The following is a 68,717-nucleotide window of genomic DNA, read 5'->3' on the forward strand; positions in this document are numbered from 1 at the left end:
TTTTTTACACTGTTAAAGAATTCCAACGTCATAAAAATTTACTTTAGAAGTGAGTTCTCTGTTAAACTCCAATCTTACCATTGGAGAACCATCATTGAGTTCTAAATTTTGTTGTTGTACATAAAAATAAATAAATAAAACTGCCCAAATTTCCGAAGAGATTATGATCTAATGGTGATTCGAGTTGTTTAACAGAGCAGTATTGTTGGAGACCCCATATTCTACACGTCAATGGTAGGACAAAGAAGTGAATAAAGAGAGTAAGAAATGGTAGGAGCTAAGCATATTTAAGTTCTTGTATTTACGTAACCTACATCAAACACACTTAACATTCTTGATATTAGGCAAGTTCAACTTGTTACAATATAATGATATTTAGCAAAACAAAAAAAAGTGAATTCTCTTTAGTTCACTAATTATACCGACACTCTTATCAGAGTAAATAAAACTTGAGTGGACATTAAAAAAAAAAAAAACAGGAGAAACCCTCTTTATCAGATTCTCTTCTCCAAGTCTTAAAGGTCGAACAGACTCTGGAAAAAAAACTTGAAACAGGTGAGTTGAGCCTCGAGTTGATAAGGGAATGCTCAAAAAGCCATGAAAAGGAAAAGCCAGAAGCAAAGAGATTTTCTATTTTCTTTTGTTGGGTGTTTTGGATACTAGAAAATCTGCTTCAAAACAACGTTGACGTTTCATATATAAGAACATCACATCTAAGCCAAGACAAAAATTTTGGTTAATTGGTCAGGTTAGATATCCTTACACCATTTATGGTAATTAATGATTTAGTGGTTAAATTGTAATAAATCGATAATTTTAATAATTATATCATAATTTTGTAGAATTCAGTAAGAAAAACGTATACATAAATTATTAAATTTGTAGTTCACCCGAAAGCCAAACTATCATTTTCATATATTGTTAGGCCACTGCTTATTTATTCTTTGCCTTACAGTGCGAGGAGAATTATGACGAAGATGAACGTTTTCAGATTCCATCTTTCTTTTCGTTAATATACAATAAGGACAAATCTTTCAGATTTCTACAAGTTTCTTTTATGCTGCTTTCCATGTAACAAAAGTAAAGTACTAGCAAAAAAATAAACATATCCAACTTAAGACAATTACTTCTTTTGCTTGCTTGCTTGCATTGCAAGCCAAATATGGCTATGTTTCAAAATTCCATTCCTAGTCCAATGGGCAACGGTTTACTTTTTCCGTCAAGCTTCATGGTTAAGATTTTCAATCATCTAAAATATACAGAATTGTTCCCTTGAACAAGGGAAGCTGATACTGCATTTTTCAGCGCTGCCAAGGGTAACAACAACAACAAGATCAAGTAGAAATGGAATCAAGGTTGTTCGAAGCAGCTCGCTGTGGAGATATATCTGCATTTCACTCATTACTCGAGGAAGATCCATTTCTGCTCGACCGAGTTGCCTTAAACCCAGTCTATAACCCTCTACACGTATCCGCATTAGCAGGACAAGTGGAAATCACAAAGGAAATCGTGAGCAGAAAGCCGGCATTCACTAGGGAGCTAAACGAAAACGGTTTTAGTCCTATACATGTCGCTTCAGCAAATGGGCACATTGAGATAATAAGAGAGCTTATGAGGGTTGGATATGATATATGCCTTTTGAAGGGAAAAGACGGCAAAGTTCCACTCCATTGCGCGGCTTTAAAAGGGAGAGTGGATGTTGTTAAGGAACTGGTGTGGGCTTGCCCCGAGTCTCTTAAACAAGTGACAGCCTGCGGAGAAACCGCCCTTCATTTGGCTGTGAAAAGCAATCAGATTGAAGCTGCAAGGGTATTGATTGAGGAGATAAGGAGGTTACAAATGATGGAAATCTTGAACTGGAAAGACACCGAGGGCAACACCGTTTTACATCAGGCAACCTTCAATAGACAACATGAGGCAAGTCTAGTTACAATTACTTTCATCTTTTCTTATTCATTTTTTCATTTCTTGGCCTACGTTAAGCTAAATATGATGTATAGCATATAGATTGTGTTGTAAGGAATGGATCAATACTGGTTTGCAGATTATAAGTCTATTAATCGGTGGAGAAGCACTTGCTTGTGGGGTTAACATAAATCCCGTAAACACCAGTGGATTCACACCGAAGGATGTTCTGGATCTTTTGCTCCAAACTGGAAGTGATTTTCATGATATTCATATTTATCAGATGTTTCAGCAAGCTGGGGCTGTGACAGCTCAAGAAATAACAGGGGACCCTGCTTATTTCCGAACTCAAACGGAACCCATAAACACCGCGCACATGGTTCAATCTGCTTGTTCATGGAACCTATGGAAGGAACTAATGAAAGAGGTGGCGGAATCGTCAACCGAAACCCAAAATGCACTAATGGTGGTGGCAGTCCTTATCGCATCGGTCACGTACCAAGCGATTCTCAGCCCTCCGAGTGGTTTTTGGGATTCGGATAAACTAAATTCGCAGACCGTCACAGTTCAAAAGAGAACCATGATGCCTGGAGAAGCTGTGATGGCAGATGACCCTGAAGTTTTTGCTGTGTTCATTGTGTTCAACGCAATTGGTTTCTTTGCATCGCTTGCGATGATATCTCTGCTTACAAGTGGATTCCCTCTGAGAGCAGGCTTACGGCTGGCCATAATTTCAATGACGGGAACTTACGTAATAGCAGTGATCTACATGGGTCCGACGAAAATGAGGGAAGTGTATATAGTGGTGATTTTCATGGGGCTTCTGTTTGTTGCGGAGTTGGTACGGTTCACTATGTGGTTGCTCAAGAAATGGGGAGTTCTTACTGATACAAGGAGCTGACCGCATTAGACGAATCCACTCAAATGAGTTTTAGAAGTTGGTATCTTTTGGACATAATTACATGTTCTGTAGAATATCTTGTCATGTACCATTGTTCATAACATAACATGAAAGCAAAACAAAAAAAAAAAGGAATCTCATTGTTGAAATTTTATCTTAGATATTGGAATTAAGATGTTTTTTTAATCAATAAAAGGAGCCTTAGCATAGCAAAAACAAGGGTTCGATATTATTGCTAGTAAAACAAATGTGAATTCGAAAGATCATTCGTGTAAATTCGAGCTCGTAATGATCCCAGCTTGAAAAAAATTCGAGTTCGGAAGGCTTTGAGTCCAAGATCAATCTGACCCGAATTTGAAATAAATCTAATCTAAAGTTCAAAAACGACCTAAATTTATAACTAAACAATCATAATAAGCATTAATAGTTAATGTACTTTTATAATATTACTTAAAATAAAAAATATGAATAAATAATCATTCTTTATTTTATTTTATGACATTGTATACGTAAGCCTTGTGTATTTATTTTAAAATTTTATGAATAGGAAAAATAATTAATAATAATTTTTTATGTTAAATTATAAGAAACAAATTTTTAAAAATATTAATTTAATATAAAATATTTTCAATACTATAATTATATATGTATAATAAAAATATAAAATTAATAAAATTTAACTTTAATAACAACATAAAATATATAATGACAAAATATATTAATTTAACAATATGATAACTTGTGTTATACTTATCACAAATGACTAAACATGATTTATTTACAATATTAATAGCATTACTAATAAATTCAATTTTAAACCATATATTTTAAATAAAAATAAAAATTAGAAAATTTAAAAGTTGTTTGAAAAAAAATTGTCAAATAGAATATATTAATAAAAAATATATTCTGAAATTCATAAAATTTTGTAAAATCGCACAAATATATAAATCAAAATTTTAGTACAATTACATAAAACTAAGCCATACTAAGGGTGGGCTTGGATGGGCGATTGAGTGCGGTGTGGTGCGGTGCGGTGCTGTGCGTTTAACTTATTTTTTGTCTCACACTACAGTATCGCTACAGTATCTAATCTCACCGCCACCGCTGTTTTTACACTAACCGTAGGTAAACACACCGCCCATCCAAACTCACTCTAAGTCCAACTCCAAAGTTCTGAACATGAGCAACCAGACACTGTAGTTGTTTTGTATAACAAGATTTATGAATAATTGAATGGATTAGGGCATTAACAATAAACCTTTTAGCATTATATTGGATGGTGCTAGTAATATGGATATAATATTATATAATATAGTAGGAGGGTTAACTTTCAAATGTACGAAAAGTATAGAAATCCAGAGCATATTGCAAATAGTATAATAATAAACAATAGTATATAATGTACTACTATTATATATATAACTATTATTATATTATAGATTATAATGAAAAGTATAGTATTATACGATATTATAATGTTTAATCTTTGATGCATATATATAAACTATTAATATTTTATACATACTATATGATATATATGATATAGCATTATATAACATAATAGGAGGGCTAATTTTCAAATATATGAAAAATAAAGGGACTTAGAGCATATTTCAACCAGTATAATAATATATGATAATATTTAATATATAAGGTACTACTATTTTATATAATAATTATTATATTATATATTATAATAAAAGATATAGTATTACATGATATTATAATGTTTAATCATTGATTCATAAATATAAACTATTAATATATGATATGATATAATATAGCATTATATAATATAGTAGGAACGCTAACTTTGAAATGTATAAAGTATGAGATTTAGAACATTATTCAACCAATATAATAATAATTAATATATTATGTACTACTCTACTATTATAGTATGTGATATAGTCTTATATGATTAAATAATATATTTTCTAAATATTAATATATATAACTATTATTATACTATTAGATTATAATAAAAAATATAGTATCAATAGTTATGGATAATTTAGTATATTAAAATATATGTTTATAATTATAACTAGTAATACATAAAATATTATTAAAACTTTAATATCTTAATAAATTATCATTTTTATTAAATTAGATTTTGAATTTGGCTTTAACTTTTACAAATTGTATTTGTGTATCGGGTTTAATTTCTTTTTATTTCGGGCTTGAGATTTGCGCTACAATTAGTTTATTTTGAGTTTGGGTAATAATGAGTATATTATTTGGGTTTAAGCTTAGTATAATATATTTGAGTTTTAGTATAAATGTTTTAGAATATAAATATTTGGTTTATAAATTTAATAAGAAAAATAAAAAGTTATTTGATTGTCAATATAATATAATATTTACAATAAAATATATTTTCATTAATTCATATAATATCATTGAATAATAAATTTTACATACAATAAGCACTTTAATTATTTTATTTGAAAGCACTCTATTAGATATATGTAATTTGTGCATTTTATCAGACAAATTTGAACTGTGTTACCATCGTATAAAAGTAAAATGGATTATTATATTTAAAATTAAAATATTTATAACTTATAAAGTTCAAAATTATTTGAATCCATGAAATCTCGCCTGACTCGATTCAAGCCCGAATTCGAGTCCGAAAGGTCCGAGCTCAAGAAAATTCGAGTCCGTAATAGACCCGAACCTGAGAAAGCCCAAGCCCAATAAAATCAAAGTTCAAAATAAGCCCAATCCGAGCTCTCCTAAGCCTACCCATTTGCCAACTCTATTCGATACATAGTAGTCCCAATGGCATCAAGCAAGAAAGTTCAAGTGGAGCATCATTACGAATATAAAGCTAGTCACTCAAGTTACAAACATCTGAGGGGGAAGACAACTATATTTCCCATAGAGAGATCATCTGTATTAAGTTTTAGCCAACCAATTTGCAGTTTTTACCAATAGAAGAAAGGTCCACGATAAATTCACAGAGACGGAGGTAAATATCATGTACCAATTTGGGCTTCATTCTAATTGCTATTTGTGGAGTGCGTCTCGCATTTTACACACATCATTGCAACGAGAAAACTAGTGTCGTGTTCCGACGACGTAACACGGGACGTCAGGATGAGGAGACATACAACGTTGCAATGGCGCGACGTGTTCTCCACATAAATGAGTTTCTTCTCTTAGCTAAACTCTGCTATCTTTTCCTAGTTAAACTCTGATTATACCATAGATATTTTAGTCAAATTAGCTGTCGCGTGCTAAAATGATATGCGAATTGTGCAAGTATACACGTTGAATCAAGTAATAAAGTGATAAGTGAGATCGTCTCCGTAGGGATTAGATTAGTTATAAAAATGGTCAAGTTATTATAATAAAGTTAGATTAATGTTATAGCAAAATAATGATAAGAATGTAATGGTAAACAAAAGAAATATTAATGTGAACAAAATGTGTAATTGATGAATAATTGAAAATGTTATGACAATGCAAGAGTAAAAATGTAATGGCAATTATGAAAATGATATATATGAATAATAGTAACTGAACAAATAAACAACTAAGGATGCGATGACAAAGATACTACGACAAGGGATAAGGTATATACGATGTTGATATGGAAGGTCGAGATTACTAAGAATCTACCCTTATTGTCAGAAATTCCTCGGCAAAATTGCAATCAATATTGCTCAGAAGAGTTCTAAAGTGGTATGTTTCTTTTGATAGCAAAAACTTCAAGTTAAATTACCCGTGTCTATAGGCCTTTAATACGGTACCCTGTACTGTTTCCTTCTGTATGAATGTTGCTCTATGTCTAGAGTCTCTACAAGCATCTGTCGAGTACTTGATCATATAATTCAATTTTGGTCTAACTAATCCAACTTTTTCAAAATTAAATTAGTTTATGGGCATGCTACACAGTCGTCTATGTCTAAGGATTGCACGCATACAATTTAGAAATAAAAACAATTGAATGAAATAGTAAATTAATTCAGATCTATGCTTCAACCATTAAAGAAAATAAAGGTTTCACCATGTAATCCTAACCCTATGAGATTTAGCTCATGGGTTGGCAAATAAAATTCAAAACCAAAATATCATTCAACATCGTTTTCATCAAATCAATTCACGAAGAAATAGTTAAGAAATAACAGAAGAACGTCAAGAAGACAACTTTCGCGTGTCCAAATCACACTCCAGTGGCACAGTGTCCCTGGTGGCTGAGAGGGACTGCCTTCGTCTTCCTCTTTCCATCTCTACTCAACTGCTACCTTCTAGTTTCACCTATGGATCTCCACACTTGTTTTCCTTTTTGGGTTTCCTCCTTTGGCTTTTTATAGGCTTTTTCCCTAGGGTAAATCCAACAACTCAAGTTTATCTTCTCCTTTTTAAATTCATTTTTCAACAACCCAAGATTATCTACTCCTCTTTTTAAATTCTTTTTTTCTAGGATAAAAATCAACAGCCTAGGATTATCTTCTCCTCTCTTTTAGTTGGGCTTAAACTGGTATGCGTTGAGTGTTGACTTAGTTTTCTTGGAATTGCCAAGGTATTCGTACTGACAAAATGTCCAACCTTTTGCCCCGAAAAACCTTCACTTTATTTCTTGTTCCTCAACCTGCACCTGCCAAATCACCAAATATAGCTTTACCATAAGCAATTAAAAGTACCTAATATTTAAATACAGTCCAAGCTCCTCATGCAATGATAAAAATACTAGTGAAATGTCCTAACATGCTACTAAATGTATCTAAGTACAAGCAATTGACAAGGTCTAAAGGCATGAAATATAACTCTTTTCAAGAGTTATCATTAGCCTTTTAATCTTAACATATAAAAAGGGCCTTTAGTAACCTTAAGGAACAAAAATAACACAACACAAGATTTTATGAGAACATTAAGAAAAGAACTTTGAGAGAGCTTTTAGGGAATTTTGTGTTTTAGCGAGAGAGCTTGGGATTCGGGGTTTAGGGCTTATTTTAAAAATTTTCATCTTGTACTATTTGATTATTTACTCATTAGTGAAGTCTTCTTTTGCCCATAATTTTTTATCTTCTTCATCAGAGGAGTTTTTTCATGTAAATATTTATGCCCAATTTTCTTTATTTCTTCTTTCTCGTTGTTTATACGGGTCAATCCCCAACACTATTCGATGACAGATAATGATTATTATTCCCCACAATGTCAAACCACTAAGCTTGTGTGATAGGGTAGTCCTTAAGGACGTGTTCAATGGTTTCTAGATGATTTTTACAAAAAAGAGCAAGGACCTTAAGCTTGAAGTCTTTTAGAGGTGAGAGATTTTTGTAGGTAGAACTTTTGATGCGGAATCCCGGATCTAGACACAAGAGAAACACAAATTAGAAATAAAACGAGAATAAATAAAATTAGTTAAATAATAATAAACAAACAAATAAATAAATAAAAAGGATGGATTTGCCCTATGGAACCCTTGGTTAACTTGTAACCAAAAACGCCAATGATTGAGCGGCTCCCTACGAAACCCCTAGAAGAAGAACCTCTAGAAACATCGATGAACGGGAAAGAAATTTGAATATTTGCAACTCCGAAATACCCTCGAAAAGTAACAAACTCCAAACTAAATTGCAAGAGAAGAATCACTCTACTCTAAAAAATTTGCCTCACACAAATTTGAAAGAAAACAAATACTCTTCTTTTTTATTCCTCCCCAATGTGTAGAAAACAAGCCTATTTATAGGCAAATTACAAGAGTAATTGAATCCTACTAAAAACTCTTTAAAGAGTAATTGAATCCTAATAAAACTCTTTAAAATTATCTAAGAAAATAAATGAATAATAACCTAACCAATAAAATTACTTAACTCATAAATGATGTGTCCCAACCAATGAGAATTAAGTAAATAATAATAATAAGATACATAAAAATTAATCCACCAATTTATGGGCTTTTACTATTCCAAGATTGGTCTAGTGAATTGCATTCCCGTATTTGTCAATGTCACGAACATGATGAATTAAATTTGTCGCAACAAAGTCTTGGACAAAAGCATTCATCTTTGATTTTAATTGTCGTGCCTTGCTTCGAATGATTGGACCACTAGGAAAGACAACCCTTCAAGTGTCACCTCCTTGGCTCGTATCATTCTCCCCCTCTTCAAGAAGATTCGTCCTCGAATCTGAACCTACATCAAATTCAAAAGGTGAAAGATCAGAAACATTGAAAGTAGCACTAACACTATACTCACCAGGAAGATCAACGCGATAAGCATTGTCATTTATTTTCTCGAGTACTTGGAATGGTCCATCTCCTCGTGCATCAAGTTTATTCTTTCTCTTAGAAGGAAATCGTTCCTTCCTCATATGCACCCATACCCAATCTCCAGGTTCAAACAAGACTTGCTTTCACCCTTTATTAACTCGATGTGCATTGGACTCATTCTTTTTCTCAATGGCTTTACGAGCCTTCTCATAGATCTCTTTCACTAAATCAGCTTTCCTTTCACCATCTAAATTAGCAATCTCATTCAAAGGTTAATGAAGAAAATCTAAAACAGTAAGTGGATTAAAGCCATATACAATCTCAAAAGGAGTAAAACTTGTGGAAGAATGAACAGAACGATTATAAGCAAACTCAACATAGGGTATCCATTCTTCCCATGATTTAACATTCTTACTTATTATGGCTCTAAGCAAAGATCCCAAAACTCGATTTACCACCTCGGTTTGACCATCAGTTTGAGGGTGGCATGTAGTAGAGTAAAGTAATTTAGTACCTAACTTACCCCATAACACCTTCCAAAAGTGACTAAGAAATTTTGCATCTCTATCGGAAACGATAGTCCTTGGGATTCCATGTAATCTCACAACTTCATGGAAAAATAGATCAGCAACATGGGTTGCATCATCAGTCTTATGGCATGGAATGAAATGAGCCATTTTAGAAAATCGATCCACAACCACAAAGATGCTATCTCGTCCACGCTTTGTCCTTGGTAAACCTATTATAAAATCCATTGAAATATCAGTCCAAGGTGAACTAGGAACAGGAAGAGGAGTATTTAGACCATGAGGTATCATAGTGGATTTAGCTTGTTTACAAGTAATGCAAGTAGAGCAAATTTTCTCAACAAGTTTTCGCATGTTAGGCCAATAAAAATGCTCATGTAAAACATCATAAGTCTTAGTGACTCCAAAATGACCCATAAGACCACCACTATGAGCCTCTCGAACCAACAATTCTCGCATTGAACACTTTGGTAAGCATAGTCTATTATTTCGAAAAAGATAGCCATCATGCTTATAAAATTTATGAAATGCACCATGTTCACATGCGTCATAAATGCTTGCAAAATCAGAATCAGTGGCATATAAATCTTTAAGATACTCAAAACCTAATAACTTAGTATGCAAAGTACTAAGTAAAGTGTACCTCCTTGATAGAGCATCAGCCACAATATTATCTTTACCTTTCTTATACCTTATAACATAAGGAAAAGATTCAATGAATTCAACCCACCTCGCATGTCGCTTGTTCAACTTACCTTGTCTCTTTAAGTGCTTAAGTGATTCATGGTCAGTGTGAATCACAAACTCCTTTGGTAAAAGGTAATGTTGCCAAACGTCTAATGCCCTTACCAAGGCATACAACTCTTTATCATAGGTCGAATAGTTCAAATGTGCTCCACCAAGTTTCTCACTAAAGTAGGCTAGTGGTTTACTATCTTGCATGAGGACGGACCTATACCTACACCAGAAGCATCACATTCAATCTCAAAGGTCTTTTCAAAATTAGGTAAAACAAGAATAGGAGCATTACACAATTTATCTTTGAGTTCATTAAATGATAATTCTTGCTTATCTGTCCAATGAAAAGATACATTCTTTTTAATAAGTGCAGTCAAAGGCGAAGCAATTGTGGAAAAGTTACGAACAAACCTGCGGTAGAAACTGACTAACCCAAGGAAAGACCTTACCTCAGAAACAGTTTTAGGGATAGGCCATTCTTTAATTGCCTTTACTTTCTCCTCATCCACGTGGATTCCTGTAGAACTTATCACAAAACCCAAAAAAACAAGCTTATCCATACAAAATTTGCATTTTTCAAGATTAGCAAAGAGTCGTTCATGCCTTAACACATCCAATACTAATTTAACATGCCCAACATGATCATTCAAAGTTTTGCTATAAATCAGTATGTCATCAAAATACACAACGACAAATTTTCCTAAAAAAGGTCTAAGTATGTGGTTCATTAATCTCATGAATGAGCTAGGAGCATTAGTTAAGCCAAATGGCATGACTAACCACTCATACAGGCCATACTTAGTCTTAAAAGTAGTTTTCCATTCATCACCTTGTTTCATTCTTATTTGATGGTAACCACTTTTTAAGTCAATTTTAGAGAAAATGCATGCACCATTAAGCTCACCCATATCATCTAATCGAGGAATTGGATATCGATACTTTACCGTAATCTTGTTGACAGCACGACAATCAACACACATTCTCCAAGAACTATCTTTTTTTGGGACGAGAAGTACAGGAACTGCACAAGGGCTTAGACTCTCACGAATCAACCCTTTCTCTAAGAGATCTTCAACTTGTCTTTGCAACTCCTTAGTTTCTTCAGGATTGCTTCGATAGACTGGTCTATTCGGAATACTCGAACCAGGCACAAAATCAATTTGATGTTCAATTCCTCGTAAAGGAGGTAATCCCTTAGGCATTTCAGAAGGAAATACATCCTCAAAATCCTGCAAAAGATCAACAAAACAACTAGGCAAATGTGTATTAGGGTTAGTCAAAACAAAGTTTTCCCTAAACCTAATTATTACAAATGTTTGTTTTGTACAAAGAGCAAATTTGATATCTCGAAACCTAGCGAATAAACTCACTTTCTCATCTCGTGACTTGTGTGTGCAATCACTCACCAATGTTGGGCCTTTAAGTTGGCTTTTAACACTAAGGGCCTCTTTACTCTCAGCCTTTTTCAATGATTTTACCTCACTTCCCTTACCCATCTCACTAGCAAGTTTGAGTTGATCATTGTAGACTTCTTGAGGAGGAAGTGGAGTCAAAGTAAACTTCTTTCCAAGGAACACAAAGGTATATTGGTTAAGGAACCCATCATGATTTACTCGTCGATCAAACTACCATGGCCGTCCAAGTAATATGTGCCCAGCTTGCATTGGAACAACATCACACAAAACTTTATCAGAGTATCTACCAATGGAAAATGAAACTAAGCATTGTTTAGATACTTTTACCTCCCCACTATCATTCAGCCATTACAAGCGGTATGGCCTTGGATGCTTCACACAATGTAGGCCAAGTTTCTCAATAAGGGAAGAACTCACCACACTGGTGCAACTTCCACTATCGATGATCAATGAACTAGGCTGTCCACCAATCAAACATCTCGTGTGAAAAATGTTATCTCTTTGTTCGCGCCCTTCCTCTTTAAACTGGACATTTAAAGCCTTTCGAGCAACAAGTGCTTTCTCACCATACTCCAAGTATTCTTTGTACTCATCATGAGTATGCACATCATCAGCATCTTCCAAAAGAGGCATCTCATCTTCGTTATCAGACTCAAAATCAACCTCGCCATCTTCTAGAATCACCAATGACTTTTTATTAGGGCATTCTCGAGCATAGTGACCCCTTCCTTGGCATTTGAAGCAGCTAATATCTTTTGGCTGCTTAATGGTACTAGGAGAAGTAGAAGAAAAAGATGGAGCTTGATTAGTAGAAGTAGAACCTTTAAATGAATTAGGCATACCTCTATCTTTGGAGTAAGTTCTAGGCTCATTTGGCTTGAACCGTGCATCTCTCCCATTCCACAATCTATCATATTGTTTTTGCTAATTTCCTCTCCAAGCAGGATTAGAAACTAAACTAGCACCCCTCGGTATCCTTTTCTTTCGTAATTACTTTTTAATGGTGAGTGCGGTTTGAAGCATCTCTTCAACATCCATGTAGTGTTGTAACTCAACTCGATTTGCAATCTCAGGCTTTAGGCCGGCAAGGAATCTAGCCATAGTTACCTCAGCCTCTTCAACAAGATTGGCTCTAATCTGAATAGTCTCTATCTCTTTGTAGTAGTCATCCACAGATCTATCTCCTTGAACAAGATGTTGAAGTCTTTGATGGAGTTCTCGATAATAGTATAGTGGAACAAACCATTTTCGCAAGATGCGCTTCATTTCAACCCAAGTAGTAACAGGTTGTTCTCTATAAAGAATCCTGTTTTTACATAATTGATTCCACCATGTTAGTGCATAATTAATGAACTGAGCGACAGCGGATGTTACCTTTTTCTCATCAAAGTAATTGTAACAAGCAAAGACTGCTTCCATATTTTCCTCCCAATCAAGGTAAGCATCAGGATCATTCTTCCTTGAGAAAGAAGGAAATTTTGGTTTTGGGGTGTCATTGTTTCGTTCCATCCTTTCTCTAGGTACATACTCGGACTCAAAGTCATCATCAAAAACATGGTCCTCCCTTCGTTTAAAAGTTCGATCTCGCGAATTTGATCGGCTTATAAAGGCTTCATTCAACTTCTTGTAATTATCGGCAATGTATCTCTCTTGAGTTGTAAGTTTTGTATCAAGATACTCTCTTTGCTCTTGTAACATCTGGGTCATGCGATGTTCGACTTGAGTTTGCAACTTTTTCACCTATTTTTGTAACAACTCGACCAAAGGATCGTTCTCTCTTTTTTGCTCATCCTCTTCATTTTTACTAGTTTGGGATCTAGTGAGCGGCATGGTATCTGTGAAAGATCAAACAAACAAGAACAAGAAAGAAAAAATAGTAATAACCTCACTTGTTAGCTCTCAAAAGAATAACTCTCTGAATGATTCAAAACTTGTAAATATGTTTGGAGAGGGTTACTAATCAAGATCAAATAAAGAATGTGCAAACTTCAAAGAAACAATAAAGGCCCTAATTGATCTAAGAGGCCAATAAACTTGACGATGCAATTTGTAATAGAGGCTACACGAATGAAGGAATTGTGCGTGCCTTTAATATCTGCTAACACAAGAAGAAACAATGTGTTAGAAAGCGTAAAAGAAAAGAAAAAAAAATGTAGACCTGCAACGATCCCTAACTCTAGAGTCAAAGAAAAGCTTTAATAAAAACAAAACTTAAGAAAAATCTACCCAATTTTAAAAAAAAAACAAAAATCAGAAACGTTCGGTGTCTTAACATTTTAAAAAAAATTGAAGCTTTAATTATACTTGAGTCAAGAAAAGAAAAAGGAAAAAAATTCAATTTTGGAAAAAATAAAAAATAATAATAATAGGAAAAGAAGAAACCTACGTATGAGAGGTAGGCAACTTTTTTTTTGCGCTGTTTGCTTTTTTTAAGATTTTTCTCAACTCTTTTTTTTTCCGCTGTTTGCCTTTTTTTTTAGATTTTTCTCAACTCTTTTTTTGCGCTTTTTGCTTTTTTTTATTAACTAATTTTTTTTTAAAATCGACGAAACCGATGAAAAGTGTTTTTCATATTTTGACTCGTTTCAGATATGATTTTAGCTTCAAAAATAACACCGAATGGCCTGAAACTGATACCAACTGATGCGGAATCCCGGATCTAAACACAAGAGAAACACAAATTAGAAATAAAACGAGAATAAATAAAATTAGTTAAATAATAAATAAATAAATAAATAAAAAGGATAGATTTGCCCTATGGAACCCTTGGTTAACTTGTAACCAAAAACGCCAATGATTGAACGGCTCCCTACGAAACCCCTAGAAGAAGAACCTCCAGAAACACCGATGAACGAGAAAGAAATTTGAATATTTGCAACTCCGAAATACCCTCGAAAAGTTACAAACTCCAAACTAAATTGCAAGAGAAGAATCACTCTACTCTAAAAAATTTGCCTCACACAAATTTGAAAGAAAACAAATACTCTTCTTTTTTATTCCTCCCCAATATGTAGAAAACAAGCCTATTTATAGGCAAATTACAAGAGTAATTGAATCCTAATAAAAACTCTTTAAAGAGTAATTGAATCCTAATAAAACTCTTTAAAATTATCTAAGAAAATAAATAAATAATAACCTAACCAATAAAATTACTTAACTCATAAATGATGTGTCCCAACCAATGAGAATTAAGTAAATAATAATAATAAGATACATAAAAATTAATCCACCAATTTATAGGCTTTTACTATTCCGAGATTGGTCCAGTGAATTCATTCTCGTATTTGTCAATGTCACGAACATGATGAATTAAATTTGTCGCAACAAAGTCTTGGACAAAAGCATTCATCTTTGATTTTAATTGTCGTGCCTTGCTTCGAGTGATTGGACCACTAGGAAAGACAACCCTTTGAGTGTCACCTCCTTGGCTCGTATCAACTTTAAAGGTGCATTTTCAAGTGAAGAAATGGAATTAAGGTGGCAGCTTGACTTTCTAAATAGTGGTCTATAGCCAAGACATTTATGACATTGGATGCCTTTATTCTTGTCTTTCCCATTATCCTCCTCGACATCAACACATTTGCTCTTGTTTTTAGGAGTGTTCTTTGATGTCTCAAACTTCTTGAACCTCCTAGCTTACTTTTTAAAAGCCTCGTTGAAGTTCTGAGTAAGTAGATCAATTTGCACTTGAAGTTCTTCTATAGTAAGGGCATTGGAAATTGGCATTTTGTCAGCAAAGTGGAGTGTAATGTTGCTTTCTTCCTTAGACTTAACCTTCTTAGGCTCATCCAGATTCAACTCAAACGTTTGTAGGGATCCTATCGACTCATCAATCTTTAAACTTTTCAGATCTTTGACCTTTTCAATGGCAGTCATTTTAACAAAGAATCTTTTAGATAGTGACCTTAAGACTTTCCTTACCAATTTAGAGTTCGAATACTCTTCTCCAAGGTCGAAAGCCTGACTTGATAGGTCACACAACTTGACATAGAACTCGTTAATTGTCTCAGAATCTTTCATTCTCAAGTCTCAGATTTGGTGGTTAGCATTTGCATCTTAGATTGTTTGATCGTATCAGTTCCCTCATGATTAGTTTGAAGTATTTTCCATGTTCCTTTGCAACTATGCAATTTGAAATATGCTTGAAGTCTTGCATATCAATGCCACAAAATATGGCATACGTGGCCTTAGATTTTGCATTTGCAACTCTCTCTTCTTCATTTGTCCACTCAACCTTAGGCTTAGGAACCTACATCTGCATCAACAGTAGGAGCTTACCAGCTAGTGAGAATAAATTTTCATGCCTTTTCATCAATGAACTTAATGTAAGCTTTCATTGTAACCTTCTAATAAAGATAGTTACCATTCCCAAGCATAAGGGGATGAGTAATAGACGAACCTTCCATTTTTAGTAAAAAGCAACATCAAGATTCACTACTAGATACATTAAGTGTTTGCTCTGATACCAATTATTGTTACCTTAAGTTGCTTATTTGCTCAAAATAAAAATTTCATTAGAAGTGCTATTTTACAGTGGTCATTACGGTTTGATATTTCGAACAACTTTACAAACAAAACAAAAATAACACAGAGATTTGTTTATTCAGTTTGGTTTTCATATGCTTATGGAGCCTAATTTAATGAGTAATTTTACTATCTTTTACAAAAATAAAATAAGTGAATCAATCTCTACCACTCCCCAAGTACAAAGATGTCACTTTTGTAACTAAATACTAGAACACTCACCTCCAAATCCTCCCCTTAAAAACTTGGGCAGTAAACATTTTACCAATGTTTATACTATCTTACCAAAACGCTCTTCAATGAACAAATTAGAATGCACTCAATAAGCCCTTATTACATAAGCTAGACAAGCCTCAAAGCATATATCAATTTTGGTTTGCTAACATAGAATCTAGGTGAATGCAAAGTAATTCCTTGAAAATAACTAATACATCAATAATAATCAAAACAAAATCACTCGAAGATATGCTCTCTAAAATCAATAGCACTATCTCGATCAAATCTTCACATTCCAAAGACTTAATTGATTCACTTGAATCCAATCCAATCTTTAAACTCCAATGATTGGTTGCCATAGATGGACCAAAGTATCTTGAAAATAACAACATATAACCAGGTCTAAAGATTTTCTTCATTAAATTGTCAAAACAAATAAGGTAAGTTTTTAATCACCTTAGTGACAGTTTGCATTTGGCACTGACGAGTGCCACTTAATCATTCTCAGCTCATTTTTAAAATGCCAACAGATCATGTCAAAAAATTAATACTTATCATTATATAATACTCAAAAATTTTAAAACAATAAATGTCTCGTGCATCGCGTGAGTAAGAAAACTAGTTAAATAAATATTGCAATTGCATAAATACTTTTTTAAAAGAATTAATTAGTCTGTTTTTAAAAAATAATATTTTAAAATAGTGTTTTAAAATTTTTTTTAGAATTAGTATATTTTAAAATTAAAACATTTGGAGTTATTATATAAAAAAATATTTGAAATTATAAAATCAAATCCTTATATTAAAACAGAGGTTAAACTACATGAGTCAATTCATCCATAACATTAAAGTTAATTCAAAAATAATAAATTAATATAATGATTAGAAATAAATTTTAACAAAAATATATTTTTGAAATATTACGTTTAAAATTTGACACTTTCTTGAAAAAAAAACTATTGAAATATGTTAAAAGCATGGGAGGAACAAAATAGATCAATAGTTGGCATTCAATAAAGCCACCCTCGCAACACTATGAATTACCTTATTAAACCCTTACAAACCCATTGGAAGGATAAGGAAGTGCATTTGAGATTTTAGAATGAAACAGTTATAAATAATCATGCCAAATTCAGAGGTATCATTATGGCCATGGTTTAGCGCCTTAATATAACCCGAAAGCAATCATATACAAACATAACATTATCAAGCCCCAGGGAATTCACCCAAGTAAGTGCTTCCCTAACTGAAATAACTTCAACAGTATGAGGCTCATAAATACTATGCGAGTAACTTGTGTTGCAATGGCAAAAAACTCCGCTGACATCCCTAATCACCGCTCCCCAACCTGTCACTCCTCGTCCAAACAAGGTGGATAGTTGCTTCTCCGACTATTTTACCCATCTAACCCAAAAAAATTAATATTTACAAAAATGACTCTAGTTCAAAAACATTCACCAAAATGACCTGAAATGAACAGTAGATTTGGGTTTTGGAAACCCAATGGTCGGCACTACCTAGTGTTTTGGTCTTATCATTACCTGATGATTGTGTCAGACTTTAAAAAAAAATATTTGAGTTTGGGAAACCAATGGCCGGCACTAGGGTATTTCTTTGTTAAAATCGTATCATACTGATATATAAAAATACCAATATTTTAAAAAAAATTGATGCTAGCCAGTAGATGGCCGGCACCAAGTACAATTTTCGGTTCCCAAAGCACATTTCTTTTACTTTGGGACACTGATGGCCAGCACCAGTGTATTTAAAAGAAATTTTTGGGTGCTGGTCATGTAATGGCAGACACCAAGTACAATTTTCGACTTCCAATGCATTTTTTTATTTTGGAACACTGATGGCCGACACCAGTGTGTTTTAAAAAAATTAGGTGCTGGCCATGTAATGGTCGGCACCAAGTACATTTTTTGCCTCCCAATGCAATATTTTTTTTACTTTGAGACACTGATGGTCGGCACCACCTATTTTGGGTCCTAACATTTTTTTTTTGGTTTTGGGAAACCAATGGCCAACACCAACTTTATCACATTAAAAAAAATTATTTTTTCTTATTTTGGAACACAGATGGCTGGCACCAAACCCTTTATATAGTGGGTATTTTGGGTTCTGATAATGTAAATGGATGAGAATTTTTTTAGGAGAGCCATCAAAATGAAGGTGTTTTGTAGTATATTATCAAATGAGTTTTTGTAGTTGATTGTAGATGGGAGTTTTTCATAGTGTACAACTGAATTTCGAGGTTGAATTATATACTGTCATGTTTTAACGGAGTTGAATTATATACTGTCATGTCCACTTTAAAGGTTATGTCATTAAGGGTTGGATGATTTTCTGCGCCATAGATGACTAACCGAGATGTCTAACGCAGATGGACATTATTTATAGTGCAATAGCATTTATTCCGCAACTTATAAGTGGGGTACCGATGCAACGTAGACCTGATTCAAGCAGAAAACGACTAATTGTGAAGAAACTACTATTCAAAATAATTGTATTATTTCTATAGAATGTTTGTATTTTTTTATACCTGTAAATTTAATTTTGTTGCGTACTATTACTTATTCGAGTTATATATTTTTTTATTAAATATTTCAAAGTCATTTATTCAAACAAATAAATATTTTTAAAAAATTAAATTAATATTAAAAACAGAATAATTACAAAATAAAGTAAATATTTACAGATAAAAATCAAAATTGTCCTGATCTCGACGACGTCCACGGCATTAGCGAGTAACGGTCCGGCTGCCTCCGACAGCGATGTTATGAACCTTGCTAAGGTGTTTGATAGTTGCTTGGTCTGGCCTCCGGTGTACTTAGAAAAGTAGTATAATCATATACACCATAATCGAGAGTTAAGGGGTATTGCGTGACCGGAGGTGCGGATGGAAAAATATCATTAGTAGTAGGTGTATGTGCTTCTCGATCGAGCTTCAAGTGGTATGAGGACGATCTGGACCGTGTTGAATGTTGAGGCTTGGGGTCGTCACCAAAAATATCCTCGAATGATGAAAAAATTGGGGCTCGGGATCGGGCTTCGGGTGGTGTAATGACAAGCTGGATGCTTCATATTGGGGCTCGAGATCGGGGTTTGAGGCAAAGGCAGAGTCAGTTTCGGTGTTCCCAAATGGTGGAACTCGGTTATGGTGGGTCGTACGTTCCTCTTTTTCCATCGGAAAGATTCTGGTTGCGCGTCTTCCGGGACCAAAATATAACGACCTTGGAATATAAAGGTCTTTCCGTGTGTCATATACCATTTTACATACTCGCGCATTGGAGAGAACCCTCCCGCTAAGACATACAAGGGAGGGCGCCTCGAATGTCGATCATTCCACAGTAAGATATTCGGTTCATGATTTTCCACCCAATTTAAAGCGTCCCGACCCGAACCCTTTTTATCTATTTCGTGGACTTCTTTGATGTCGACTGGAGGATTCGGAATAGGTTGTGCGCAACCGAACTGCCTTAGTACTCGACCTTCATCGTGCCACTCAACAATATGGAAATGAATCAATAGAACAATTGACACAAACAGCTGTTGCTGCTCGATAACTGATGATAGTATGAACGTCGCGATCTCTTCCTTGACATATGACATCCATAGAAACTGCATAATTGCATAATATAGACAACACGTTATTAGTTAAATTTTTTGTGCAATTATTGTATTTAAAAAAGAAATATTCGGAAGCATATTTTACGCCATCCCTAGAATGAGTCTCTATCATCATATGGTACACAGGTACGGTGAACGTTGCTCGATTCCTGGTACAGTTGCCCATCTAAAAAAAACTAATAAATTAGCAGATTATTTTTTCCATGCAAAAATGAGTATACTATACTATACAATTAAAAAATAGATGGCAAAATTGAACAATATATTTAGTTTTTCATGAGTGGCTACACATACGGTTGGTGGCTCATTGATGCTAGAAATGACATTCGGTATAACGCCCAAGACTGCAGTAGAAGGCAGCAACCGCCCTTTGTTTTCGAAGATGGCTTTGTCGCTCGACAAAGCTCGCAGTATAAGCATGTCAATACTGTAGAGCCCCTACTAAATCTTCCAACAAGCTTGAGATCCTCTAATAAGGGGAGATACATAATGTGGACTTTATTTTGATTGACCTCTAAGAATAGTATCCCACCTATAAGTTGTAGAATGAACGTTTTTGCAGTGTAAATAATGTCCATCTGTGTTGGACTGCTCAGAAGATGCTCGAAGTTTTCTCTTAACCAAATAAATTTAATATAGGTTAATCGTCCTTCCTCATCATTAGGGGCACTCTTTCAAGTAACCGCTCACAAGTGCCTCATGGATCGAGCACTTTTCCAAGCCCGATCACTGCTTCGCCGTTTATAGATATCTCCAATTGGACTGCTACGTCTTGCAGTGTAATAGTTACCTCCCCACACGAGAGGTGGAACGTATGTGTCTTCAAGTGTCATCTTTCATCTAATATTGGCCCGCAGCTCAAATATCTGAAAGTACGTAGCTACCCCAAAACTCGCGACATTAAAATATGGGAAAACTCTTCAATCAAAAAAATAATCGGGATCATGCAATCAGGGTCTCACAATTCGGTACAGATCCTGCATTTATAGTAAATATAAATTGTTTTATTTCTCGTTTAAAAAAGAATTTAAATGAATATTTAAAATTAAATATAAATTGTTTTATAGTAAATATAAATTGTTTATTTCTCATTTAAAAAAGAATTTAAATGAATATTTAAAATTAAATGGGACATTTTTCTTCTCGTTTACCTTATTCACACAGGCTGCAATGTGGTTGTTGTCATTTAAAATAATATTAGATTAGGATCCATGGAGTGATCGGCGGTAGTCGACGGTAGTTAACGGTAAATGATCGTTGTCGAAGGTGTTTGGAGGTGATCGGTGGTCATCGGTCGGCGGTTTTGGGTTGAAGTACCCCATTTATAGTGGGGGACCATAGTTGCTAAGTAGGAGTAAAATTGGAAAAAAAATTGTTTTTAATTCGCTAGGCTAGTGCCGGCCAATGGAAGGCCAAATTGGGCCATGACAATGCTGACGCAGGCCTGACACAGGTCCTGTCCTTTCAATTTTTTTTCATTTCATTTCCATTTTATTTCATTTACATTTCCATTTCATTTAAATTTAATTATTTCTCATTTCAAAAAAATTTTTCATTTCAGTTTTTGTTTTCATTTCAATTTATAATTTATTTTCATTTAAACTTTCATTCCATTTCATAATCATCATTTCATATTCATTACAAATTACATTTCATTTCATTTCATATTCATTTAACATTTCATTTAATTATTTTTTTCATTTAAATTTATTTTTTTCCTAACATACAAAAAAAATCATATTAATCGCCAGTAGTCTCATTTCAAGTTATCTTTTTTCAATTCAATTTTTTTTCAATTCATTTCATATTTTTTATATTAATTAGAAGTAGTCTCAATATCAAGGGCATTTAAAATTTTTTATATTTTATTTAAATATTTTCTCAATTTAAATATCATTCCATTACAAAATTTTAAATTTCATTTAAATTAAAAAAATTTCTCATTTCATTTTATTTTAATTTTTTAGGCCTGAAATGTTGGGCCAAATCGTAGGCACCAAGCCTGCTGGTGCCGGCCACTAATATTCCATTTCCCAGGCCCACCGCAGACCTGACGCAGGCCTAGCCTAACATGTCCTTTCATTTTTTTTCATTTCATTTGTATTTCCATTCCATTTTCATTTCCATTTCATTTAAATTATCTTTTTTTTCCATTTAAATTTAATTTTTTTCTCATTTCATTTAAATTATCTTTCTTCCCATTTTAATTTATTTTTTTCTCATTTCATTTAAATTATCTTTTTATATTTAAATTTAATTTTTTTCTTATTTCATTTAGATTATCTTTCTTTCCATTTTAATTTACGTTTTTTACATATTAATTTTTCTCTCATTATAATTTATTTCATTTAATGTGTTTTAAATTAAATGTGTATGTATATTGTATTATATTTAATCAATTGTATAATTTGAATAAAGTATGTCATTTGTATAATTTTTCATATTTTTACAATGTTTTTACAAGAACATGCGCACAATAATATATCATTCATCATCTTCGAGTCCGACATTACAAGACGATTGACCGGAAACTTAGACACGATGTGGGCAAGTTGATCAGTTGTGTCCGGATGTTCGACACACAGTGCACAGTTTGGGTTCGCCCGTCTCCCTGACGTCTATATCATTTCAAATTCTTGTCGATTGTGATCGACCTTTAGGATGTCTATAGATACTACAGTCACACACCATTCTGAATTCTCGTCGATTATAGTCGACCTTTAGGAACTTCCTAGTTTGAGACATCGAGGATTACAGGAAATTCGTTCCCCTATATACATAGTGTGCATTGCAACGTGTAGATCTCGTCTATGAATTGTTCAACATTTAAGTTTGCTCTCGCACACGCTGCATGAACATGCACACATGGATATCGAAGAGTCTAAAATATCTTGCACTCGCATCGCTTGTTTTGCAGATCAACTGCGTACGAACTAGGTGGAAGACCCGAACGACGGCCGATGTACTCTTGAACTCGAAAATTCTCCAAGTTGCACGAATACAATTCTGCGTTCATTGTTTGTACCCTTCAACTATTTACCGCCATGGCCTTTCGGACAGCCTCAACATACACGTGCTCGGCCTCGATTTACTTAGCTTGTCTCAATCCCACCCTAGGCATCAATGTGGCGAACCTACAGAATGTTACCGAGAAAACATCAGAAATCGGTAGATGACGTGTGCGCCTCAATACAGAGTTGACCGCCTCTACTAGGTTGGTCGTCATCTGCCCATACCGAAACCCCTTATGTAACTTTAAGTTCATTGTCAGTTCTCCATGCTACCCAACCATGTTTGGAGATCTATTGGTAAAGATGACATCTGAGATTCAAGAATCGTGAACCTCTGCTTGAATCTTCGCGGTTCTAACTCATGAGTTGTATATGCAATTTTGAATCAATATTTTAAAAACTTGCAGGCTGAAAAAATTTGAAAAGGAATTTTTGAAATAAATACAAACAAAATTTTTTTTACTCATGTTCACGAGTTCTTTTTTCCAATCTTTATTCTTATAATCTTTGTGAAAGTTTGCTGCGATGTGCCGAATGTAATAAACAGACCTCCACGGAACCCCCGATCGTCTTATCGCAACAAGTAATCCTTTTGATCTATCTGATATAAGGTAAGTGTTGTCTTTTCTGACAACGTCCCTTCGTATATTTTTGAGGAAAAATTCCCAAGACTCGAAGCACTCACGCTCCACGATGGCAAAAGCGATCGGAAGTACATTTCGGTTGCCGTCTTGTGCAACAGCAATTAAGAGTATTTGTGTGTTGTTGACACCATTTTTTGGATGGAAAACGGGGTCGACTTGGGTTTTAAAAATGAAAACGAAAACGGGAGTCGCCACCAATCCTTTTTGATAAGGTGTGATTGGATCACCTCGAAAAGTGGTTGTTTTTAATAAACGGTTTGATTTTATTAAAACAACAAGTTTGGTCCACGAAATTCAAAAAAACGGGTCCGGGAGTCGGTTACGCACGAGGAAGGATTAGCACCCTCGATACGCCCAAAATTGGTACCTAGTTGATTACTTAATGTCTTAGTGTCGAAAAATTGAAAACTTTAAAGAAATTTAAAAATACGATCCTTGTATTAAAATGTTGAAAATTTTGGGAAAAGAGGGTACGTTCCACGTTAATCGAGAAAGAGAGCATCATATCCAGTAAGTTATGACACAATGCCTCGAATTCTCGATACGCGAATGAATGTAAAAAAAAATACTTATTTAAAAGATGTTTAACTATCTCGAATTTAAAAAAGGGGATCAAGTCCAGTAAGTTAGGACTCGATCTTTTCTTAATTTCCGAGATCATTTAAAACTTTGGTTAAAAAAAACTCGCGTATTCAGATTTATCATGAAAATCGAAACCCAGTAAGTTAGGGTACGACCTTCTCGAGTCTAAACATGAAATTTTGTTTATTCAAAAATCATAATTTATACATTGAATGAAAAATAATTTAACGTGTAATAGTAGAAATAAAACACGATGTTAATGCTCGTAACAAAACAATAATGAATTCGATAATGTAAGTATGAATAATACGAGTAACAACAAATAAAAGATAAATAAATAAAAAACGAATTAAACATGCAAAAGAATAAGCAAATAAACTATTCGAATGAAAGTGGGCATAAATAAATAAAAGAAAGTAAACACCACGCGAAATAACGAAACCATAAAAGAAATAAAAATATATAAATACATGTATATATATATTTTAGAATTATGAAAACATAGAAAATATTTAAAAATATGTATACATATATCTATGTGTAATAAAATACGTAGAAATAGATATAGGTATGTGTAAGTATGAAAAATGAAATATAAAAATATATTTATAATAACTTTAAAATTTATGTGTATATGTATTAGGAAAATGTATATATTCACACACAAAAAATAAATAAATAAATTATGTACACATATATATTATAAAAAGTATGCGTTAGTATATGTAAATATATAACAAGAATTTTAAAATTAAAAGAGTATAATAATAATAATAATAATAATAATAATATGAAATTTGTTAGGAAAATAAACAAAATAGCAAAAAGACTAAATTAAACATTAAAACAAGATTCAGGGCTCAAAACGCAAATAAACAAAAGCGGGGGGACTACTCTGAACATTCATAAAACATGGAGGGACCAGTAAAGGAAATTTCCCTTCCATTAAAATGACGTAGTTCGGGTAAGGATTAAATTGAAAACGTAAAAACTTTTCGGGTAAAATTCAAAAGATTAAAAGAACCTAATTTTAAAAGCATTAAAAAGAGGAAGGGCTAAACGTGCAATTAGCCCTTCCGTCAAAAACACGCGGATCCCCCTGGAGCGGGTCGGGTCGGCCAACGGGTCAGGTCAAAACGGCGCCGTTTTGGTGCCTGAGAAGGCTGCCCAAAACGACGTTGTTTTGGAAGCCTATTTAAACTAATTTTTTTTCAAAATTTTCATTATTCCCTTCTTCTCCAGAAAAAAAACCAAAAAAGTTCTCTCAAGTCTCTCTCCCTTCCTCCGACCAGAGCCCAGAAATCGGCGAACGGGGCCGCCACGTTGCCGCCGCGCCGGCCACCGTACACGGTGGCCGAAAAATTCAAAAGAAGGTATTTTTTTTGCTTTTTTTTATACGTTATATATATAGTTTTTAAATATAAAAGAAAAATAAAAATAAAAATAAAGAAAAACGAACAGTTACGAAAAAAAGAAAAAAATAAAGAGAAAAGTAAAAATAAAAAAGGAAAATAGAACTTGTACCAAAAAGGTTTCTTGAATCTGTTTTTTTGTTTTTATTTCCCTTGCTAATGTGTTTTTCCTTACAAAAATCGGAAGAGAGAAAAAAAACAACCCCCTGTTACAAAGGTTTCAATCGGTTTGTATACCGATTTCAAAAAAAAAACAAAAGTCCCCCCTCATATTACATTTGCTTGGGCTTTATAAAAGAAAAATATTTGCTGCTCCTCTTTGTTGTCTGTTTCTTTGCATGTTTCTGTTGTTTGCGTGCTTGCAGGTGGCGATGGGACATGCGCAGCGGCCGATAGAGGTGGTGGCAGGGCAAGTGAGAGACCAGAAGGTTGCAGCGCTAGGCAGAGACCCTAAGGTCAAGAGATGCGGCGCCTAGGGTTTCAGTTTCTGAAACCCTAGGCAGATATTTTTTGTGAAGTTGGGCCTTAAACATTTGGCCTCGGGTTTGGGTTGTTAGGTTAGGCTTAATTGGGTATTGGGTTGCTAATTTGGGCTTTGGTTTGTAATTGGGTAGTTGGGTAGCTGAGGTTAATGGTAATTGGGCCTTTAGATGGGTTAGGTTTGTTGGGTCTGGGTAGGTTTAGGTGGGCATTGGTTTGGGTAGTGGGCAAAATTGGGTTGTACATGTGTATTTACAGTACAACCAGGTACTGTCCACCTACACCATCGGCTTACAGTGAGGGAATACCTTAACACACAGCTCGAATGTCCAAAACAATCGGTGAAAAACTCGTTCCCCGATTGTATCTCCTCGTCCGGGCCTTTATACGACAGTATTTTCAAATCATTCACTGTCCCAAGCACATACTCCCGCATCTCGACTATCCACCCTTGAAGCTCGTTATATAACGCATCCCAGTCACCATACAACTCTCGCATCGCCATTTACTTTGCCCACCATGCCTTTCGGTACGACACTTTATACTTGAACCGAGCTTACATTTTCGCAATAAGGACCAACACCTAAATGGTGGGTGACCCTTTCACTAAAAGGATGATGTAGTTGCATATAGTTTTTGCATCTAATTTTCAATGGTCTTGCAACATACGAACAAATATGCATGTGTGTGGGCCTTCGAGTTTCCTTATCATCCTCATTTGTGTCCGCTACATTAACGCGGCTCGAACACGCTAGTTACAACCACTTGAGGCTTTCCAACATTCTTCTACGTACAAAGACTGTGTCGACTTCGTTACTTTATAATCCACACCTAACTTCAAGCTAAGTTGTTTTATAGCATGTAAACAGTCTTTTTTGTTATAGAATTATTGTCCTACGAACAACTCTTCATAGTTGAATTCATCATCAAGTAGGTGTCGGCATAATATTTGTATATTCTAGGAACTCATGTGCAAGAGCCGCATCAGGATCCACGTCGGTCATGAAGGACCCTGGATTATTTCTTATAACTATACCAGGGCCCGTGTTCCCAGCCGAATGGGGGTTTGCATTTTCACCCTCTACCAGCCCTTCATCGTCTATGTCTTTAGGGATGTCATCAAAATCGGGGTTACTGAAATCATCGTTGGGATCACGGTGGGACTGATCATCATTATTGGACCCTTTATCACCATCTTCTATGGTGGCTAACACCTCTAGATGGATCTTTAGACGAGTACACCAGTTTAGGATGTTATATGAACTTCCACCGGTGTTTGGATTTTCAGGAGTTGGCATTGACCGTCCAAAACCCGACTGATCTTCCCAAGAGACGTTAAGATCAAAATCAATTCCAAAGCGCTGGCTTGCTGGAATTACAACTTGAATGGGATCTGATTCAGCTATCTTCGTGAACAACTCAACCAGGCTGGGATTTTCTATCTTAAGGGGGCAATAAATTTCTATCATTGTCACTAGATCATCATCATCTTCAAGCTTCATTTCTGAGAACTTAAGTGGATCTGTTGAAACCCGAAATTTGTAAAATAGTTTCAACTTTTCTTTTCGCAACAGATTGCTATCTTTGTACTAATTTTACGTTTTAAATCTGCCAACGAAACACGCTTGTTGAATCTCATTCCTATTTTTTCCGACTTTAAAATACACAGCCTTCTTCAGTTGTATTTATCATTTCTTTTTTAAATACACTGGTGTCGACCGTCAGTGTCCTAAAATAAAAAAAAATTGCCTTGGAGACCAAAAATTGTACTTGGTGCCGGCCATCTATTGGCCAGCACCAAAAAAAAGTTTTTTTATTAAATGTACTTGGTGCCAGCCGTTACATGGCCAGCACCTAAATTTTTTTTAAATACACTGGTGCCGACCGTCAGTGTTCAAAAATAAAAAAAATGCATTGGGAGTCGAAAATTGTATTTGGTGCCAGCCATTACATGACCAGCACCCAAATTTTTTTTAAATACACTAGTGTCGGCCATCGGTGTCCCAAAGTAAAAAAAATGTGCATTGAGAACCGAAAATTGTAGCTAGTGCCGGCCATCTATTGGCCAGCACCAAATTTTTTTTATTATTGTCTTTGGTGCCGGCCATTACATGGCCAGAACCAATTTTTTTTAAATACTGGTATTTTTGTATACCAATATAATACAATTTTAAAAAAAACACCTTGGTGTCGGCCATTGGGTTCTCAAACTCAAAAAAATTATTTTTTTAAAGCCTGACACAATAATCAGGTAATGATGGAGCCAAAACACTAAGTAGTGCTGGCCATTGGGTTCCCAAAACTCAAATCTACTGTTTATTTTAGGTCATTTTGATAAATGTTTTAAAACTAGGGTCATTTTTATAAATATTAAATTTTTTTTGGATTAGATGGGTAAAATAACCTGCTTCTCCACAGCGCTAATTAGGCTAGAGACTAACAAAAGCATGCTTTGAAGAGGACCATTTTTGCAAAAACGCATCAGCAAAATAAATATTAAAGTCGGAAGATCGTACATCTTTTGCTTTATAACAAATTAAGTTCTGATGAAACCACAATGACCAAAGGGTAGCTACGACGCGAAACAACCAGTTCACATCTGTATGCTGCAGCCACTGTTCGATAAAATTTTTATTTCTTAAATATTATGTTTAAAATTTATCTCATATTATTAATAAAATTTATTAAAAGAAATTACAATATATTTTAACATATTTTTATTGATAGGGTAAGAAAATCAGGGTAAATTTATACTTATTATAAAATCTCTCATTGAGTTGATGTCACAAATTAATCATACACAAACTTAGTTAGGAAATAATTAATATATTCTTTCTTTTAAATGATAACTAATATTATTATGATGGTGTTTTTGTCTTTTTATACTAGGATAATAAATTTTTGGCCCACTTAATTGGTGGCTACTTTGGTACTTGAATTTGGATTCTGTCAAGATTTGATGATGTGGACAATGGTCTTTGAACATGACTGGATTGGCGGGTCAAACCAATTGGATAGAGAACCAACTAGTATGCTGATACAAACAAGAGGTTGAAACGATTGAATCGGAAAATGCTTGAAACTGGAAAAAAAATTGGGGAAAAAAACCAATAGTTGAGTAGATTTTTAATTATTTATTTAGTTAGTAAAGGTTTAGCAATTAAACTGATCAAACCGATTGAATCGGAAATTAGTGGTCTAACCAGTTTAACTACTGGTTCGATTATTATAACATTATATATGACACTCTCAAATTATTTCACGTTATCACTTAAAATTTTATATAAATTTTTAACATTTCAAGTGATTATGTGGCACAATATTAGAGTGTTACGTCATCAGACTTTAATATTTTTCAACTTTAGGGATCAAAATAAATTTAGTTATCAAGTTTAAATACTAAAATGACTAACAAAAGTATAAGTATTAAAATAAACCTAATTACGAAATTTAAAGACTAAAAACTATATTATCCTTTTATAATATTATATAAATTTTAAATAAAATAACTAAAAATCTAAAATAAATCAACTAAAAATTACACAAGTGTTTAATAAGACTTATAGACCATTCCTGAAATTTTTTTTTTTAAATAGATATTCTTTTACATAAAATGTTTGATATTATGTACGTATTATCCGACAGACTTCGCTTCTATTTGTTTAACCCGCAAAGTATCCAAGTCACCTTTGATCTCTCTTCCCGAGGGTTGCTTATTTGGTGAAACGTGCATGGGTTTAGTTTATTTTTCTCTAGGTTTGAGCCATTGCACCAAGCCACCAACTCCCACCATCAGCTTCTTCCCCGTCGATCGGTGTTGCACCTTCATCGGATTGGTTCAGTGCTTCCTTGGTAGCTAGCTGCGTGATCAACACATGTTCTTTGCCTTTCCTTTCAGTGAGAGGAGAATCATGACGAAGATCAACGTTTTAGATTCAATCTTTCTTTTACTCAATATACAGTAAGGATTTATAATCTTTCCGATTTTAAGTTTCTTTTATTCTGATTTCCAGGTATCAAAAGTAAAGTACTACTCGAAAAAGAAACAGATCCAGTTTAAGAAAATTATTTCTTTGTTGGCTTGCTTGCATTGCAAGCCAAAATATGTCCACGTTTCTAAATTCCATTTCCAGTCCAATAGGCAACAATTCACGTATTCCCATGAAGCTTCATGATTACGAATTCAATCATATAAAATATACCGGATTGTTCCCTTGAACACGGAAAGCTGATACTGCATTTCTCAGCACTGCCAAGGGCAACAACAACAAGATCAAGTAGAAATGGAATCAAGATTGTTTGAAGCAGCTCGTTGTGGAGATATATCTGCATTTCACTCGTTACTCGAGGAAGATCCATTTCTGCTCGACCGAGTTGCGTTAAATTCAGTCTATAATCCTCTACACGTATCCGCATTGGCAGGACAAGTGGAAATCACAAAGGAAATCGTGAGCAGAAAGCCGGCATTCACTAGGGAGCTAAACGAAAATGGTTTTAGTCCTATACATGTTGCTTCAGCAAATGGGCACATTGAGATAATAAGAGAGCTTATGAGGGTTGGATATGATATATGCCTTTTGAAGGGGAAAGACGGCAAAGTTCCACTCCATTGCGCGGCTTTAAAAGGGAGAGTGGATGTTGTTAAGGAACTGGTGTGGGCTTGCCCCGAGTCTCTTAAACAAGTGACGGCTTGCGGCGAAACCGCCCTTCATTTGACTGTGAAAAGCAATCAGATTGAAGCTGCAAGGGTATTGATTGAGGAGATAAGGAGGTTACAAATGATGGAAATCTTAAACTGGAAAGACACCGAGGGCAACACCGTTTTACATCAGGCAACCTTCAATAGACAACATGAGGCAAGTCTAGTTACAATTACTTTCATCTTTTCTTATTCATTAATTCATTTCTCTTAGATATTTCAGTTGGGTGAATTTGGATCGGATTACTTTAAGCGGTACTGGTTTGCAGATTATAGGTCTATTAATCGGTGGAGAAGCACTTGCTTGTGGAGTTAACGTAAATACAGTAAACACCAGTGGATTCACACCGAAGGATGTCCTGGATCTTTTGCTCCAAAATGGAAGTGATTTTTATCATCATGATATTCATATTTATCAGATGTTCCAGCAAGCTGGAGCTGTGAAAGGCCGAGAAATAACAACAGACCCTGCTTATGTCCGAACTCGAACAGAAAACCCAAACAGGCAAATAGCACAATCTGCTTGTTCATGGAACCTATGGAAGGAACTAATGAGAGAGGTAGCGGAATCATCCACCGACACTCAAAATGCACTAATGGTTGTGGCAGTCCTAATAGCAACGGTCACGTACCAAGCGGTTCTGAGCCCTCCAAGTGGTTTCTGGGAAGCTGATAAACGAAAATCTCAGACCGTTACGATAGTTCAAAAGAGAACCATGAATCCTGGAGAAGCTGTAATGGCGAGTGACCCTGAAATCTTTGCGGTGTTCATTGTGTTTAATGCCATTGGTTTCTTTGCATCGCTTGCCATGATATCTCTGCTTACAAGTGGATTCCCTCTCAGAGCAGGCTTAAGGTTGGCCATACTTTCAATGACGGCAACTTACGTAATTGCTGTAATCTATATGGGTCCAACGAAAATGAGGGAAGTGTATATAGTGGTGATTTTGATGGGTCTTCTATTTCTTGCGGAGTCGATACGGTTCACCGTGTGGTTGCTCAAGAAATGGGGAATTGTTGGTGATACGAGGAGCCGACTGCGTTAGACGAATCCACACTGTTTACAATGTGCAGCTTCTTTTTATTGCATGATGAAATGAATCAGTTCATGAGAGAGTTTAGAATTTTCATTGTTATCTTTTGAGCATGATTACTTGTTCTCTAGAAAATTGTGTCATCATTGTTCCTTGCATTACATGAAAGCAAAACAAAAGAATCTTTTTTTCATATATGAGGTTGTTAAAACCGGACATTGAAATTACTCTTAACACTACATCATTTAGTTGTTGGCATGAATCTCTTATTCATATGATAAATTAATTAAATTATGCATTTGTTATACTAGCTCGTATAAAAAGGGTCAAAGTCACATACCAGGTAATTGCCAAACAATTCAAAATAAGATAGCTTTATGTTAGATTGGTACTAACATGCATAGACTGAAAAGCTAGTAAACTGACCTTTGCATAACCCTACCAGTTTTATCGGGTCATGATAAAGGGATCAACCAATCTATTCGAAGGATAGCCCCAAGACAACCACAAAGACCAACTATGAGAGTTACACCTCCATGTTCATCATTCTTGTTGTTATCCTACTAAGATATTCCTTTGCTTTCTCCATTACGTCACACCTTTTTGTTAACTTAAGCATTTTTGTTGATACACGATATCAACAAGGGTGGAGAAAAAGGAGTGGGGGTGGTATTGAAGAAAGCTGATTCACGCATGCTAGGGCTAAGAGCCGAAAATGTCGAAGAAAGATGAGTAGGAAAATGGAGAGGAGCCCTCTCTATGTTGTGCTTTGGGGTATTTATAGGTGGATGATAGTTCTCACGTGGTCCTCTTGAAGACAGTGCACTCGTTAGTAACGAATGGCTTAACACAGGATCCGACCAAGTGGTTAAGGACAAACGGACCACCCGTGAAGGGGTATAAGGCACATGAGTAGTTGATCACTAAGTGACCATCCAGACACTACAAAGTGAGGGCACTGCTTGCGAGTCTCTCTGGTTGGTTCTCATGTTGCCACGAGCCTCAATCTAGGTAGGGGTATAGCAATTTTAAAGCATCATGGAGCGCAAGTTCTGACATCCCCTAACTTACCTGCATCTTGTATGAAGCATGATAACCTCACCCCAAATTAAAAGTCCAAACATTTAACCTCAAACTAATCCACCCATATAGAAAGCACAAACAACATTCGCAACGCTTAATATTCAATTTAGTCTTCGAACTTTATCCATTCTCACTTTGGTACCTAAATGTTTTTGGCCCACTTTAGTTCTTAAACTATCATTTTTCCATACGGTTTAATTCAACCTTTTTTTTAACGACATTAAAAAAACTATTACAGTGCTTATAACCAATAAAGAAGTGACATATGGCAATATATTTGTAACACCTTTAACCCGTATCCGTCGTCAGAATAGGGTTATAGAGCATTATCATAAAAACATAATTTACAATCATCAATTTCCAAACATTTCATAATCATAGCAAAATCCATTCAAACACATGCATATCGTCCCTTATTCGAGCCCTCGAGGCCTTAAAAAATACTTTAGAAACGATTCGGGACTAAATCAGGAACATATGAAACCTTAAGAAAAAAGTTGGAAAAATTCACACTGCGGGGGTCGCACGCCCGTGTCTCAGGCTGTGTAACATTCGAAATAGGGACACCCAGCCCGTGTCCGTGCCTGTGTAACTCTCTGACTTGGGTCACACGCCCATGTGTAAGGCCATGTAACTCTTGAAATGGCCTCACACGCCCGTGTGCCAGGCCGTGTGCTAGGCCGTGTAACTTTCGAAGAACAACCATTAAAACCAACAGGGACACACAGCTGTGTCGCATGACACACGGCTGAGACACATGCCCGTGTCTTAGGCCGTGTGGACAAGAAATAGGCCATATTCAAGCCATTTTTTTCACCCAATTCCTACACGTACCTACAAGCCAATTGCACCTAGAATTAAGGCACCAAAACATGCATAATAAGACCATTTCAATAGACCAAATAACCATACAACCAATATGCCAAAAGGCACCTCAATCACAATTTATAAAACCTATCTAAACATGTGTATATTTATCCATAATTCAACCATACATAACTACTTATTACCAAACCAAACTTACCATATATGACCACATTTATGCCAACACAAATAGCTCGTAACTACATCAAAGCATAACCCTAATTGGCCACATTATGAACATACCAAATTTGGTCACTCAAAACATACATCCACTTAGCCATATCAACATCAACCATCAAAGCATCAAAATGCCAAAAGCACACCAACCATATACCACCATACGCAACTACTTATTACCAAACCAAACCAAACTTACCATATATGACCACATTTATGCCAACACAAATAGCTCGTAACTACATCAAAGCATAACCCCACTTGGCCACATTATGAACATACCAAATTTGGTCACTCAAAACATACATCCACTTAGCCATATAAACACCAACCATCAAAGCATCAAAATGCCAAAAGCACACCAACCATATACCATATATACATGCCAAAAACAACAACTAAATCATTAACTGTAATACCCCCTACCCGTATTCGTCGCTGAAATAGGGTATGAGGCATTAACAAATTTTACCGAAAAATTTTTTTGTTATTACGAGTTAAATACTATTCATTTATCGAAACATGTCATGACGTCCCTTGGATGGGCCTCCGAAGCCCAAAACATACATCGGGGCCAAACCAGGATTAAATCGAAACCATAAGATATTTTTTCGCAAAATCCCAAAGTTTTTTTTATGAACTCAATATAACACCTTTATAAATATCTAATCTTCCCTGCAATTTTAAACCGAGACCAATCCAACACAACCAATCCATTTCAACATATTTTCAAGATAGATTTAACATATTCATAAGATAACCTCATCACATACCAAAATCAAAATTTGTTAGCCATACCAATGACTAACCATTCATTCATTTCACATTAACATTTATTATACTAGCTTATACATGCCATTGATTTTCAAAATAAAGTTTCTTTATATATCAAGAACTTGAGGTTGATAGTGTGATGCGTCACCGACCAAATCCAACCTCCGAGCTCTTAACACTACAACACAGGGGTAAAGGAAACAGGGTAAGCACTTTGTGCTTAGTAAGCTCATGTAACAAGAATTATACTTACCTAATATTTTCAATACAATGCAATAAACATTCATACATCCATTCAATGCATTATTCCCTTAACATGCACAAACTCAACATTCAAGTTAGTTCAATAATTTCCATATATCAATAATATATATATCATGATTGATGAGCTCATCAATACCATGATTTCCATTCCCTTGTTATTTTTCCATATTTATCCCGATGAACTACTTAAAATTTCGATGGATTTTCAGGGGTACACCTAAGTGTACAAATCTGGGTCCGTCAATTCATATTCATGTGCGCACATTTCCATTTCAGAGAGCACACTCCCACGAACCTCATCCTTTTAGCGGGATTACCAGTCTAGGCTAAATACCCTGCAATATAAACTCATAGAGTATTGTCGGGATTACCAGTCCAGGCTAAATCCCCTGCAATGACAATTACTCTAATGAGCTTGGATCTGAATTACCAGTCCAGGCTAAATTCAGACCCTAATTCGGATTACCCGTCCGGGCTAAATACATTTTCCACATATTCTTCGAGAGGGCTATATCAGGATAGGATCACCCGTCCGGGCTAGATCCTTTTTACCGTCAATTCCTTTTCAGAGATCCATCGAATTTTCCTTCCATTCAACCGGGATCTCTTCCCCTTTTTATCAAATATATCAATGTTTCATCAATTTCATTTAATGAACATTCAAATCATATTCACATCAATAACAAACATTTCAAGCATTTAAGAATATAAATCAAGTTACACGAACGTACCTCGATACTTGTTCATATGCAAAAATCTACTAATCCTGAACTTTTTCATTTCCTCGATCTAGCTTCGTATTTGAATTTTCTAAATTTAAATAAATAAATTTAATCATTTATTTAATACATTTCATGTTCATATGTAACATTCTCTATAATCCCATTATTATTTATAGTTCATTTAGAGCTGTCTCCTTGAGTCATAGTCACTAAATTATTTATATCTTGAGTTACGGAACTCTAAATTAAGATCTGCTAATTTTCCATAAAACTAGACTCATATATCTTCTTACCATAAAATTTTCAGAATTTTTGGTTTAGCCAATAAGTACAGTTTATTCTTTAAAGTCATCCCTATTTTGCTGTCTGACAGTTTTGACCCTTCTACACTAAAAATTAATTATCTCCTAGTACAAAATTCGGATGATGTTATCGTTTGCTTATTTTGAAAATAGACTCATTAAGGATTTTAAACATATAAATTTAAACCTCTAATTATTTTTCTCCAATTTTTTATTATTTTCCAAAGTCAGAACAGGGGAACCCGAAATCATTCTGATATTGTCTCACAAAACCTATTATATCTCATGATTTATAATTTCATTACTTACACCGTTTCTTCTATAAGAAACTAGACTCAATAAGATTTAATTTCATATTTTATTCATCCTCTAATTCAATTTTCACAGTTTATGGTGATTTTTATAAATTAACCTACTGTTGCTGTCCAAAATTGTTTTAGTGCATGATGTTAATTACCATTTTTCCCCTAAGCTTTCAATAAATGATAATTTTGTCCCTGCTCAATTAACCTCTCAATTGAGATGATTGTTCTCAATTAACACTTTATTATATCACTTTAAACTAGTTTATAACCTTTGGAAATCACAATTTTAGCACTAGACTTTGATTCCAAACTTTTTTACAATTAGGTACTACAAATGAATTTCTATTGAAATTACCTAATAAAATCATCTCATAAACAAATTAAAGCTTCAATTTCATGCTATTTCATCATAAACTTCCAGAAAATATTCATAGCAACTTTCAATTCCATTCATAAAATCAAAAACTAATGAATTTAGTAATAGGACCTAGTTGTATAAGTCTTAGAAACACAAAAATTACAAGAAAAAGGCAAGGATTAACTCACTTGGTGCAAAAATTATGAAATTCCAGCTTGAATAAACCCTTAGGACGTTTTTGGCTAATGATAATGAAGAAAATATTAAGAGAATTCTAGATATTACAAGTTGGTCCCATTTTTATTTTAGTAAATTTTGTTATTTTCTCATTTTGCCCTTATTTCACCAATTCTCCTGATTTTTCTCAGCTTATGCCGCCCAAAATATCTTCTTTTGGACTTATTTGCAATTTATGTCCCTCATCATTTAACAATTGAGCTATTTAATCCTTCTAGTAACTTTTACACCCTTTTCAATTTAGTTCTTTTTACTTAATTAACTACCCAAACGTAGAAATTTTCTAACGAAATTTTAATACCATAATACCAATACTTCATAAATATTTATAAAAGTATTTTTGACTCGATTTTAGGAGATCGAGATCTCGATACCTTATTTTACCCAATTTCTTCAATAATTGTTTTTTCTAACTAACCACTAAATCGGTAAATTTTTTCTATCGATATTTTCATATGATTTTCCTATCATATCAATATCCATGCAAAAATATTAAAATAAATTTTTCTTTAAATCGGATTTGTGGTTACGAAACCACTGTTCCGATAACCTTGAATTTAGGCCATTACATTAACCCAATTCCACCTATACATGCCATTATAACCATGATCAAAATATCAAAATCTACCGATATAATCATTGGATAGTGTGATAGGTCTCCGACGAGCTTCCAAACCGATTGAGCTTTTGATAATCTTAAAAACATAGAAAAGAACAACATCGTAAGCATCTAATGCTTAGTAAGTTCGTAGACCATGAACAATGCTTACCATTTCAATGCATAATCTTAAAAATAGACATGAATCAATCCAACATAGCTTGGCACAAGCCTAAGCATCATCAACAACACAAGTTAGTGATTAAACACATAACTTAGCAAAATCATCACATTATAAGATAGATTTCATGAACATAGCACATTTGAACTCATTCTTTCCACAACATAGTTAATCATACTTTCTTTATCATTAATACATACCTTTCTATGAATTCATGGTATAGTCAATCGGAACTCTTACCGTTCCTTCTGTTTACATACCCGTTGAACCACTTAGAATAATATCAGATACACGGGAAGCTCACGCAAAGTGTGTTAACACATGATTGAAACCATTTCCTTTCCTTTTCCTTTACATAGATGCTCACTCGAGCCATAAATGAGTCTACTCACACAAGCTAACAGTCGAAATGTAGCTACACAATGCCGCTCACACAAGCTAACGAGTATCTACAACAAATGCCGGAACTCAACCATCGGTAGGACATTCAGGACCAGCACCCGAAACATGGTAACCGTAATGACATGTCATTTGTATCTTATATAGAAAAAATTAGGCTGGCATATTTTGGTTAGAAAAATGGTGAATTTTCATGTCATGGGTTTAATGACTAAATGGTATAAAGTTAAAATGTTAGGAATAATTTTGTTATTTCATATTAAAGTGAATAATAAATTAAATTTAATGATTTTAGATTTTTTGAAATATTTAATTGAATTAAATGACTATTTATATCAAGAAAGAATCAATCAAACGTGAATCAGGGAAAACAAAAGTTTATCGGAATAGTTCTCGACTTTATTAATACAACTGTTGTAATCGAGGTAAGTTCATATGAGATATATGCTTATTAATTATTGATAGATTATTTTTAGTTAATGTTATGTTAAAAATAATTGATTCGGTAATAATATGATGACTTGTATACTCGACGGTTTATAATCCCATTTGAACCTAAAGAATGCTTAAGATACAAATGACATCTCATTAGGGATTATATGTTTTGAGTGCTGGTCTTGGATGTCCTATCGATGACTGAGGTCTTGCATTTGTTGCGGATTCTCCATAGCTCGTGTGAGCAGCATCGTACAGCTAACGTTCTGACCCACAGCTCGTGTGAGTAGGCCCATTTCACAGCTCGTGTGAGTATTGTTGAAAAGGTTATGGTTTTATAGAAAGGTGTTCCTGAGTATTTGGTGTTATTCTATATGGTTCAACGAGTAAGTAAAGGAATGTAAAAGCTTATATATGAAATTATAGATAATGATGATCTTACAAAATGGTAAGATGAGCTTTAATAATGCATGGAAAAAGAGCATTAATCACATATGTGATGCAATATGAGTAACTATAAATAATTCATGTTGTATACCATGTTCATAGAGGATATATTGTTAATATATATACTAATGATGTGAATTGTGGTGTTAGGAAAGGCAAGTGCTATATGATTTAATGAGTATGATTGAATGATTTAATATTAAGGAATGGTAAGTTTAAGTTTCTTTATACGAACTTACTAAGCATTATATATTTATGTGGTTGTTGTTCCTCTATTTTGTAGATCATCGTAAAGTTCATTCGGTTAGAATCTTGTTGGAGCCCTATCACACTATTCATCGATCATTTTTGTAGTTTTTGAACATTTTGGCTATGGTTATAAATGGTATGTACAAGGCTCATATGTAATAGGTGTCATGAATATGTTCCTTGGTCCATTTGGTTTTGTCATATCTTTTGGCGATTATGTTTTGGGGTGGACTTGTAAAGCTTTGTAAATAAGTTTCTTTTGGTCACTCTAAGTAACATGTAAATGTATGTTTTAGACATGTTTATATGTGCGATTTAAATGGTTGAAATGGTTATGGTTGTAGTAAAGTAAGCTTATGCTATGGAGTGAAAGTAAATTGTTTTAAGTTGAGGTGCCTTTGAATGGCATATTGGTTAGAACCTATAGGTTGATTGATTTGGCATGTTCCTGTGTGTTCAATGAGTGTTTTGAACCATTAAATGTATATCTAATAGGTGTGTTTGTATATGTTTGGATACTTATTACAAGTGTTACGTTTTAAGCTTGGTATAAGTTTAATTGTGTATGTACCTTTAATCTTGGTTTGAATATGTTCATATAAAATTGTTTTGGTCATTTGATATAAACCTTATTTAAGTGTTTGAACCATGGTATGAATGGATGTGAATGATTAGGAAGAAATGATAAGTTTGGCATGAGTTTTATATATGAACTTATGAATTTGAATGCAAATTAGTTGATGTGTCAAATGAATTGAGATTGATAATTGAATTGTGGTGTTAATGAGGACACATTGGTTAGGCACTTAGGTTGATTGTTTTGGCATGTTTAGGCTTGTTTAAATGTGTTTTTAAAGTATGGAAATGGTTGATTTTGATTTGGCTTGGAACCTAAGTGTTGGATGAAAGTTTGCCTTGTTTTAGAAGTTTTTTAAGGTGCACACGGCCTAGGCTGTTCCACACGACCTGGACATACGGCCATGTGTCTTATAAATTTTTAGGTGCACGATATTTCACACGATCACAGTTAGTTACACGGTCTCGCCACACGGCCATGTGACCCCTGTTTCCAAAATTTTTAAAATTTTTGTATATTTTTCTATTTTGATTCAAATTAGTCTTAGATTGTTCCCAAACTATTTTTAGGGCCTTGTAAGCTTGATTTAAGGCCTGTAAGTGTATGTTTACCCTGATTTTTATAAGTTATTGAATGTTATCATTTATTTTATATTTTTGTTTTTGTTTGATGATAAATGTCCTAATTTGTACTATAACACTCCATAATCCTAATCCGACAACGGAGACGGGTTAGAGGTGTTACAATGTGGCCTACACGGTCAAGCACACGATCAAGCACACGCTCATGTGGCTCATATGGCTTGGCACATGGCTAGACACAAAGCTGTGTGGCATCGATTGCCAATTTCGATTTCACATAATTTCACAGGTTTTTCGAGTTCAAGTCACACACCTGACTGTAACACGATGCTGACACTATAGCAACATTTCCAATTCCTACATATGACATCCGAACTAAACCAATTAGCAATCAATCACAAGAATTAGCCCTTACTCATACCAAAAATATGTGGCCAAAAGTAACGGACATTTGACCCTTACAACTAAGTTATCCCAATCAACCCCTAAACTCGAGCGTTTAACACTTACCCTAGAAAAGAATATCGTCGAACTTAATTCTTTAGAGGGATATGCATCACACAACCTTTACCTAAATAGAATTACACGAAAGAAAACGATCAAACCTCTATAACCAAACTCAACCATCTACCAAAACCTTCTTAAAAAATTGAAATAAAATAGCACCCTTTAAACGAATAGTACTTATAAAAGAAAAGAAAATATGATGATTTTACCAACTCTTTTGCCATGCATAGCTAGCAACGAATCCAGAAGAGGCGATGACACCAATCCAAATAGTAACAGAATGGAAGACTAAAGAGACGACAAAAGAAAAATCAAAGGGACTAACATGAAGAATACAAAGAAATTTGAGAGAGATGGAGAAGCAGAAATAAATGGTAGAAAGAAATTTCCCAATAACAAAAAGAAAAATAAAAGTGAAGGCAATAATGGAGAAAGCAGGAAAAGACAACAAAGAAGGATTTTTAGGAAATAATTTTATCAAATCTTAAAAAAAATAACCACAATATGACAATTAATCAGATTTGACCCACACTCTGACAACATGGGCGACACAACAAACGAGAAGTAAAAATAATTTTACTTTTGCACATAACAACATTCAAACTTAAAACCAAAGAGTAAGTTAATGCCTCACCAATAATTTACAAAAATTAAAGATAACCCTTACGAAACAAATCAGATATGGAATAAAAATTAATAAAGAAAACCTTAAAAGAAGGGAATCAAACACAAGACCTCAAACACACAACCAAATACCTAACCACTAAACCAAATCAATTTACTTAACACAATCCTACAACATTTATTTAAAAACAGGGTGTGACCACTTTCTCTGTTCACTAACCCAATTTCTACTAACCCGATTTTTAGGATGTGACAAAATATGGTAACTTAGTTTCTTCTAATTAGAAGGCCTACTTTCAATATTGATACTTTTGTAATTAAGCCAATTAGCTTAACTATGCTCCAAAATTCTACACAATTTCATGGACTGTCTAGTTAGGATCCTAACTTACATCTCTCTAATTTCTTAGATGTATGTCAAACCTGCAAGTCTCTTAGAGTGATTGATGATCTTATTAGACTTGCATTATTTCCTTTTTCACTTAGGGACAAATCTAGATTATGGTTAAACTCTTTACCACTAGGATCCATAGATACTTGTAGCGAAGACTACCAAGCTTAGAAATGTAATAAATAACTTTATGTAGTTTGAATTTGAGTCTTTATCTAAGTCTTGAGAACGTTTCAACGACTTATCACAAAAATGTTTATATTATGGTATGCTCAAATAGATAGAAGTTCAAGCATTTTATAATGGATTTTTACCTCTACTTAAGTCTATTGTAGATGTTGTAGTTGGTGGTGCATTAATGTCTAAAAATTGAGTAGAAGCTAAAGCCTTGCCAAAGGAGGTGGCTTTAAATAGTTATCAGTGGCCGATAGATAGGGTATACTCCTAAACCTAAGGGAGAGCATTAGGCTTTTTCGGTTGGTGTTTTTAATAAACCGACTTAATTGATCATAGTCTACAAAAATTGACTCAACTGAATTAGAGCTCAAAAACCTACATAACCAAATCAACTTTAGGTTGGTCAGTTAACCAACTTTAATTATTGGGCTTAGATAATATATATTTATTTATATATTATGAATTTTAAATATATTTTAAACAATTAAATATATATTAAATTCAATATTTTTTTGGCTAGGTCAATTTGAAAATTCAAAAATTGATAATCAAACCAACCAACAAAATCAAACTCATAACTGAAAAATCGTTCAAACCAAAATCAACTGAACCGATTGGATCGATTTAATTGGTTTCCTTGATTTTAACCTACAATGGCTCTCCTCTACCTAAACTTAAGATAGTCAACCCAAAACCTAAAACTTTAGATACCATAGCAACGTGATTTGATGCATTTTTAGGTCAAAAAGTTAAGTCTTTCAAGTGTTAAATAGAGAAGGTCATAATGAAGAATACTTAAATGAACAACCTCAGGGAGTTAAAGTTCGTGGGTAATCGACAAAGGAATCTTGTATTTTCAAACTTCCTGTTTTGGCTCCACCCATTCGAATCCAAGTTGAGGAGGTAGGGCTAACCAAATTCAAACTCTCCCAAAAACAAAACCTACAATCATATTAACACCTATACGATCCAAAACATAGACAACAATGACAGGATAGTTCGAATAAGATTTCCAAAAAACTCAAGAACAATGTCAAGTATCATTTTCTATTGATTGTTGTAAACCATGCTAGCATTATTAATGATCAAATCAATCAACTAATGATTTGTGTTAGTGGAAGAGAGTAGTTGTTGAAATTATATTTTATTTTTTGTCAACTACCTTTTTCACCGCCCTAATTTTATTAATCATTACTAAAAAAAATTAATTCATGATTTATTTTTGGAAGAATTAATTAGCAAAAGGGTATTTTGCAAAAAAAAAAATATGGAAGTGGATTTTAATCTTTTATATAAATATTTGTGATTTACTTGAAACTAAGAAGATTGAGATAACCCGATTATATCACAAAACCATTGGAAAACAAAACCTTGTGCTCTTCACTACTGGAAAGATGAGACCACCTTAACTAAAGATTTGGAGTATTGGTGGGCCGACTGTCCCTAGACTAGCCTAGCATTAAACCCTAAGCTATGCTAAATTCGTTTCCCCAAGCCATCAAAGAGAGAAGTATCCTAAGCCACTCAACCTTGCTTGTAAATGTGATTGCACATGTGTTATATATATATATATTAATTTTAACTTGAATTTGAATTTGAAATTTTTGTTGGATTAATTTGAAATAAAGTTAAAAAAATTAAATTTTAAAATAATTCCAACAATTAATTCGAAATCTAAATTCAAAATGGTAATTCTCCCAAAAGAATTTTTAAAGCAGCATATTTTCTTTCATTCTTTGTTCAACCCAGAAGTCTTAATACATGAGAATCTTAACGTGAACAACGGCATGTGGTATCAATCAAAATTACTCCCTTACAACAACTAGAATTGGGAGGAAAATGAGGAGCATCAATGAGAATGAACCTAACAACGTGTTAAAGGAATTTACAATTTTCCTCTTCATTGAAAAATAAAAAAAGGCCAGTCATGAATCAAAACAAACCAGGAGTAATAAATTCAGAAGAAAGAAAAAAAAGACATATATATATATAGCCAGGCTGTAAAAAAGAAAGCAACTCCCAGTATCTGTACATGCATAAACAATTTGAGATCCAACACCCCCCCCCCAAAAAAAAAAAAGAAAAGGAAATCCACAAGAAAACGCCAAAATTGAAACGACATTGAGAGCTAAACACTAAATTGAAGGCCTTAAATAGCTACTTGTTCCTTTTGATGAGATGTGGATTCCTCATCACTAAAGCACAAATGGACTTTCAATGTGGACTCTATAGAGGATTCTGGTGCAGTACTTGGTGGTGGAGGTTGCAACATCATCATCATCTGTCTTTGCAGGTAGGAATAGTAGGTGTGAAAGGTTTTGGGGTTTACATTTAAATGGAATCCCAACCCAAAAAAAAAATCCACTTCAAGGAAGTTCATTTCTGTTGTACTGATTCCTCCTACTTTTGCATAGAAAGCATTGTTGTAATACCTACAAAGATAAATGTTCCAAAAGTCAGATCAAACTCAATGTTTGGTACTTTGGTAGAATATTAAAAGTGTATTATCCACTTGTCTTACTTTTTCTTTTTTCAGAATATTTGAAGTGTATGGTCAAAAGGAACCAAAAAAATGAACAGGTTGGCCTATCACACTGAACTTCAATTATAGGCTTCTTTGCAGAAACAACTTTGTGTATCTATATATATTGTCTTCTGACTGTCAGAAGGACAGCCAGGATTCACATGCCTACAATTTGTTGGAACGGCAAAGAAATCATTCTTCTGGCAAATTCAATGGCTCTACAATTCCACCATGTCTAATCATTTGACTTCAACTAAGGGGGAAAAGGTAAAAAAGAAAAGAACCAAAAAAAAAAAAGAGAGCGTAAATTCAGTCATAATTCAAAGAACATGGAAGAGATCAAAGTATCTAAATACCCAAAACCCATAAATGAAATCCAAGAATTCTATGAGTGATTTATACAAACAAGTTAAGAACACTTACATATCATCCATGAACTTTGCAGCAACCATCACACTCGTTGTTGCGGAAAGGATCGATTCGAGAACTCCGATATGACTACAAGTAAATTGACCGGAACGAAAAATAAAGTGAACACAAGGATTTACGTGGTTCGGCTTTAATGCCTACGTCCACGGGCAGAGGCGAAAAGAAATTTCACTATAACAAGATGAAGATTACAAGTGTTTTACACTCAAGACACAACCCGAGAACCTCACAACTCTCAACCCCTATAGAAAACCCGAAAGCTAAAATCCTAGCTTTCAAAGAACAAGCTTTGCTCTCTCTTGGTTTGGGATGATCAATATGGCTAATGAACCTCTCTATTTATAAGAGAGTTCAAGGACATAATTGTCCAAAACTTTGGCAAAGATTTGTGGTTGAAAATGGACACCAACAACCATCCACTAATCCACTACCACCAACAACCCACTACCAACAACAACAATCCACTACCAATTTTAAGCCATTTCTTAACACTCGTAATAAGCAAGCGATGAACGTTGAAAGAATTGATGGGCAAGGAGGGTTGCCTTTGAGCAAACCGATCAAGATAAACATAAGCAACAATAAAGCAAGAGCGGCTGCAATTGGCGTACTTGTAAATTCTGTGGAGGTAGCTTTGAATGGAGATGGTTGGGCGTGTTAGGCCATGAAAAACTGAAATCTTCTGAGCCTGGAACCCACAGTTTAGATCGTTGGATTCAGCCACTTTTTGGATGAGAGAAGACAAGAAAGTTATGAGATTTGACATCACATTTGGGTTGTCTAGCTCTGCCATGGCTGAGAAGGTTTTTAGGACCAGAAAAGAGTTGAATGTGTTGCGTGGCTTCTCTGGTTGAGGTAAAATATTTATAAAACAGGTAAGGTGGTCGTTAAAGGGTAGGTATTTTCAGTGAAAGGAGTACCCATTTGGTGAAGAAACGTGGGATTTTACCAATAAGAGGCTGGTACACGAGTTCAAAGGCATTTATTTATTGAAAATGGCTCTATATGACTTGATTTTGAGGTGAAGGTGAAATTAATAGGCTAAAATGTGTTGTTTTCATATAGAAAATACATCATCAAATCGATATTAAAATTTGAAACTTGTGCTAAAGGGATGAGAAAGGTGGTTGATTTGGGGATTAAAGTCTTTTTCTTGAAAGGTTTCCCGTGATTAAATTGTAGCTAATGTTGTAGTGGTGATGGCATGCAATGGCCATCATGTGATTACATGTGGGAAAATGTTGATTGTAATTTGTGGGTCCTCTCTCTGAAAGATACTTGCACTTTGCAGCATGTGTTCCAAATCTAAGCAAATTGGATCTGTTATGTTTTTTTGGGATGGATACCATGTATTCGGCCCTTGCCCTTGCCCTTGCCCTTCTATTCTAGGATGCTCTTTCCCTATAACAAATTATATATTATATTATATGCCAAACATCCTCAAACATGACTTCAACTTTAAATTAATTCCAAACTTGATTAATTTTTTAAATGTAGTGTTAAAAAATATTACTTCTTGTAAATTTATTATTCCGTTTAGATGTTAAATATTAGTTTTAAAGTTAAATATATTTAAAATATACTAATCAACCTCTAAATATAAATATATATACTTATCGTAACGGCAACTTAAGTTTGTCATGTTAAATAATAATAATAAAACCAACATGTCATTGAAATTTAGGAGTGACATTCCTTTAGCATGTCACAAAATTAAGTTGTACGTGGAGTATACATACTAAATATGTTTCACGTCAAATTCAAATATTCATTTTATGACTAAGTTAATAATTAGATTAACAAAAAGATTTGATTGATATGATAAATCACATTTTGAAAATTCAATTAAAATATCGATACTAATTTATAATATATATATTCATGATTACGAGTATGTGGTGGAAAGAATAAATTATAAAGATGATAACATGTGCCTAAATTTTTTTTAATTTTAAATATATCTAAAGAGAGACATGTTATCTTCTTAAACTTGGTACCAAAAAAAATTAAACATAGGATATGCTTGGCAACTTCTGTACTAGATCAGGGTCGTCTTCATCTTCTAAGTTATTGTTTTGTTGTTAATGTTGCATGGCTTTTGTCCAGAAAATTAACAACAAAACAATAACTTAGAAGATGAAGACGACCCTGGCCACGGGTCTGCTTTATTTGTCTGCTTTTGTTTGGATTCACGGACTTGTCAAAATTTTGACCTTCTGAAACATCATCTAGTGTGTGGTGATGATATGATTCTTCCATGTATGAATGCTCATGGGGGTATAGCCTGATATAAATATTCCAGCTGGAAAACAGAAAATGATGCACCACTTTGTTTTACACATCAAAATACCGTTGTTTGTGATAATCAAATTAGCAACGAAACTTACAAAACTGGGATTCGTTTTTTTTTCTTTTTTATATTTGACCCACCTTTGCTCCCACTTCTCATCAATGATCAACGCTTCAGATATTAAAAATATTTTACCTTAGAACCACTTGAGTACACTTTCACTTATATCTCTGCATAATGATGATTTCAATCAACTTTGGAGATTTAAACCGAAATAAAAGTAACTTGAAAATGCCTTACAAAATCATTAATAAAAAAATCCTCAAAACTCTTCCTTTTTTCAAAAAACAAATTATAGTTGGTAAATGATGTATGACATGGGACCAAAACAGCTTTAAAATTTTGAAGCTCTACATATAGGTTCAATCAGCTTTCCCAGATATGTTCAATGAAAATTCCTAAGGTGCTAGAAGATTTTATCAATGGCAACAGTTTAAGGATTCCAAGTCATGAGAATGGTAAACTATCCATATCCCTTCCACAAATGGAAGAAAACTCTTGCCCCTTGAGCAGCTTAAATTGGAAAATTCATACATTTGAAACAAGGGTAAAGGAAAGGGCTCCAGCAAGAATTCATGTAGGTGAGTTTTTTACCAGCCAAGTGAAGCTTCCCCTGCACAAAATGGTTGGGAGAAATGGCTATAAGTTCACTTTCCTTGCCAACATCAGAGCATATGCTAACTCATGGCTTCCATGAAAAGATAGATACAAAACTTTCCCTGCACTTAAAGATTTTAAATAATAGTTATCCCGCACTGCCCTGCAGTTGGTTGAGAAGCACCTCTGAGTCATCATCCTGATTCTCATCGCCTGAACTATACATTGGCAATACACTTTCAACAGCACTATCAGATAAGCCAATTTGTGATGCATAAACTTCATTTTTGAGATATCCTGATTGCTGTAACAATCCCACCACAACCTCCCTACTTTCCGTGTCCTCTTTTTCATCACAGAGATTAAAGAAGGCAGAAACATTTGTGGGCTTTGGCCTCCAACTTCTTGAACCTTCAGTTGCAAAAGCTTCCTTTAGGCAAGATAGAGCCTCATCGATCCTCTCCTCTTGAATATTCCCTTCAGCGAGAATCTCCCATGAGCTTGAATTCGGCTTTCCTCCCACATCAGCTATGTGATTGAAAAAGCTCTGAGCTTTATCCAAGTTTCCTTCTTTAACATACAACCCCATTAGAAGATTTGCTATTCTAGGGTCATAAGATGTTTTAACTGATAGCCACTCTTCATAAATCTTTTCTGCCCCTTCAATATCACTGGCCCTAACCAGAGATGATATCATAGCATGATAACCCAAATTTGGAACACTGGGGAAAATAGACTTGTAAACCTTCCATATCCGATACACCTCCTCTTTATTACCAACAGTACCATAAAGTGTAATAAGGTAATGATATGGTATACGATCCCGACCGGTGATCCTACTCTCTACATTTCTCAAGCATTCTTCAGCTTTTTCAGACAGTCCCATCTTGATATACATGGTAGCCATTGTGCTAAATGTAGTCCAGTTTGGATTGATACTCCGATCTTCTTTCATCTGCTCATATACTTGTTCCATTCTTTCCACAGATCCTTGGGATCCACAAGATGACAACCAGATGTTATAGGAATATATATCTAGACGTATGTTTTTTTCCATCATTTCAGAAATCATTGACTCAACTTTATCATACTCCTTAAGGTTCATATATAGAGTCATCATCACATTAAACGGAAGGGGATGCAAGGCATAACCTTTATTCCTCATATTGTCAATTAAAGATTCTGCCTTTTCTTGCATTCTTGCCCGCACATAGGCATTCAGAAGGGCCCCATAGATTCTCTTGTCCTTCAAAGTATCAGGGAGTTGAAGGAAGAAATCTTCGGCACTTGAAACTCCACGCACCTTAGAAATAAGGTCTAACTGAATTGCAGCATCACTTGCAGAAAATCTAAACCTCTCTCCTCTATTGTTCATCCACTCATACACCTGTACAATTTTGGAAAAGTTTTTTAAAAAAATGCCTGATGGAAGAACATCAACAACTCTACTGAACAAAAGCGATAACTAATTTTAACTTCCCTAAAACAAATTGACAATTCTACCGGGCCTTCCACTATAGTAATCAACAACAACAACGTCTGCTTAGCCTTTTACTGTGAACTAGGCTCCGCTAAATGTACAACAATACGCTATTTTGCCTAAATTTTACAACAGACTTGCAATCATTCTAAATTCAGCATCCAAAAATATTACCAAAATGTGCAAATACAAGATAAAAACGATAAATCCTACGCCATCGATAAGTTGAATAATAATTATCTTCATTTCACTATGCTTTATAAGCAGAAACAAAAAATCACTCACAACATTGTGGATCTTTTTGGTTGTTTGGGGCACCTCCTATGTCAATTAAGATAGATTCCTCAACTTATTTTGAAGGAAAATTAAGAGCTATGCCTAAAAAACCTGTTGCATCAACTGTAAAATATTCTTTGGTCCTACTTAAACCCTAAACTGTGTCTCAAACTCAAAGAGCATTCATCAATATCACCTTACCCCTGTAACTATAGCTTGCAGCAAACCCATCATCTAGACAAGACCTTCAGTTCAGGTGATTCATTGCAATGAAGAGAATGAGAAGGTTCATAAAAAAGGCTTTAACTCCACTCTCTAATGTAATAGGTTCATGTAGCAACCAACAAAGAATTCAACTTTCACGAAGAATAACACATACAAATGCAATTCAAAACACCAAAGCACCAAAAGTTAGGGAAGAATTAGATTGCCCAGTAATTATTAAGTAAATTATAGAGTCAAGCAATCGCTGTCTACAACAGATTGCCAAAAAAAAAACCCAGAAATCGAAACACACTAGAAGAGAACACAAAATTCCCTCTTCTTTTTTGTTGGGTTTACCTCAAGTGCTTGCTTGAAACGCTTGTACTTCCTTAACTCCTTGACAACCCTACAAAGCTCCCACTTGGTGAGCTTCCTACCTCCTTTTTCCCACTCATTCAACACAGAGGCAGAACCCAATTCAGGGTTTTCCATGAGCGATATTTTCTTATATAGAGCGTTCCATTTGACCATGGGTCTTCTTTCAAAGTCCACGGTCCCATAGCTATGGACTTGAGATATGGAACACATGACCGGCAGCTTCTGAAAACTTGGGGTTCTGGAAAGGATAAACTTGGGAATCCGGCATGGGAGCTGCCGAGAGTAAGAATCGGCTGAGGAGATCGAAACACGGTGATTCAGCAACGATGAAGGCTGGAGAAGCATTTTTTTTTTTTGTTTGGCTAAGGGAAGGGTTTAAGGGATTACGCCCAAAAGTGAAAGTGAAGTGGCAGATATTTGGTTACTTACTGAGCTTGAAGATAGAGTTCGGGTGGAATTACCTTTATGCCCCTCTTTATCAGGCTTCTTTTTCGTGTTTCTAAAGTTTAAATTTGATGATCAATGTTTTTGGGTGCTAAAAGAAGTTGTATTATTGAGGCTTCTTATTCTGGCCCAATAGTTGTTGTATTATTGAAGTATCCGATTTCGAAGGTTTGTCCCATTTTTTAGAGGATTTAGATAAAAAAAATATTAAATATATAAAATAAGTTTAATTAAAAAATTAGATCAAATTGAAAATATGAATCGATATCGAGCTTAAATATTCAAAACTCAATCTTGACCTGATTCATTTTCATCATAAAAGTTAAATCATTCAAAATATCCAACAACAGTTAAATATTTTTTTTTGAATAATCTCATTATATATTCTAATAAGAGTTCAAAGATAAAAATAATCAAGACTCATCTCAACTACAGTACAAATAGAAGCCGATCCCCTTTCATTTATTTCTTGTATTCTCTTTCATATTCCATTTCTTCATTCTATTCTACGCGACTCTCTAGAGTTCATCTAAGTGATGTGCGCAATACAAAGTTCACGGTACAGAACCCTAGTTGTTCATCCTATTGTCTTGCCTCATTCGAAATGAAATAAATAAAAAATTCTCTTCAAAAATCAAGAATCTCAATGATGTATTGTCTTTTATTTCTTTTTATTTATTAGCCTATCCATAAGAATACGAATGAAACCTCAATTCCTTTGATTGAGCTAAAAGAGAATGTGCAAATATTCCTTAAATATTCGAAGTTGTAATTAGTTTCTTATCATTTAATGAGCTTCTTGTATTTCATAAAAATTGGGAGCAATGTAATCCTTACGTAAAGGCCACCCTATCCAACTTTCAGGCATTAAGATACGTTTCAGTCATGGATGATTTTCATAAGAGATTCCCAACATGTCATAAGATTCTCGCTCTTGAAAATACGAATTGTACAAGCCCAATTTTTATGCCCGGGCCCAATTAAAACCCAAAACCCATTACAAACTAAATCCAAATAGGCCTAGACCTAGCCCAACCCAAACCCAACCAACCTAAACACAAATAACAGACCTTAAACAAAATTAAAATCCCAACCCAAATCCCAGCAGGCCCAAACCCAACCAAATTAACCTAAACTCTAGCCCATTTTCAGAAAAAGAAATCAGCAGCCACCTAACCCTAGGTGCGCCGCACCTAGGGTCATCCACTTGCGATGTCGCCGCCTCCAGCGGCCACCAACTCTGCCACCGGCCAACCACTCCCTGCAAGGAAGAACAAGCACGCAAGAGAAACATTAGAAAATAGATAAAAAAAACAGTGTTGTAAATGGCTATAAAAGCCATCTAAAACCGATTGTAAGGCGAGGGGATTTTTTTCTTTTTTTTCTTTTCTTTTGGCTAAAGCCGAACATGCTGTAAAAGGAGAGGTTTTTTTAGGTTTCTTTCAGAAATAAAAAAAAAAGATCCAAGAAAAACAAAGAGCAAAGAAACACAAAGGTTTTCCTAGTTTCTAACTTTATTTATTTATTCGTTTTTCTACTTTTAATTATTAATAATATACATAATATAAATATATACTTAACATATAAAAAATAAAAAAATATCTTTTTTGATTACACGGTGGTCAGCGCAACGGCGGCGGTGTTGGCCTGATTCTGGGCTATCCATAATAATACGAATGAAACCTCAATTCCTTTGATTGAGCTAAAAGAGAATGTACAAATATTCCTTAAATATTTGAAGTTGTAATTAGTTTATTATCATTCAATGAGCTTCTTGTATTTCATAAAAATTGTGGGCAATGTAATCCTTACGTAAAGGCCACCCTATCCAACTTTCAGGCATTAAGATATGTTTCAGTCATGTATGATTTTCATAAGAGATTCCCAACATGTCATAAGATTCTCGTTCTTGAAAATACGAATTGTACAAGCCCAATTTTTATGCCCGGGCCCAATTGAAACCCAAAACCCATTACAAACTAAATCCAAATAGGCCTAGACCTAGCCCAACCCAAACCCAACCAACCTAAACACAAATAACAGACCTTAAACAAAATTAAAATCCCAACCCAAATCCCAGCAGGCCCAAAACCCAACCAAATTAACCTAAACTCTAGCCCATTTTCAGAAAAAGAAATCAGCAGCCACCTAACCCTAGGTGCGCCGCACCTAGGGTCATCCACTTGCGATGTCGCCGCCTCCAGCGGCCACCAACTCTGCCACCGACCAACCACTCCCTGCAAGGAAAAACAAGCACGCAAGAGAAACATTAGAAAATAGATAAAAAAAAAAGTGTTGTAAATGGCTATAAAAGCCATCTAAAACCGATTGTAAAGCGGGGGGGATTTTTTCTTTTTTTTCTTTTCTTTCGGCTAAAGCCGAACATGTGTAAAAGGAGAGGTTTTTTTAGGTTTCTTTCAGAAATAAAAAAGAGGATCCAAGAAAAACAAAGAGCAAAGAAACACAAAGGTTTTTCTAGTTTCTAACTTTATTTATTTATTCGTTTTTCTACTTTTAATTCTTAATAATATACATAATATAAATATATACTTAACATATAAAAAATAAAAAAAAATACCTTTTTTATTTTTCCAGCCACTGTGTACGGTAGGCCGGCGCGGCAGCGGCGACGTTAGCCTGATTCTGGGCAGTGCCCAGGGAAGAGGAGAGAGTTGAGAGTGTTTTTGAGAAATTATTTTTTGAAGAGGAGATAAAATGAAAATTTTTTTTAAATTTTTTTTGATTTAAATAGGGGAGTAAAAAGCGTCGTTTTGCTCAGCCTTTTAAAACGCCAAAACGGTGTCGTTTTGGCTTTGACCTGATCCGCCCGACCCGCTCCAAGCCAGGATCCGCGCATTTTTTAGCGGAAGGGCTAATTGCGCTTTCAGCCCTTCCGCTTTTTAATGATTTTTCAATTAAGCATTTTTGTTGTTTTCAATTGCACCCCGTAATTTGTTGCGTTTTCATTTTGGTCCTTAATGGAACCATGCGTTTTGGGGAACAGGGAATATTGCTTGTTTGGTCCCTCCCAGTTATTTGCGCATCCAAATAGGTTCTATTTTTAATTTATTTCAGATTTGGCCCCAATCTCGGTTTTAAAATTCAAATTAGTCCTTTTTTTTATTATTCTTGTTATGTTATTGATTATTATTATAGGTATTATTATTGTATTAGTTTATATATCTATTTACCTTTTATATATTATTTTATTTTATTATGTATTATTATTTTAATTCTTTTTATCATATATATCTAATTTCATAATGTCTTAGTTTATGTTTTTATACTAATTCAATATTGTCTATATATTTTTAATGATTTTACTTTATAATACATTTTAAATTTTTTTTATTTATATATACTTCTATACTTTAAAAGTTAATAATATTTTATACAATACTATTATATATATATATGAATTGTAATAAACTATTTTTATTCTACATACATATCTTTGATTTATGTACATATACATACATATATATCTCTTTACATTTTTAACCTTATTCATTTTCTTTATTGCTATTTACATGCTCATTATTATTTTAAAAGAATGTTTAAATTCTATTCGTTTATTTACTTGTTATAATATGATTGGTTTGTATCTTATATTTATTTTTGATGTTTGTTCGTATTATTCATACTTACATTACCGAATTCATTTTTGTTTTGTCACGTGTATTACCATTGTGTTTTATTTCTACTATATCGCGTTAAATTGTTTTCATTCAATGCATAAATTATGATTTTTGAATAAGCGAAATCTCGTGTTTAGATTCAAGAAAGTCGTATCCTAACTTATTGGGTTTCGATTTTCACGATGAATCTAAATACATGAGTCCTTTTTTCGAAGCTAAGCTTTAAACGACCTCGGAAATTAAGAAAAGGTCAAGTCCTAACTTACTGGGCCTTATCCCTTTTTTCTAAAATCCGAGATAACTAAATATCTTTTTAATAAATAAATTTTCGACATTCATTCGCGCATCGGGAATTCAAGACATTGTGTCCTAACTTATTGGATATAATTCTCTTTCTCGATTAACATGAAATATGCCATTTTTCTAAAAATTTTCAACATTTCAATAAAGGATCGTATTTTAAATCTCTTCAAAGTTTTCAATTTTCAACACTAAGACATTAAGTAATCAACTAGGTATCAATTTTGGGCGTATCGAGGGTGCTAATCCTTCCTTGTGCGTAACCTACTCCCGAACCTGTTTTTCTGAATTTCGTGGGCCAAAATCATTTTTTTAATAAAATCAAATCGTTTATTAAAAAAACTACTTTTCAAGGTGACCCGATTATACCTTATCAAAAAGGATTGGTGGGGACTCCCACAATCGTTTTCATTTTTCAAAACCCAAGTCGACCCCGTTTCATAAAAAAAAATGGTGTCAACACGAATCATAATCTAATCCTATCTGCTCTTTTTTGGCACAATATTTAGAACTACTCATAGTCTCTTCCCAACTCATAAATAGGAGGACAATGCGCTTCAGCGCACTTGAACCCATGTCCTCCTATATTGGCAACAATACTCATGCCAATCAAGCTGAAACTTAATCGACAAAAACTAAATATTTTTAAAGGAAATGAAGTAAGAATTTTTTAAATCTCTAATATCATATTTCAAATTATATTTTCTTTTCTTTTCAAATAAGTTAGTCATTTATTTTATCTCAAAAACTAAATCAAGTTTATGAAAAATATTTTATATTATTTTAACTATTTAAAAAAGAAAGTGCCCTTATGAGTCACCCTTCGGCTCAATTTTAACATTTAATCTACTATACATAAAAAAAATTATTATACATAAAAATTTATTATATATAAAAATTAATATTTTCAATAATTTAATTTTTTTAACATGTTTAATAATTCGCAATAAAAATTACTAGATTGATAGAAATTTTTCTACAAAAAAAATTTGAAAATGATAAGTAGATAGAATCTACTTATCACTTAATACATAATAAATTCAATTATTTTTTATTTTATTCCATTTCATTTCATTTTATATTATATTATATTATATTATTCCTTATCAAACAATTTAATTATACCAAGTATTTAATTTTAAGTAATATACCAAATAGATTTTAGTACTTAAATTTAGGACTTAATTTTCCAACACTAAGAAGAATTTGGTGTTTTCCTATATTATGATTCCAATGGAATATGATTACTTGAAATATGATTGATGAGAATGTCATTGTCAAGAAAGTTACTTTATAACGCTTTATTGATAAAAATCCCGAGAAAATTACATTAACACATTTGGCATGCTCACCACTTTGTGGGCAATGTAATAGTATTGTACAAAATTATTCTTATTAAATAAAAATATAGTATTTATGTATTTTATTTTCAATAATTTTTATTATTAACAAATATTTGAATTAATCCACGAGATATGATTTGTTCACGTTCTGGTTGAATCCAAGTTCATTTAAAAATAACTTGTATATTAATGTAAGATTGTGAAGGTATAAATTTTGTAAAATTTTCTCGTTACATTATAGGTATAAATTCAAGTGTATTCATATATTGCGTATATGACTTGAAATCCATTTACATGAGAAAGTAACATTCCCATCAATTATTCAAGGAATTGCTTTGTTTATGGAAAATAAACTAATTTTTACCAATTAAATTTCATTAAAAATGATGTACTAAACGTATTCTTACTTTGAACTCTCAATTTTATATCCACTTCATTAGTTAATAATTATCAAGACCAATAATTAATTCAAACAATTATTATTAAGAAATGTACAACTCTTAATTTCTTTTAAGATTAAAATATCTTTTATGTCTGAAAAATAATATTTTTTCAAATGTTTATAAAATATTTACAATATTGATCTCAAGAAAGGAGAGTGAAACTTGAAAACAAGGACTGAAGCTATAAATTTACTGATCTAAACCACTAAGATAAACCAACTAAACAAAACCATATCGTACTTGTGTATGCAACAGATGAATTAGAAAGAGGAAAAGGGTTGATGGTCAGAAGAATTAGAATCATGAGAGGGAGAGTGGTTGTGCCTGCCTTCGTAAGTAGTAATCACCATTCGACAATCCTCCGACAATCTTTCAACCCTCTTCTTCACTCTGCAATTATTCTGCGTACACCGATAATAACTCCTGCCATCTCCAATATATAACACATAATCAACATTACATCTTATTTGCACCACATTTCTCATATCATTACTTGCTTCTAAATTAAACACAATACTTGGAAATCTGCTTTATAAGTAGCTAGCTAAGCTTACTGATCCCTATAGCCCTACTATGTTTGTGTGTGTTGAGGAGGACCGTATACTCTGAGAGAATATTTCGAAATGTTGTCTTTGAGGATGCCAATCTGGTCCCTCAGCAATTGAAGATATTGTCTTCCGGGAAAGGTTTTGTCCCCCTTGCGAAAAGCCGTGTACGGTTTACGGAAAGGGACGCCACAACCGTACGTCCACGTACAGTCAAGGCATCTCTTCGTGAATCATACACGGTTCTTCGCAAAGTGGAACAAACCCTCCCTTGAGGGACAATATTTTCAATTGTTGATGGACCGAATCGACATCTCCAGAGATGACACTTCAAAAATTCTCTCAGAGAAATTGATTCCCCTAATAAGACTAATCATCACCATTCCTAGAACTTTGTCCAAATAGAGTAATATAGAGAAAACAATAAATTGTAACAAAAAAATATGAAAGTTTGAGAGGTGAGATATTTTATATTAAAGTTTTATTATACCTGTAATGTACATTAAAATTATAAAATCTCTAAAATACAGCAGTCAAAATACTATAACAAAAAGAAATTAGGTAAATTGCATTGGTAGTTACTCAATTATTGGTAATTTTTTTTAGTTATTCAATTATGAAAAGTTATAAAATGGTCATTAAACTATTTGATTTTGTCTTTTTTGATCACCCGCAGTTAAATAGCTAACTGAAAGATGACATATCAACTTTTAAAATTGACATAATAGCAACTTTAACTGTCAATACTCACATATAGTGTAATTTTAGTTTTTTTTTTATAATTTTACTTTCTTTTGTGATCGTTTCACCTAAAAAGCTAGAAACAAATTTATCAGCTAAATTTGATCGAAAATAAACCAAAAATAGAAACACTAAAAAATCCAAGATAAAAATTTTCATATTTTCTCATTCTTTTAAAAGTAACCATTAATGTCACCAAAAAAAGTAAAATTGCAAAAAAAAAGATCAAAATACACAATTGGTAAATATCAAGGGTTAAATTTTTTAGAATCAAGATTAAATTAACCTAATATGTAAATATTGAGTGCTAAAGTTATTATTATTCCAATTAAAAGTTGACAAGCTATCTCTCTATTAGCAATTTAATAGCATACAACCGAAAAAGAAATTTACTAGAAAAAAAAAATTTACTAATAATTGAATCACCATTAATATAATTTAACCAAAATTATTTTATATAGATAATATAAAGGGAGTTTATAAATGTTTATGAACTCAACCTTTAGTTTTTAACTAAGGGTATTCACCCCATACCTAATAGCAAAAATTATCTACTAATGATCTGTGCATGTGCAGAAATAATTTACTCGTGTGTGAGAGGTGTAAAAGGAAATGTTTACATGCCCATCTTTTTTAGAGTACTATACGTTCCATGAGTCCATTCCACTTGGAACTTAACTTTAACCCAATAAGTGCTTTGACCACTATTCAGGCAAAAACCAGCGACATTAATGCAAGTCAAATGAATTCATGATTCAAATACTGCAAACCTTAGAGGAATATATATACCAACTTAAAACTGGGAAACCACCAAACATGCACAAACAGAAACCAAGAAATCCAACTAAAGTTAATATTCGTAGTTTGAAAATAATGCCAGCACTATCCTTCCCCTCTCCTTCCACACAAATGATATTCCAATATTATGCCTGTATACTGTGAACATTCTATTCTAATAGTTTCTTATAAATATTTTCATGATTAATAACATTGGGAATATTATTAATCTAACCTTGGCTTAGAATTGGCTACTTATATCCCCCCCATGCATATACAGTGACAAGGAAAACGAGCATATATAGCAAAAGTACCTTGGATGAAGGCTGTTTTTGACAACCTTCTGCCCATATTTTCTCCACTTGTAGCCGTCGTCTAGCACATCCACATCGCTCCTCGTTTGGAAACAAAACCTTGGTTCTCTTAGCTTTCTCCTTACCTTATTATTCAAATTACCCTTCTCTGAGGCTGACCTCCTCCACCTGCCAAATCCCCTAACTTTTTTAACCCTTTTTGTAATGGAATAAATATATATATGCCATGGGATTTGGGTATAAATGCATATCAAGACTTTCCTTCTTCATGCCCACTAAGAAGAAAGAGAAAGTTGGACCAATATATATGGATATGCTGTAGCTGGTTTAGCTAGGCAAGAAGATATGGCTTATTACTAATATGTTTTAGGTTTTCCCCTCTTCTGTTACCAAAAAAAAAAGCATTCCATTAATTAACAAGTGAAGCAATAACCCTTTTAGCCTAGATTTTGGAAAGACCTCAAGAAGATATATAGCGTGTTGAATATTGTTTTGGTGGGGAGTCTCTGTCAGTACGTATGCACTTGAGAGAGAACCTGACCTCTATAAATTAAAAAGAAAAAAAAAAGGAGAGCTAAGATATGAAAAATACCATGAATTATTATTCCTATCGTTGATGTTACTGGAGTAATTCTCGCCCTCTACAGCTTTGGGATCCAAGGTCCTCCCTACCTAAAATTTTACCAACACCAACATTAGATACAAAGATCAGCAATCTGTAAAAGTTGTCTTGTCTAACTTATAATATACCTGGTTGTTAAGACCAAACGCCACGGTAGTGGTGGAATTGGTGGTGTTACTGTTACCAATCGTGGCGTTATTGAGAGGCTGAGATGTTTGATGATGATGATGATGATGAGAAGACTGCGCCGGAGCCATGAAACTCATCATCTGGTTTTCTTCATACTGTACAAACCCCATTTCGTGGATCGCCTGTGTGGTTGAGAACGAAACTTGTATCTCATAATTTGAGACTCCCCTTTCTCCTTCCATTATTTCTGCCAAAACCCCCCAAAGAAAGGCAAAAAACAACCTTCTTCTCCTTCGGTTCCTTAAAAATTGCTTGCAAGTTTTTCGTGATAGTGTAGCAACTAGGTTAGGTCGCTATTATTGCAGTATATAGGCCGTTCTGCGACTTGTGTTCCACACATCCACGCGAGAGTCGACGCAGTCTCGGGTCTACTAGTAAACGCTAGATGGAAAATCAATACACCTCCTGGAAACTATTCCAGTCTCATCTTGTTGAGCGTGCGCAAGACCTTAGCACCCATTGTTTTTCTCCAGTGCCACAGTAACAGCAAATTATTAAGGGGCCGGGGGTATAAGGTTGTGTACAAGAAAGGAGAGAGAGGACCAGGACATTTATTATGAGCAAATAGTCGGTATTTCTTTGTTTTTTCTTTTTATAATCAAGTTAGTTTTACTTTTATACGTTAATTTTTTTTCTTGAAGTTTGAATTTAAGTATTGTACTCAATGTTTATGAAACTCTTTTTGATGCATGTGTAAGAGAGCTGTTTGAAGGGGACATATATCATTTCTCTTATTGACTATCATGTTTTTGATATGTATCCTGTCTCAAGTCATGATGTTTTATAGCTAAGGTATACACAGGATCAAGATATATATGACTATCATGTTTGGGTACTTGATAATGATAATTTAATATGCTAAGACTATAATTATAATCGCTATAGACAAAATGTTCTTAATTGATTGGTAGCATCATGTTTCATTCCTCCATGTTGGTTGTTAAATGTGTCTCAAGGTTTTGTATTTAACAATATTTCAGTAATTTCATGGTAACGTACGCGACGCACGCCATCAATAGCAATTAAATATTATATTAATATGAGTGTTTCACATTTTTCATTATAATATGAATTTTTCCATGATATATCAACATTTTCATTTCTTTTTTTGTACCCAAGGAGAGAACAAAGGGCTGTAAAATGTTTGTCAAATCAGAAAGGAATATAAATATATATATATTTTATTGTCTCCCCCCACCAGCAGATATAATTTTTTTGTTTTCGACTGACACAATGCATGCACTAAAATTGTGCTCATGAAAAGAGAGAAAATATATGAAGAGTGGAAAGAAAAACATAAATTCAACCATTAAAACCAACAATTTCATCTCAATATTTTTGGGATCTCTTATGTAGTGTTTTGGTATGGAGATGTCCAAATGCAGGCTCCAAAGATAGTTTTTTTGTGTTATGTTTAATTTTTTTTAAACATATAGATTAGGGTTTTACTGATGCGCTGTGCTTTATAAATATCAAAATATGTAAATATATAAATAAGGGTACTGTTGGGCCTTGATTATGATTCTTCAAGCATATAAGCTAAGGTCATGTCATGTGGGATAGTGTTCATAAGCAGGATTAGAGAAAACAAAGCATTAAAACACTAAAACTCAGTTAAAAGTTGGCAATTTAATAAATTAGGAAAATGAAAGAGGGGGAGAGGAGAGTGATGGAGGCAATGAGTGGTGGGTTATATCAAAGCTTCCATCCATGTCCAAATACAGCCGAAAGATGGAAAACGATTGAGCCTTTCATATCTTGTCAAACCTCATTTACAGTACCCACTGGAACCACCCCCTTGCCTGCAATAAACTGATATATATGTATATACACATTGTCCTTCCTATTTCTCCCCCTTTCCACTCACTCGCCACATGTTACTTCATTCACAGTCGACCCCCCCCCTCTCCTCTCTTTATTCCTGTCCATGAAAGCTTCCTCCCAACTCCCAACTCCCTCCACCACACCACCAACAAGAAGTATTTATGGGTGTAGTTATCTATTTTTCCTATCTTTCTCTCTCAACCACTTCCGCTCTGTCCATACATACATCACACAAATACTTTAGAAAGCAAATTTTTAATGTAAACTTAACCAGAATATAACACTAATCTCGAGTCCAAAACCTTTATGCTTTGTATCACACAAAAAATAATAATAATTAATTTCAAGGAAATAACATGATTACGATGGATAATAAATTGTTGGGCTTCTTAATTTGACTTCATCTCAAGGTAATAACTAAAGTTTATGTGCTGCTTGTCAAGCGATTACTTGATTTATAAGGCATTGAAATGTAAGTGTAGGAGTCAGCCTGCGGATTTGGAAAATCGAAATAATAAAATGTTGAGATAAGCAGTATTTTTATTTATATTCTAGTTTTGTAAAGATTTGGGGAAAAAAATTTAGCGACAAAGAATATCCTCCCTCTCCCATCCATTGACCTGTTGGGACTGCAAAATTTAGTTGATGATAATGTTTGCCTAGGTTAGAATAAGGGGCAAATATAGAAATTTCATATGAATTGTAAATTTTTGGGATCGGAACACAAATTTTATATTTTACAATTTTAGAAATATAATTTTATTAAACTAAGGAGATGTAAGTTTCATAATGCTAGAATTTTAGTCTGATAAATCACGTGATGTTAGACGATTCAAATCCGTCTAAGTTAACTTTACTTTCAAAAGTAAAAATTTACAAAGAAAATTCTCCAAGGTATCGAAATAAAACGAAAGCATACTTTCAAATGAAGAAGCAAAAAGTGAATAGAAAACCCACAAAAAAACTAAGCACACCAAGTATATACTTAAGTAAATGCTCCCAAAGTATATTTAATAACTCTGAAGGGAATGATTACAAATGAAAGGGGAGGACTCTACTTATAATTGAGTTCTTCTAGATCTAACAGTACAGTTTAAATTACATTAATGGTCAATATTAAATTCTATCTACAAGATGAGAGTCCTAAAGGAGTTAAACTTTATACAATCTTATCCCTTAGGATTTACAATATTCATTATGGTAACTCTAGTTTTCCTGGAGTGTCTCACTGGGCCACTAAGGCTTCAAGTAGACGAGTTTCTCCACATTTTCCATAAATCAGGTCAGTTTAAGTGGGTTAAATGTGCCTCATTTAATCAATTGACCTCCATGAGATGTTCTATGTGCATTCGTCATGGGTTTTGATTCGCAGCTTGTGACATAAGGCCCTACCTCCTCGGGCAGCCCTCGGCTAGAATATATGTATTGTTTGAGCTTCATTTTCTTTTAAAATTGGCTTAATGCACACCTCAATTCCTAATGTCATCAAACGTTCCCAGTTTAGTCCCTAATGTAATAAGACATTCCCGATTAAGTCCTTTGGACATTAAAAATTATTGATTGGGATATCCAACCAATCATAAAATGCCATGTGGCATACGTTTATGTCACGATGATGAAAAAAATAAAAACATTTAAGAAATTATTAAAAATTATAAAAAAATTAAAATGTATAAATATATAATTGGTTAAAATTTTAAAATATGTTAGAATTTTTCAAAATTGTAAAAAATAAGAAATTTTTTTTAAAAACTATCAAAAAAATTTATAAAAATTATTAGAAATTGTAAAAAAAATTTATTTAAAAATTTAAAACTAGTAAAGGTTGTTGTATCTTGAAATAAAGTATACATTCGCTAATCACATTTAAAATATTTAAGAAAATTAATATAAAAATTGCATATAGTAATACAATCAATTTTATAAAAATTGAATAAGTTTTTATATCAAATTTTTAATATTTTAAAATATAAAAAATGTTAGTACTTTACCAGTGTTACTAGCCACATGTTTATTTGATTCAGCTTACTATTTAATGTCTAGAATAAGTTTCCTTCCTCCATCATCATGCACATGTTCTTTTTAGTTTGTACCAAAGTTTTTTTAAAATGTCAAACTTTCAACAATAGTTCTTAAGATATTTGGAATAATTAAAAATATATACTATTCATTAAGTGTTTTACTGAGTGGTGTCACCCTCAACCGAGTCACCAACTCGGTTCGAAAATTTCCAAAATACACTTTTATGATTAAAATAAGTTATACTATTTGAGAATATTTTAGTTTTTTTTCATTTTAACAAAAATGAATTAAAATATACATATAATGAGATTTGACATGCACCAGGATTACTAAAACTTAAATTTACCATTCAATCAAAGTTTCATTATGATATATTTTATACAATTTTATATTTATTAGTTCTATATATTAATAATGTTGTTAATTGAGTTGGTGTTGTAAGTCAACTCCACACTAACTCAATTGTTGACAATAGCATGATAAATAATTATAGCGCCTTTAGTATTTTTTTTATCTGATATATTTATATGTTTAAATTTCATTTTACTCACAATTTAATCTTTTTTTAGTATTGTACATATTTCACATGTTATTATGATTAATTAGTTTCAAACATTATGTTTCGTTATTTATTGTATGATATTTTTAAAAACACATTTGTGTTCTAAATCCGTGGTTTCCACGTGCATATACATGTGATAGGATTTCTAATATTATTTAAATTATTTTTTTTAAATAATATTATTTTTCATTATTTAAATAATTAAAAAAAAACTTATCCAAATTTATCACCTACAAAAACTACCAATTATAAATTCTGATTAACTGAATTATAAAACAATTATTGTAGGTGGTATTGTTCCAAAAGACAAGACCTCATATTCAAGTTCTAGTAAATATGATTTATAAAATATAAAAAAATATCTAATATTTTTTTAAATTAATTTTTTTATTGTTTTTGTAATTTAATAACTTTAAAAAACTTTATTTTCTAATTTTAATATATTTTTGTAATTTTTACAATTTTTTATAATTTTCATTTTTAAAGACTTTTTAAAGGTTTTTCAGCATTGTGGTGTCAATATATGACATGTGGTAACATATGATTGGTTAAATATCCTAGTTGTTAGTTTTTAATGTTTAAAGGACTAAATTAGGATCGTTTGATAATGTTAGAGACTGAAGTGGGCCCAAACAACCTTTAAGTACCAAAGTGAGAAAAACAGTATGCTTTAAAATCTAAAGTGTGCATTAAACCTTTTAAAAATTTTATCCTGTATAAATTAAAATACAAATTAGATAAAAGTAATTAATGTTTGTTCAGTTACTGTGGTAAGAAGCTCAATGTAAACTTTATGAATGAAAAAAGGAAAACAATGAAAGAATTTACCTAATTTAGAAGAATTTGACCTAACTAGATTCAAGATTTAATTGGTGTCTAAAGTAGGTGGACGATGGGGAGCTTTAGAACAAACTAATGGTTTTATTTTTGATCCAAGAAAAAAACAGCTTCTCAAGCAAACAATTGTGCTTTGAAAATCCATTCACTATCGAAAAGATGGTGCTTCATTCATGTGCCATGCACGCACCGCACCATTCTTGGACTGCTATGAATTTCTTATAAGTGACGTTCACATTCAAATATTACGCCTTGCGAATTTCTTTACTTTTCCTATTGATGTATACATGATTTTGGAGTAGTACATAGTTTAATAAGTAGTATCTGTAGGCTGGAAAATGAGAATTGTAGTTGCCTGCAAGTGACCTTTATTCATATAAGAGAACAAGATATTTCTGCAACCATTGGGGTTTTGCTGGAAAAAGGAACAAATATGACATGCCTTACAATTACAAACATATGCGTTATCTTCTTAAAATAGAGATACTTCAAATCCACCAGTGGCCAGTGGCAATCAACAACTGTTGATGCTGAATATGCCCCTTTGGCCTCTGCCTAATAATGATTGCAAAGTTTTATTCCAAAAATAATAATTGATTGCAAAATTTGTCATATATTCTTCAGCCATATAACCACCCACTTATTCTAATGTAGATTCCGCAAAGTTGGAATTATTTTAAAATATGCAATTTTACAAAGATGGATAACTTCGTAATTCTTCAAAATTTATTCATTTATTCGATCATACCATTCGAACAAAAAAAAATATTCGTCATCAGTGATAAAGAATAAGTTCAATAAACACGACAAATGCTTCAACTTTAGTCAGAATAGAAATTACATCACATTAGCAATCAACTTTATCACAACTCAAGTATAACATATTTAGGGTAATTGCAAGCATCTATTATGATAAGAGAACCAACCCCAAAGCATTCAAAGTGGTGTGCAAGATGAGCAAAAGAATCGAACATCCACTAAACTGGAGAGAACAACAACAAATACGTCTTAAAAATACTTGCAAAAGAAAAAATAAAACTAGCGTAAGACAAGACAAAACTTCCTAACATATTTATTTTTAGAATTTTTAGAAGATTTATTATACAACGAAAACAACACAAAACACATTTTTATTTTTGGAATTTTTGGAGGACTAATTAAACAAGGGAAACAACACAAAACACATAAAATTGATAGACAATACGATCCAAATCGACTTGTGAAATCATTTATTATTTTAAAATACTCTCAAAACATAAACAAATCAATTAGCCGACGAAAAGCCACCATTCGAGTATCTTTGCTCAACCTGCTTTTCAAGAGACATTGTTGGTGTCTAGTGGAGGTTTAGCAATGGTAGGCACTAGTGTTTATCCATCACAACCCGCAAAGATAGCAATGATGCCCACAAAAACATATTTACAAACTAAAGAGAGAAAAAACACGTAGAGTGAATGAAGAAATGATTGATGGGAGGAAGGAAAAGGTAGATAATAACTAATTTGAAAACAAGCGTCACCATTAGACGTAAAAAATGAAAAGAAGTCAAAATTTCATAATTCATTTTGAAATAATTGAATCAATTGGATCATCATATTAAAATAGAAATCTTGAGTGTTTTTCTCTATCATTCTAAGATGGTGTTTGTATATTTATATGATATGGGTACTATTCATTGATATGACATACTAAGTAGGTTTTATGCATATAGGCACATAAACTACTCTAGACCTAACACGTGTTTATACGATTCCATGCACATGTAACTTCGCAGGAGAGCAAGCTCAATCTGCGAGCTCAACCTAAGAGCTCAGTCGGGTTTTGGGCTTGTAATGGTAATTATCCTAACAATTTATCGCCCATCTGGTTCGAAGGAGAGTCATAAAGTGACTCTGGTTGGAACCTAATTCAGTTAGAATAGAAGTGACATAAATAAAACTTACCCAGTACATTTTATATTTCATCGTACATCATATAGCTTGCCACGTGTAGAGAAATAATACAATCGTTTGCAATTAATTGCTCTCTCATTCCTGGGCATTTGACTCGCCGAAGAGTGAAGGGAAATTTATTTTAAAAAGAGGTTAAGAGAGCCTTAAAAATTATAATGCCCAAATTCAAAAAATTTTGAAGAGGAATCATAGCCAAGAAGAATAGTTTAGAGGTGATCTTTCTAAAACTCTCACTATATTGTTAGCTTTTTTTTTTGTTTTCATCGGTAAAATATGGCTAGAATCAGAAGTAGTGATTGTGTCATTTTTGGTAATCCTTCACGATACCGGAAGATAAGAAATGTTGTAGAGGGCAAAGCTTATGTTTGTACCACAAAGGAATAAGAAATGCATCGAGTTTTGGCTGCGCGAGGAATTAAAATTCCAAATTTTGCTTATGATTTTTCTATTCCTGAAGGATCACACTATTTGAGCGACACCAGTAATGGTAGTGTTTTACTTCCCCTGCATGTATTGGAAGCAGGATTTCATTTACCCTTCAATCCTTTCTTTTTTCATCTTCTCAATGATTATAGGATAACTCTTGGCCAACTGTTTGGCTTTTCTTGGTGGTTGGTTGTAGCGTATTTTATCGAATGTGGTCGACGCAATGAAGTCCCCTTGATCACCGTATTTCAAAGGTTATACCGACTGAAGGTTTATAACCGAAAGGTTCGAATGGTTTCTTTTACTTCACGCCTCGTGAAGATGAGAAGACTATTATCACTAATAAATGTATCAATCTTTATTTCAATTGCTGTAAATATATTTGTGCGAGATACAAACTCAATAGTGGTTTTGGTTTCACCACTGAATAGTCATTGCCTAACAAAGACATATGTTCTAGAAGGCGAGACATAATAAGTAAAGTAGGCTAGGGACAATAATATAGGCTTTGCTAGGGCTACATGCTAGACTTAGAAGAAATACTTATTGTAATAATTTTTTTCCAGTATTGTCTTTTACATTTGAGCCCTAACGGATGGAGACAAGCTAACATAAACGATGGGGCAGACACTAACACCATTAGGCTTGTTCCTGTATAGTCTACGTGGCCTCATAAGGCAAGTGATGAATTGGATTTTATACTGCTGGGAAATAAAAATGAGCACTAAAGCCTTGCGCTTGGTCCTCACAACCTTCAACAAATGTAAAATCTGGTGCAAACTCATTTATGTTAATTACTAATGCTGATGTTCGAATTGTTGGTGGTTTAGGCACAACTCAAGGTGTTAAAGATAGTTTTGACGAATCCATCATTTTATCAATAGAAATTGACGAATACATGGATACACGCTCATATATGCAAAGTGTATGAGGTGGTCCTTCTGGTGCCACTACTAAAAATAGTAGTGCAAGTAGTAAAAAGAAACAAAAAATTGTTGCTAGAGCTGCTAACATTATTCTGAGTAGCGAATATAAAGGTAGCCCAAGGATAGAGCTTCGTCGAAAAAGAAGAGGGGATCTCACTGAAACATCTATTAATTTGCTCATATTACCATAACTCATTCTCATGTAATTTCTCCCGCTAACTCCCCACAACCAGCAAGGTCAGTTAATGATGATGTCTTTGAGGTCACTGTCGCTTATGGTCTTTTGATGGCTCTATGAAATTCCATACTCCTGGTGGTCAAAAAGGGACTTGTTTCCTTGGCGCAAGCAACTTAGCTTGAAGAAGCTTCCCTTCA

General features: G+C 33.6%; 6 protein-coding genes across 8 annotated transcripts; 3 read left to right on the forward strand and 3 right to left on the reverse strand.

Moving 5' to 3' along the window:
* The first annotated feature begins 1,344 nt into the window (after positions 1–1,344).
* Positions 1,345–2,163, forward strand: LOC121203368 (ankyrin repeat-containing protein BDA1). The gene is made up of 2 exons (XM_041099963.1): positions 1,345–1,917; positions 2,113–2,163. The coding sequence occupies exons 1-2, from the start codon at positions 1,345–1,347 to the stop codon at positions 2,161–2,163; spliced, it is 624 nt and encodes a 207-aa protein (XP_040955897.1).
* LOC107908462 (uncharacterized) lies at positions 2,154–2,993 on the forward strand. Its single transcript, XM_016835638.2, has one exon. It carries the CDS (start codon positions 2,189–2,191, stop codon positions 2,804–2,806), a length of 618 nt encoding a protein of 205 aa, XP_016691127.2. The 5' UTR covers positions 2,154–2,188; the 3' UTR covers positions 2,807–2,993.
* A 27,504-nt stretch (positions 2,994–30,497) lies between these two features.
* LOC107908456 (ankyrin repeat-containing protein BDA1) lies at positions 30,498–31,959 on the forward strand. Its single transcript, XM_016835629.2, has 2 exons — positions 30,498–31,070; positions 31,183–31,959. The coding sequence occupies exons 1-2, from the start codon at positions 30,498–30,500 to the stop codon at positions 31,957–31,959; spliced, it is 1,350 nt and encodes a 449-aa protein (XP_016691118.1).
* Positions 31,960–44,129: 12,170 nt separating this feature from the next.
* Positions 44,130–46,412, reverse strand: LOC107915936 (cyclin-U4-1). 2 transcript variants are annotated; one of them, XR_001689322.2, is made up of 3 exons: positions 45,147–46,393; positions 44,721–44,976; positions 44,130–44,631 (listed from the first exon to the last, which is right to left on the reverse strand). XR_001689322.2 is itself a non-coding variant. In XM_016845122.2 (3 exons), the coding sequence occupies exons 1-3, from the start codon at positions 45,943–45,945 to the stop codon at positions 44,349–44,351; spliced, it is 630 nt and encodes a 209-aa protein (XP_016700611.2). In that variant the 5' UTR covers positions 45,946–46,412; the 3' UTR covers positions 44,130–44,348. The 2 variants fall into 2 exon arrangements, 1 of the variants encoding a protein (XP_016700611.2); XM_016845122.2 differs by lacking the exon at positions 44,721–44,976 and having other exon boundaries at positions 45,147–45,179; positions 45,632–46,412.
* Positions 46,413–47,835: 1,423 nt separating this feature from the next.
* Positions 47,836–50,881, reverse strand: LOC107915874 (pentatricopeptide repeat-containing protein At1g02150). Its single transcript, XM_016845071.2, has 2 exons — positions 50,417–50,881; positions 47,836–49,486 (listed from the first exon to the last, which is right to left on the reverse strand). The coding sequence occupies exons 1-2, from the start codon at positions 50,780–50,782 to the stop codon at positions 48,248–48,250; spliced, it is 1,605 nt and encodes a 534-aa protein (XP_016700560.1). The 5' UTR covers positions 50,783–50,881; the 3' UTR covers positions 47,836–48,247.
* A 5,744-nt stretch (positions 50,882–56,625) lies between these two features.
* LOC107915915 (probable WRKY transcription factor 12) lies at positions 56,626–60,575 on the reverse strand. Of its 2 annotated transcripts, none has more exons than XM_041099763.1 (4): positions 59,733–60,575; positions 59,575–59,654; positions 58,983–59,150; positions 56,626–57,035 (listed from the first exon to the last, which is right to left on the reverse strand). In XM_041099763.1, the coding sequence occupies exons 1-4, from the start codon at positions 59,973–59,975 to the stop codon at positions 57,002–57,004; spliced, it is 525 nt and encodes a 174-aa protein (XP_040955697.1). In that variant the 5' UTR covers positions 59,976–60,575; the 3' UTR covers positions 56,626–57,001. The 2 variants fall into 2 exon arrangements, with proteins under 2 accessions (XP_040955697.1, XP_016700595.1); XM_016845106.2 differs by having other exon boundaries at positions 56,626–57,028; positions 59,733–60,572.
* Positions 60,576–68,717: the final 8,142 nt, after the last annotated feature.

This window comes from Gossypium hirsutum, chromosome D08 (assembly GCF_007990345.1).
Source record: "Gossypium hirsutum isolate 1008001.06 chromosome D08, Gossypium_hirsutum_v2.1, whole genome shotgun sequence".
Taxonomy (NCBI): domain Eukaryota; kingdom Viridiplantae; phylum Streptophyta; class Magnoliopsida; order Malvales; family Malvaceae; genus Gossypium; species Gossypium hirsutum.

Bases quoted from the DNA above. Each gene is read 5' to 3' on its own strand.
- LOC121203368 (XM_041099963.1), top strand. From the start codon at position 1,345: ATGGAATCAAGGTTGTTCGAAGCAGCTCGCTGTGGAGATATATCTGCA. The intron at 1,918-2,112 runs GCAAGTCTAGTT...CGTAAACACCAG, and splicing joins CCTTCAATAGACAACATGAG to TGGATTCACACCGAAGGATG.
- LOC107908462 (XM_016835638.2), top strand. From the start codon at position 2,189: ATGTTTCAGCAAGCTGGGGCTGTGACAGCTCAAGAAATAACAGGGGAC.
- LOC107908456 (XM_016835629.2), top strand. From the start codon at position 30,498: ATGGAATCAAGATTGTTTGAAGCAGCTCGTTGTGGAGATATATCTGCA. The intron at 31,071-31,182 runs GCAAGTCTAGTT...ACTGGTTTGCAG, and splicing joins CCTTCAATAGACAACATGAG to ATTATAGGTCTATTAATCGG.
- LOC107915936 (XM_016845122.2), bottom strand. From the start codon at position 45,945: ATGGCAGAGCTAGACAACCCAAATGTGATGTCAAATCTCATAACTTTC. The intron at 45,180-45,631 runs GCTTAAAATTGG...CGCAACAACGAG, and splicing joins ATTACGAGTGTTAAGAAATG to TGTGATGGTTGCTGCAAAGT. The intron at 44,632-45,146 runs GTAAGTGTTCTT...TTATCTTTGTAG, and splicing joins GCAAAGTTCATGGATGATAT to GTATTACAACAATGCTTTCT.
- LOC107915874 (XM_016845071.2), bottom strand. From the start codon at position 50,782: ATGCTTCTCCAGCCTTCATCGTTGCTGAATCACCGTGTTTCGATCTCC. The intron at 49,487-50,416 runs GTAAACCCAACA...AAAATTGTACAG, and splicing joins GTTTCAAGCAAGCACTTGAG to GTGTATGAGTGGATGAACAA.
- LOC107915915 (XM_016845106.2), bottom strand. From the start codon at position 59,975: ATGGAAGGAGAAAGGGGAGTCTCAAATTATGAGATACAAGTTTCGTTC. The intron at 59,655-59,732 runs GTATATTATAAG...GTAAAATTTTAG, and splicing joins CGTTTGGTCTTAACAACCAG to GTAGGGAGGACCTTGGATCC. The intron at 59,151-59,574 runs GTATTTTTCATA...GGGATTTGGCAG, and splicing joins GATAGGAATAATAATTCATG to GTGGAGGAGGTCAGCCTCAG.